Source organism: Vulpes lagopus, chromosome 21 (assembly GCF_018345385.1).
Source record: "Vulpes lagopus strain Blue_001 chromosome 21, ASM1834538v1, whole genome shotgun sequence".
Taxonomy (NCBI): Eukaryota; Metazoa; Chordata; class Mammalia; order Carnivora; family Canidae; genus Vulpes; species Vulpes lagopus.
This window is the reverse complement of record NC_054844.1, coordinates 18,326,046-18,398,134: the sequence shown is the minus strand read 5'-3', so window position 1 is coordinate 18,398,134 and position 72,089 is coordinate 18,326,046.

Here is a 72,089-nt window from a genome sequence, read left to right as displayed (position 1 = left end):
CCCTCTCCCTCTCCCTCTGCCCCTCCCCATGCACACTCTCTCAAATAAATAAGGCAAATTCACAGAAACGGAGCACATTGGTGGTTGCCAGGGGCTAGATGAGAGAGAGGTTAGTAAAAGGGTACAAACTTCCTGTTGTGAGATTAACAAGATCTGAGAATCTAATGTATTGCATAATGACTACCGTTAATAATTATGTACTGTATCACTAAAATTTGCTGAGTAGAACTTAAGGATTCTCACCAAAACAAACAAAAAATTTAACTATGTGAGGTAATGGATATGTTAATTTAACTCTATGTGGGAACCATTCCACAATATATCCCATAGCAAATCATTACATTTTTATACTTTAACTGTATTAAAATTCTGTATGCCAATTATAACTCAATAAGGCTGGAAAAATAAAAAGATATTGAAAAGCTGATTGTAAATTTTATATGAAAATTTAAAGGACCTAATATGGCCAAAAAATACTGAAAAAAAAACCTTAAGAACTCACTACCTGATTTTAAGACTTATTTTGGAGCTATAATTAAGACAGAGGGGTATCAAGATAAAGGCAGACCAGCAGCTCTAAAAAGTTTTGGTCTTAGGATTCTTGTACACTCTTGCCAATAACCGAGGATCCCAATAAGCTTTTGTTTATATGAGTTATATCTATCAATACTTACCATGTTGGATATAAAATAGAAATTTTCAAGGCTCATTTTAATTTTTAAAAGATTTCATTTATGTGAGGAGAGAGTGTGCTAGCATGAGGAGGAAGGAGAGGGAGAAGCAGACTCCCTCCTGAGCAGGAAGCCCTACCTAGAGCTCAATTCCAGGACTTAGAGATAATGACCTGAGCCCAAGGTAGATGCATAACCAACTGAGCCACCCAGGCACCCCTCACAGCTTACTTTTCATTCCTTTAAAAATAACAATAAACCAACTACATGTTAACGAAAGTTAAATATTTTATGAAAAATAAATATCCTCTAAAACAAAGAAAAATCAGTGACAACATTAGAATTGTTTTACATTTTTGAATCTCTCTTTAATAAGCATTCTCATATCTGGTTCTACATTTAATTCCTTGCTATATTGCTTAGGTTGAAGTGGATAAAGAAAATCAGGCAACGCCCTGAAATGTACAGGGAAAATTAAGAATACGTTCACAGACTTTCCAGACTGCATAACAAAATTCATCAAGTGGTAGCTTTTTAAAAGTTAATTGTTGTGTAGAACCTGAAAACTTATGAAGTTTACATGCTCCATTGATCTGTCTTGCACTCTGAGCAGATTTTTTCACCCATGTATGCTTTTGTAATATGTATAGGTTGTTTGGAAAATAAATGATTCAGCAAGTTCAGTATTTCTTCCTTATGATGACACACTTGATTACAAAATATTAGAAACTCACATTCAGGGCAGCCCAGGTGGCTCAGCAGTTTAGTACCACCTTCAGCTCAGGGCGTGATCGCGGGTCTGGGGATCAAGTCCCATACCCGGCTCCCTGCATGGAGCAGGCTTCTCCCTCTGCCTGTGTCTCTGCCTCTCTCTCTCTCTCTCTCTCTCTCTCTCTCTCTCTGTGTGTGTGTGTGTCTCATGAATAAATAAATAAAATCTTAAAAAAAAAAAAAGAAAAGAAACTCACATTCATTAATATCATCATCAATGCTATCAATAAGGTATTTAGGTATTGGGAAGTGACCAAGCTCATGGCATCAATACATATTTTGCAAAATTATAATTTTAGCATTCGCAATAGACTAGCAGTTTCTCTCCTTGGAATGACAGTCTCACTTTGTTCATTTTTGACAAAATATCTGCCAAATACTCAATCTGAATGAATAATCATAGTTTATCAGTCAAGTTATGATGGTGTTCACAGAAGAAAAAAAAAAGCATTTAATTCAGCTTGCAAATCAAACAATTTTATAAGTGCTTTTTCTCCTGTACCAGAAGTCCACAAATTATGACCAGGAAAGCCAAATCCAGCTTTATATCTGTTGTAGTAAATAAAGTCTTATTGGAACACAGCCATACCCATTCATTTACATATTGTCTATGACTACTTTAATGCTATGATGGCAGGGTTGAGTAAAATGCAGGATTTTGTGTGTAAAGCTGGAAATTTACTACCTGGCCCTATATAGAAAAAGTCTGCCAATTCTTACACTAGACAAGCCATCAGAACTTCGGTATGTGATTGACCTGTTTTATACATACTTCCCACTTCATCAAATAGACAATTTTTAAAATGCATACTCAGGAGTCAACTTTAATAAATTAGCTTTTCTCACCTTATTATGGACTTCTTAAGTGTGTGGCAGTGAGGAATACAATGACAGTGAGTAGTTTGGCATCACTGCCTTGATTTATACTAAGATAACAGCAATTTCACCCAGAATTGCTTTTACATCATCAGTGCAAATAGCAATTCAGTGAGAGAAAAAAAAAAAGGCAAAGGATACCTTAGTATTATCATGAGAATACTTTTAACTGAAAAGATCTCAGTTTCCTCTGAAAGGATCTCAGGGATCCCAAAGGTCTGCGGACCATAGTTTGAAAACCATTTTGATAGGCAAATAGGTCAATGGACAGAATAGAAATTTAAGAAATATACCCACACATATATGTTCAATTGATTTTTAATAGTCACCAATGCAATCAATGGGGGAAAAAAGTTTTTCAACAAATGAAGCTAGAATAGCCAGATAAATAAGTGGGGAAAAAAAGGATCCTTGACCCTACCTCATCCCATACACAAATAATTTGAGACAGATCATACACCTAAATACTGAAGCTGAAACTATAAACTTCCAAGAGAAGAGAATATCTTCATGATCTTAGGCTAGGTGAAGATTTTTTTAAAGAAAACACAGAAAGAACTAACTGTAAAAGAATTATCTAACCTGTCTGTTCTACGAAGATGTATGCTCCATGGGTTTCCTTTTCCTCAGACATATTACACAACCACTAAAATTAACATGGACCAAACAGGTAACAACTTTTACTAAATTGCCAGCAAGAGGAAGATACCATTCCTCTCTACCATCACTACCTTACCACATACTTGCATGCCAGACGTGAGTCAGATCTGAAGCACCTACCCCCTTAAATTTAAAGAAAAGCAATTGAAATGTCGTCTTTAAACTTTAGTCCAGAATCTCTACTTCTGGGCTTGGGAAGATTGTTTTCAAGAGTAGACCAATTGCTTAGCCTGCTACATGATGACAGTGACGCATTTGAAGAAGTAATTTGAGAGAGAAGATATGAGGTCACTAAGGAGGAAGCTGTAAATAAAATTACCACCAGAAGTATCTTACCATGCCCTAACAACTACAGATATAAAGCAATCACGTTCAGTTCCATCTCCTACATTGACGCCAGTGGCACTGCCAACAAAGCACAGATGCACACCACATGAGCAGGTGCAAGGATGATTTCATGAGCTATGTGATGGCTGTTTGGAAACAGTGGTAGGCCCATCCCACACTGGAATTGTACATCTGTTATATATCTAGCATTTCATTATGGAAAATCTTTGCATTTATTTAACTCCTTTGGTGGAGCATTCATTTAACTGAGCTAAATATTTCATGAATATTCATTAGTGTGCTTATTTACATAGTTCCTAATCTGTTAGACACTGCAGCCAATATTCTAAACCAGAACTCTGTACTAACCATTACTCATGTACAACCACAGTACCATGACAATTGATGGCCATAATGACCCTAAAGTATCACATGATTTTGAAGTCCATTCTATATCACAGGAAATAATTCATCTCCAAATTAAATCTCAACTGAAAATTAAAATGCTAATGAGATACAATGTCTGGTCAATTAAGCTGGCAAAGATTAAGAGAAATGATGAAGGTATGGGGAAATGGGCCCCCTAAATACTCTTTAAGGAAATATAAATCAGTACAAACTTTTTAGAGAACAGTTTTTCATGATATGTTAAAAGCCTTACAAATAATTCTAGCTAATACTTATATGGTGTTTATTATAAGTCATATAAATTCTAAGTGTTCATTAGTTAATCCTAAAAATATCCCTATAAAATATGATTATTATTAGCCCCATTTTAAAGATGAAAACACTGAATCTCAGAGAGATTAATTCACCTGAACGAAGTCACACAGCTGGCTCAAACTCCAGAACAGGAATTTGAACACAGAAAATCAGTTTTTAAGAGTCCATGCACCTAACAGTCACATGATATTACATTACACTGCACCTCAAAATGTGCAGACTTTCAAACTCCAGTTCCTCTTCTTGGGATTTATTCTAAGGAAACTAAAAAAGATATGTACCAAAATGTAGCTATAGGGATGTTTATTATAGCATTTTAAATTAAAAAATCTGTAAATTATACAAATACTTCATTGTAATGATTATGGCATATCCATGTGGCAAACTGCTATAAAGCCATTTTTTAAATGTTAATTTTAATAAAATGGAAAATGATTATGCATAGTAAGATCTTGTGCTGGCTTCTCCTGTTTGCATTTCTCCGTATTTCCCTACCCTTACTCTGTGCCCCAAGAGGCTAACCTCCATGACCCGTATCATCTGAGCTCCCATCAAAGCTGGATTCCAGCTGGGTTCTACCAACAAAAAGCATTCAGAGAAGACTAGAATAAACTTGGATGTCTATTTCCTTCCCTACATTAGGGAAGTTTTCAGTTACTATTTCTTCAAATAAATTTTCTATACCTTTCTCTCTCTCCTTTTTCTGAGACCCCTACAATGTGAATGTTTGTCCATTTGTTGTCCCAGATCTCTTAATCTATCCTCTGTTTCATTCTTTTCTCTTTTTGCTGTTCAGCTTGTGTGCTTTCTGTTACTGTCTTCCAGATCACTGATCCATTCTTCTGCATCTTCTAAACGACTCTTGATTCCCACTAGCATGTTTGTTTTTAATTTCAGTTACTGTATTCTTCAACTCTGATTTGTTCTTTTGATATTTTCTTTCTCTTCATTGAAGGTCTCACTAAGATCTTCCACTTTTCTCCAGCCTAATGAGTATCTTTATGGTCATTACTTTAAATTCTTTATCAGGTATATTGTTTATCTCAATTTTCATGTGGTTCTTTTTCTGATATTTTTTTCTTATACTTTCTTTTGGAGCATATCCCTCTGTCTCTCCATTTTGCTGGACTTTCTGTGTTTGTTCCTGTGGGTTAGGATGAGTGGCTACATCTCCCAAACTTGAAGGAGTGGTCTTGTGAATGGTGTGTCCTATGCACACTGTGTATGATTGATGACTTTTGCTGGCTGGCTGGAGCTGTAGTTATAATGCTAGCTACCCTTTTAAACTGTGGCTTTCTACAGAAAGAAGAAAATAACAAAAAAGAAAAGGAGAAAAAAAAGCAGAAGAAAAAAGCAAAAGAGAAAAAAGAAAAAGAAACAAGAGAAAAAAAAAAAACAAGAATAAAAATTAAAACAAGACAATGGGGTGCCTAGCTGGCTCAGTTGGTTAAACATCTAGCTCTTGGTTTGGGCTCAGGTCATGATCTCATGGGTCCTAAGATCAAGCCCCCATTGAGCTCTGCACTCAGAGGGGAGTCTGCTTGAGATTTTCTCCCTTTGCCCTTCCCCCAATTAGCACAAATATTTTTTTAAAAAGGACAAATTTGTAAAAATTAAGAAATAAAAAATTTTAGAAGTTTTAATGAAAAGTTTTTAAGATTTTATTTATTTATTCATGAGAGACACACACAGAGAGAAAGAGATAGGCAGAGGGCGAGGCAGGCTGTCTGCAGGGAGCCTGATGTAAGATTTGATTCCCAGGAATCACAACCTGAGCTAAAGTGGATACTCAATCCCTGAGCCACCCAGGAGTCCCTAATTAAAGTTTTTAATTAAACCAACCTGTGGCTTATTTTCTGTGCTCTAGTACCACATGGGCTATGGTGGGCTGTGGACCTTGGGCTCACTGAAGTCACAAGCTCACTGTGATTCAGATCCTGTTCCAGTCTGGGCTTTTAAGGTGAAATGGGAGAGGGCAATCTCCACAGCTCCTTGGCCCTCTTAAACTGTGGCTTTTTTTTTCTGTGTCCCAATGCCACCAGGGCTGGTTTGGGCCTGCAGACCCTGGACTTGTTGAAGTCACAAGCTCCCTGTGAGGACCAGACGTGCCAGTTGTGCTGTCCTGACCCTGCTCTAGTCTGAACAGCTACATGTAAAAGAATGAAACTGGACCACTTTCTTACATCATATACAAAAACAAATTCAAAATAGATTAAAGACCTAAATGTGAGACCTAAAACCATAAAAATCCTAAAAGAGAGGATGGGCAGTAATTTCTCTGACATGAGCCATAGCAACACTTTTCTACATATGTCTCCTGAGGCAAAGGAAACAAAAGCAAAAATAAACTATTGGGACTACATCAAAATAAAAAGCTTTTGCACAGCAAAGAAACCATCAACAAAATGAAAAGTCAACCTGCTGAATGGGAGAAGATATGTGCAAAAGACATATCTGTTAAGGAGTTAGTATCCAAAATATATAAAGAACTTAACACAACTCAAAAAAAAAAAGAAAAGCAACAACAAGAAAAAACAAAAACAAAAACAAGCAAGCTGATTTAAAAATGGATAGAGAATCTAAATAGGCATTTTTCCAAATGGCCAACAAACATGTTAAAAGATGCTCAACATCACTCATCATCAGAGAAATGCAAAGTAAAACCATAATGAGATAGCACTTTACACCAGTTAAATGGCTAGTATCAAAATGACAAGAAACAACAAGTATTGGCAGGAATGTGAAGAAAAGGGAATTTTTGTGTAATGTTAATGAGAACATAAATTGATATAGCCATTGTGGAAAACAGTATGGAGGTTGCTAAAAAAATTAAAAATAGAACTACTGGGATCCCTGGGTGGCGCAGCGGTTTGGCGCCTGCCTTTGGCCCAGGGCGTGATCCTGGAGACCCGGGATCGAATCCCACATCAGGCTCCCAGTGCATAGAGCCTGCTTCTCCCTCTGCCTGTGACTCTGCCCCTCTCTCTCTCTGTGTGTGACTGTCGTAAATAAATAAAAATTAAAAAAAAAATAGAACTACTATATGATCCAATATTTCCACTATTGGATATTTATCCAAAGAAAACAAAAACACTAATTCAAAAAGATATAGGTACCCATCTATTTATTGCAGCATTATTACAATAGCCAAGATACGGAAACAATGTAAGTGTCCATCAATAGATGAATGGTTAAGAAATATGTGGTATACACACACACACACACACACACACACAAACACACACACACACAGGAATATTACATAGCCATAAAAAATGAGATCATGCCATTTGAGACAATAAGGATGGACCTAAGTGAAATAAGTCAGACTGAGAAAGACAAATACCATATGATTTAACTCCTAAATGTAATCCAAAACAACAACAACAAATGAATATATAAAAAGCAGAATCAGACATATAAATACAAAGAACAAACTGATGGTTGCCAGAGGGAAGGGGCAAGAAGTTGTGCAAAATGGGTGGGGGGGGGAGATACAGGCTTCTTTACAGACTGAATAAGTCACAGGAATAAAAGGCACAGCATAAGGAATACAGCCAATGCTACTGTAACAATGATGTATGAGGACATGAGGACGGATGGTGAACATAGCATAAGATATGAACTTGTCAAACAACTAAGTTGTACACTTGAAACTAATGTAACACTGTATGTTAACTATTCTCAAATTTAAAAAAAAAAGTTTAAATAAAGTGGGAACCATACCAAAAAAAAAAAAAAAAACACTAGATTGGAAGGAGAGAAAGAAGAGATGGATGGAGGTGAGGTTCTTTCTCTATTATGACCCTGCACTTGTAGCAGTGGTTGCAGCCCTCCTGGACACCACTACTGATAAGAAGCCCCTTCCAGTTAGCTTTCACTGGGCTCCATTATTCTTTTCCCAGACCCTCTCAGGCTAGGGAGGTAACAGGCTACCAGTGTTAGATTCCAAGTGGCTCAGCCTCCCTTGTTGGCAACAGAAGCCTTTCCCACACTTACATAAATCATGCCTTCATTTAGGTCTCTTCAGTAAAGCCATCTGAGTAGAATTCTGTTGCCAACAGAGACCCTAACTGTAAGGGAATGAGATGGGAAATATATCTTAGCTTAGAAAAAAATCTGAGAGAATATACAAAAAATGCTGCCAGTGTTTACCTTTGGGTGGTGACCTGAGTTATTTATTTTAATCTTTATTTATAGATATTGAGGAAATAGAAGACTTTATTATATCATGGCTCAAAAACTTACTGCATTGAAAACAATGGACAAACCACCTAAGGTCATGTAGTCATTTAAAAAGTAAAAATAATAATGTCTATCACTTCAGGTTTTTATGGATATTAAGAAAGATATAGCCCATGTAAAGTCCTAAGTGTACAGTAGGTGTTCCTATGATGTCTTGTTTTTAACAATTTCCTAGTACACGATTATTTGTGGATTGAAACTGCATAACATATGATAAAAGCACATATCAAAAAATGCTGAAAACTATCAAGGGCCATATATATGTATATTTTGGAATTGTACCGTGGGAGGGGGGGGACAACTTTCCACACATAATAGTGAACTGAAATATCTTTGGTGATTTTTTGAAATAACTAAAGATCTACTCATTAAATTATCATATAGAATATAGGTTCAAAATGAAAGAAACAGAAAGCCTCTTGGCTTGCATAGATAGTCAAGAACTAACTCCATACAGAAGTAAACAGAATTTCCCTCAAACTAATATATTCTTGATGGGTATTAGCTTGTAAGTTGTCACATGAAGGGGAAAAGCACATTGCAAGACATCTGAGAAATACAATCCCTCTTTTGATACTAAATATAATTTTATTTTCACTTTGGACCTATTCACAGACTTGCAGTCTGTTCATCTTATTGGTCCTATAGCTCGTGCATGACACAGTATTCATTCCAACACTTTCCCACCCACCGTAATCGATGCTGGGTGACTTAAAGATTGGCATCTCTCAACCCCAAAAAGACTGTTTTAAATGGTAACTTTTTCCACTGCTCTCCCCAAAAATGACTGACTGAATAAAATAATCAAAAAATTTCATAATAAAAACAAATAAAATTAATGAGAATTCCTCTAAGCTGGAGGTTTGAAAGGAGCCAACACCACTGAAATGTCTGAAGCCAGACAGGGCCTAAGGAGTTCACAAGTTCATTCATTATGGCAAACTGAAGGAAATGTGGTCAGACCTGCTGTCAGTTTAAAGAATATCACTGAAGCTTTACAAAAATGATGTATGTTCCCATTCAAACATACCAAAAGCTATTGAACTTAATTTCCTTTTTAAACATGTACTCTGCTATCCTCAGTTGCTGATGGGTGAGGAAATGCTTCAACCCACAGGGCATTTTTGGTTCACTGACAAATGTATTCACAAGCAGCAGATTGTTCCCAAAAAACATGTTTTTATGTGTAAGATTTCAAGTAGACCACCATTTCAAATGTCTGGCTTCTCTTTATTCTCTTGTTCAGGAATCCAGACATCTCCCCATCTTGCCATCTCCTTCTTCATCATATGTCAATTTTGTGTGGCCCTAACATCCTCGATGATTATTATCTTGGTCAACAAAATCAAATTATATTATCGCTCTCCTTGAATATTTTTGTGTGTGTGCCTTGGTTTTTGCAGCCCTTTTTGGTCTAACATTGTGCAACTGATTTGTTATACTGGCTTCAATTTCCTCTGCAATATCCACCAAACTCAGTCCCACAGCAGGACACTGAGCTTCAGCACCCAAGACCTTTCACACTTCACTTAATTTACTGTCATGGGAACTTCTCATCCAAAAAACAAAAGTCATAAATTGCTTCTAGGCTGATTCTAAATAAATCTACCACAGAAAAATAAAAATCAGTTTCCACTCTTATATCTGACCATTAGTAAAGGCTAAATACTTCAAAATTCCCAGTGTAAGATGGGGAGACTGATTTGTACTGTTATTTTCCTAAATTTTTTTCTTGCTTAAAACCAGTGGAAGTAAGGTAATTTAATATAGAAAATTTCCATTCATACCAAAATGCGTCCTACAAACCTAACCTCTATGCATATTTAAAGATACAAATACAATTGTTGTGTGCATTATACCATCTTCATTACAAACTACCAGAGAACCTTCAATGGCCTAGAAGTAACTAAATGTTAGTTGGATGGAATAATTCTTCTTCCCTAATTATCTTTTAATGTGCTTCAGAGACTATCAGGATAAAGAAGTTACAGGACAGAATATGAATATAATTTGATGAATTCTAATTATTGCTGTCATGACTGACTGTTTTTCCTCCAGTTGTCTAAGCTGATTCACAACTAGTTCCTGTTACTTCTAAACTGCATATAGTAATATGGCACGTACTCTAGGAAAAGGCCAGGCACATGTCAACCAACTGTAGGTACAAAGAACTCTAGCCCTAGAAAAAAATAAAGGACGTAGTTACTTGTGTTCAAGGAGAATTTTTCTTTCTAAAAGTTGTAAGCTGCAAAATAGAAATTTAACTTTCTTCAATTTCTGATGGAAAAGTAAATACTTAAATATCAAGGCACATTGATAAAAAGGATTACTTTTTGACCATCAGCCTTCCCTTCCCATAATGTTAGGTTGCATTAACCCAAAAAGAAATATTGACTCGCTGGTGCCAATTCACTTCTTCCCTTTTGTGATATTTGTTTAGACCATGCTCACATCCTGCCACCATCACCTCTTCCTCTCAGCTGTCTAATCAGCTTAAATGACTTGGGATGGTGTAATATCACAGACAGAAGGTGCTCACATATCGACTCGGTGAATGAATGAATGGATGAGTCAACTGCTAATTATTAAACATGGGGAAATTAGGGTAGATACTATAGAACACTTCACAGAAGCCAAGTAACTCAATTCTGATATAAATACTGCCACTTACACTTTCACACTCAATTCTTAGTTATTAAAATACAATGCTTGTCCTCTTGCTTGCTCTCACTCTCTTCCTTCTCTCATTGCAATGGTTTGGAAACTTTTGGAGAAAGTTTAGGAATATCTGGCACATTCTGATTATTTTCTGTTTTTCCATGTGATATGTCTACATTTGCTACTACTGCTTTTGTAGGATATTATTCTAAGGGCTAAAATGAACATTAAGAAAAAAAAGAAGACTCAAGGTTTCAGCTGACTTTAGTATTTGTACTTCCATATGATCCTATATAGTCATCATTATTCCCTGAAAGATACCACCCACTCAGGCTTTAGACTTCTATAGCGCAGCTAACTACATGAATACATGAGACAGTCAGAAACTCTTATTCTGAAAGCATTCATTCAAAAAACTTCCTGTTGTGCCATATATTATTAAGGTTCCATTTTTAACTTCAAATTGCATTAAAAATCATCCAAAAATCCTAAAGATTTTTTTATCCTTTCCATCACACAGGCAAATATCATATACAGAGATAGTTGCTATCTAAAAACACAACTATAAAGAGTGGCAACATGCTTCAAAAAGCTGGTGGTGAACATATTCAAGCACTAAAAATGATGTGCTACTGTTCTTATGTCTTTCCTACTAGGGTACTACACAGATGACACAGATGAGGCTATGATTCTATATCCAGGAAAATTCATTTTTCATTAAAATACATGACAATTACTAGCATAAAAGAATCATAACACAAATAAAAGTGGTAGTCAATGGAGTAAAGTGTGCTATAATTCTAGGATTGTTTTGGGAAAAATATACTAACTTGAAGTCTCTAAAAATTAAAGGTCCATTTCATAAAGTAGGGCTTGAAAATAAGCAATATAAATAAGTTTTTAAGAACCCATGAGTAAAAGAAGAAATGCTATAAAAGAGAAAATATTTTTAAATAAATGATAATAAAAATGAGATATTAAAATTTGTGGGGTACAGCTTAAGGCAATTTCCAGAAGACAGTTTGTAAGATAGCTTAAGAAAAAAAGAAAAGCATAAATTATCAATATGAAGAATGAAAGAAAGGGATATCACTACAGATTTATCATTATTATAAAGATAAATTCTAAGGGAACATTATGAATTATGCAATAAATCTGAAAATTTGGATGAAATGGCAAAATTTCTTGAAAAATACAATTTATCAAAATTGACACAAGACAAAATAGAAATTCTGAATATTCCCAAATATATTAAATACATTTAATCTATAATTTACATAGTCCCAAAGAAAATTCCAGGTTCAGATAAATTTACCAAGAAATTTTTCCAAATATTCTTCCACAACAACATAAGTCTTACACAAACTTTTCCAGAGAACAGAACTTATTTCTTGAAGGCATCATGATCTTGACACAAAAACATGATAATGGCATATAAAAGAAAGGATAATTAAAGACCAATCTCACTTATAAATATGGATGTAAATAGTCTAAGGAACATTGAAAATTCAGAAACAGACCCACACATACGTGGTTAGCAGATTTACATTAAAGGTATGGCAGAAGTACAGTGGGAGACATTTCAAGGAACAAAGGCAGCTTTTTTTTTTTTTTTTTTAAACAACCACGGGAGTAGAAGGTAAGCCAGGCCTTAAGGCCTACAAACCCTACCCACTGCCGTGGAAAACTGTACTTTAGAAAACAGTGTTGTGACCAGGATCCCTGAGAATCTCTCCTATTGTTAGGCGCAGGCTAAGTGTCACCTGGACAAACCCAGCCTTGTTTCCAAAGTCACAAGGATTGGATAGGAGATTAAAGTCTGTCGTTCTCAGGAAGCCAGGCCGTGTTGCTAGGGTATCAATTTTCCCAGCAATGATCTCCTGGGGCTCTAACCTCTGTGATAGAGATTTGGCCTCACCAGGATTGTTATTTAGAACACAGTTCCCACAGTAACCACAGTTCTGCAGCTTTACAGGGTTACCAAGAATATCTACTGAATATTCATGGAAAAAATAAGCCTTTACCCTTATCTCACAACAAACACAAAAATAAGTTTTAAGGGTGCCTGGGTGGCTCAGTCAGTTAAGCATCTGACTCTTGATTTTGGCTCAGCTCATGATCTCGGGGCAGTGAGATCAAGTTCCACATTAGGCTCCACGCTGAGTATGGAGCCTGCTTAAGGTTCTCTCTCTACCTTTCCCTCTGTCCTTACCCCCTTCCCTTCTCTCTCTAAAAAAAAAAAAAAAAAAAAAAAACATTTTAGACAGATTATAAAATTTTTTTTAAACATTTTATTTATTTATTCATGAGTGACAGAGAGAGAGAGAGGCAGACACACAGTCCAAGAGAGAAGCAGGCTCCACGCAGGGAGCCCGACATGGGACTCGATCCCAGGTCTCCAGGATCAGGCCCTGGGATGAGGTCAGCACTAAACTGCTGGGCCACCGGGGTTGCCCAAGACAGATTATAAATTAAATGCAAAACATTAAACATTAAAATCTCTAGAAGAAAAATATTTTCTATTTTGCAGGTAGGCAAAGATTTTTCTAGATAGGAAACAATAAGCACTAACCATAAAGATTTGAAAAATTGAAGTACATTAAAATTAAGAACATCCAACTATCTCAAGACACCATAAGTAAGTAAAAAGGCAAGCCACAGAGCAGGAAAAGGTATTTACAATATATACATCTGACAAAGGGTTTATGTGCATAGTATAAAAGAACATACATGTATCAATTAAGAGAAGGAAAGACCAGGTTTTTAATGAGCAAAATACTAGCAGGTCTCTTTACAAAAAAAGGATATCCAAGTGTCCAATTAGCATTTTAAAAGATATTATACCTCATCAGGAAAAAGCAAATTAAACTGACAAGATACTACTACATACATAATAAGAGATAAAATTTTTTAAATCCAGCAATATCAAAGGTTGAGAATGTAGGACAACTGGAATTCTCATATACTGTATCATGGAATGATGTATCATGGAAATTTTAATTAGTATAATTATTGTGAAAAACATTTTAGTAGTATATAAAACAAAAACCACACATTTTATGGCCCAGCAACTCCATGCCTAACAAAAAATGTGTACATATGTTCACCAAAAGTCATGTACAAGAATGTTCCTAAGCAGCACTATTTGTGATGATCCAAAACAGGAAATAAGCTAAATAAGATTACAAGAGATACGTTAATTATATATTTATACAATGGAATACCACAGAGTAGGAAGTGACAACCATTTTCTGTAAAGGAGTAGATAATAAACATTTTAGATTTTGCAGGCCATATATGTTATCTGTTACATATGTATATACACGTATGTATGTGTGTGTATACCTTTTTTTTATAAGCCTTGAGAAATATCAATATCACTCTTAGCCCGAGGCTGTATAAAGTAAATAGTGGGCTGGATTAAGCCTGTAGGCAGTTCTTTGCCAGCTCGCGGCCTGGAAAAATACAGCAAATTATGTGCCTACACGGATGAATGTCATAAGTGAAACACTGAGCAAGAGGCAACAGACACTAAACATACTCTATGAAAACAAGCAAAACTCATCTACAGTGTTGAAAGTCTGAGTAGTGCGGTGGGCATGAAGAGGGCTCCTGGAGTACAGGAAGTAGTCGCTTATCTTGGTCTGGATAGTGTTTACATGTCCAAATGGTGTTCACTTCAAAAAAATTCATAGACCTAAGTGAGGTCTATGTACTTTAGTATATTTTTGCCTACTTCAATAAAAATTTACAAAAACAATTGTCTTTACTATGAGACTTCTCAGACCACTAGATACGCTAACAGGCATTCTGAAGTTCCCAGAAGAGTGTGAATAATACAGCATTTCCTGAACTTATTTAATTAAAGAACGTTTTCTCTTAGAATACCTCTCTCAAAATTCATGACTCTTGGGGCCCCTAGGTGGCTCAGTCAGTTGAGCGTCTGGACTCATTTCAGCTCAGGTCACGATCTCAGATCAAGCCCTGAGTCAGGCTCTGCACTGGGCGTGGAGTCTGCTTGAGATTCTCTCTCCCTATCCCTCTATCTCTCCTCCTGCACTCGCACTCTGTCTCTCTCTAAAATAAATAAATAAATCTTTTTTAAAAATGTCATATGACACTTTGAGGAAAAGGGAGAAAATGGAATGAAATACAAGGCGTGTCAAAGTGTATAGGACACAATAAAAATGAAATAACAGGCTAAGGTCACAGAAGACTCCAGTGCCATTTCTTCAAATGTCATGTCTAGTTTCAACTTTTATCTCATGGGCAACTATGAGAGATTCTGAGTGGGAGAAGAACAAAATCAGATCCACAGGCTTAGAAGATAATACTGGGAGTAAAGTGAAGAGATACTGAATGGGGGAACAGGTGCTGAAAAGGAAGAGAGGGAGCTGTAGGTTGGGGATCCTTCGGTGACTGCAGTCACCCTGATATGCGGTGGGAAAGGCTTAATCTGAGCAATAACCACACAAACAAGACATTAAGCAAATTCAAGAACAAATACATGTGTTTATTGGTCAATAAGTCACTGGGGATAGATAAACACACCTGTCATATTTTAAGCAGGAATGTACTTCCATTCTACAGCTTATGATCAAACATACTTTGAATCTGGAATTCTGCATTATCAACAAATATAAGGTGAAAGATGCAGCATAGAAGTTCTATAGGGTAATGCTTAGAGAGGGTCCACTGATTGGAAAGAGGCTCATGGGGTTTGTCTTATGATCACACTTGCATAGCAATGACCAGTTTTTATTTATGTGAATTTCTATTTGGAATGGTTTGACCCTATACCTGCAGAGAAAAAACTGTATTTTTACTTAGAACATATGCTTATTTGGAGGTGGTTGGGGAAAGGGCTGATAAAGTTTTAGGGGAAGTCAAAATCTCTCCATCTGAGCACCTCCTTGCCTCACTATTTAAATTAACTGCAACCGGGCACCTAGCTGTCTCAGTAGAGCATGCAACTCTTGATCTCAGGACTATAAATTCAAGCCCACATTAGGCGTAGAGATTACCTAAAATTAATTAATTGACTGATTAACTTGCCACATTTTAATAACATAATAATTTTGTGAAATCAACAGTTTTGTAATGCTTTGCTATCTTCCACCAAAGTGTCAAAGATCACAGTGATCATATGAAAATGTTTTGACACTAAATGGCTTTATTTGATAAAAAAAAAAAATAAGCACAAAAAAAGCAGATGAATACATAATGAATTAAGCAGAACAATCTATGATTGATTTACATCTATGGTTTCTACAGGAGATGTCACCATGTGGTCTGTGCTAAGCTGAATAATGGTCCCTGAAATATATATACGTCCCAATCTCAGGTACCCATGAATGTTATTTTATATAGCAAAAGGGATCTTGTAGATGCAATCAAAGGTAAGGATCTTAAAAGAAAATTGTCCTGCATTATCTGGGCGGGCCCAATGCATTCATAATAGTCCTTACAAGAGGAACACAGAAGTGAGAGTCTAAGAAGGTGACATGATGACAGAAGCAGGGACTAGGGTGGTGTACTTTGGACAAGGAGAATACAGACAACCAATAGAAGCTGGAGAAAACAAGAGAATGCTTTCCTTCCCCAGAGTGTCCAGAGAGAACCAGCCTTGTGAAACCTTGACTTAAGCCCAGTGAAATTTTTGGGCTTCTGACCTCTAGAAGGAGGTCATTTGTGTTGTCATAAGTCATTAAATTTGTGGCAATTCTTTATTGCAGCAATAGGAAACTAATACATCATCCCAGTGAAATGTTTATCAAACCTGGTGCACGTCAGAATCATCTGGACAGTCTGTTAAAGATACAGACCCTCAGATCTCATTCCTAGAAATTCTGAATCCCTAGATGTGTGATGAGACACAGAACTCAAATTTTTTTAAAGAAGCTCTGGGGTGATTACTGTGCTGTAAACCAGAGTGTAAGTCAGAAGAGTGACTGGAGGAAATTGTGCATTAGCTTCCTGGGATTGCCATATCAAATCACCACAAACTTGAGACCTTAAAACAACAGAAATGTATTCTTTCACAGTTCAAGAAATCAGAAGTCCAAAATCAGTTTCACCAAGCCAGACTTAGGGTACTCAAAAGGCTGCCTTTGCTGTGAAAGCTCTAAGAGAGAATCCATTCTCTGCCTCTTCCAGTTTCTGGTGGCTGCCAGCATTCCTTAACTCACGGCCACATCGTTCCACTCTTAGCCCCCGGGGTCACACGGCCTCTTCCATGTGCATCCAATCTCTCTCTGCTTCTCTCATATAAAGACACCAATGATCGGAATTAAGACCCACCTGGATAATCCAGGACAATCATCTCATCTCATGACCTTTAGTTTAATTACTTTTGCAAAAATCCCTTTTCCTTATAGAGTAACCCTTACGCGTTCCCAGAATTTGAACCTGGCATCTCTGGATGGCCCTGATTCAACCTTTTACAATGCCTTAGCACCCTTCCAGGTAATTTAAGGGTGAAGACAATAGAGCCAAAGCAGACTTTTCAGAAAGACTAAAATCTTTTTATATTCAAATCCCCTTTTGACCCTTCACAAATTACAATTATGCTATTAAAAAACAACCATCCTCACTGGAGTATTCTGATGATTAATGAGGTTGTGATAAGCAGGGAATTTGGGGATTAAAAGAAGAAGTCCCTGGGATTCAGTAGCATTTTTATTATGAGGTTATATGCCCCTCTGAAAAACTGGCTTCTCACAAGAGTGCTTCCAAGTATAAAAGTATTGCCAACAAAAGAATCCTTATGAAAAGTTTCTTTCATAGAGAAATTTACTACATGTGACTGACCACACAAACAGATTACAAGAAATGTTTGTTGGGGAGTTATTTTTATGCAAAATCGTATTTCAAATTTAAATAAATCCAGGATTTGTTGGCCTGCATTTTCACTCCAAGCAATGAGGAAATTGAGATTCCCTGGTTCCTTGACAAGAGCATTCTTATTCTGCTTGGCTTTTTAAGGCACTTCAGGTAAAGCTTCTATAAGAGAGATTATCTTGAAGTTGCAAGGAGCACACAGAATTCAAACAATGGCCTGAGATCTGTGTTTTGTGTGGTGATGTTCCACAGAAATAATAATGAGTAATATAGATTTTCTTTGCAGAAGATGTCTGCTTGCTTTTAGAAATGGCAAGCACTGGGGATCCCTGGGTGGCTCAGTGGTTTAGCAGCTGCCTTCAGCCCAGGGTGTGATCCTGGAGTCCCAGGATCAAGTCTCACATCAGGCTCCCTACATGGAGCCTGCTTCTCCCTCTGCCTGTCTCTACCTCTTTCTTTCTCTCTGTGTGTCTCTCATGAATAAATAAAATCTTTATAAAAAAAAAAAGAAATGGCAAGTACTCATTCTAATATTTTTTCAACATCCCTGGATAATGAGGCTGAAAGCTTTTCCTGTCCTTTATGTATACATTTTTATATCCCATCCCCTAAAAAACATTTAGTGTTCCTCATTCCTTTACTATTCCCTACTCAAAATCTGAATAACCATTCCCTTAAAATAATCCATGCCTCGGCTTTAACAACATAATTTTTACTTTAGCAGGTCATTATTCCACCCTTTGAATAACTTTCAAAAAAAAAAAAAAAAACACTTTCTAATTCATCCCACCTGAGTGTGACCACACTGTTCTTGCCTACAAGGTATTTTTCGCTTCTTTGAATTCCCTTCTTGGTACTGGCTCCAAATTGCACTGTCAATGCTCTGGGCTAATCTGCCAGCCAACGTCCCTTAAAATTCCCGGAGAAAGAGTGTTAGTTAATAACCAACTAATAGTGTAATATATAATACACATAATACCTAATAGTGTTAGCTAGTAATCAACTAATAATAGTGTTGTCTAAGAACCACCTCGTCAGAACAACCTAGAAAGCTTGCTAAAAATGCAGATTCCAAAACCTTAACTCAGACCTATGAAACATAATTTCTGGGAAAATAATTCAGGAATTTGTACTTTTTTGCAAACAAAATGAAACCACTAATAAACTGGGATTCAATCCAACCTAATACTTGAAAATATCCACCTCATGCATTCTCTTCTCCCTGCACCCATGTCTTAATGGTTTAATGGCACCTTTTGTGGAAATCAAGGAGTCTTGGTTAGTGCTGCAAAGCATCATCCAGACACCACCCGGGAACTGTGGCACATCTTTATTGTACCTTTCATAATGCTCACTCCATTTTTGTTTCTAAATTCCCGTCCAATTTCATTCTTCTTTTTTCAATCAACATACCTCCATCATTTCCTGGAGAAATCCAACCCTTATTAACTCTTTGTTATTTCAGTGCCCACTCCTATTTTCTAGAGACTTCTTCATGGTGCCCTTATCCCAGTCCAGAAATCCACTGAATTAAGGCCAGGAGAGTGAGTAGGCAATGAAAAATCAGGTGTCTCCAGGATATATTATTTGGAAAAAAAAAAATTTTTTTTTTTTTTTGACAAATGGAGCAAGAGAAGGCAGCAATTAATCTACTGGGAGCATATTTGGGACCGCAAAATTTACCAGAAGAACCTAATTTTCCCTTGGTTAGCATAAAAGAAAAGACTAAAGACAAGAGGATTATTCTTTGGGGGAGAAAAATCTAGTTCTATGTCCTATGACACAGGGAACCTCACTCTTACTATATCTAGAGATTTTTTTCATCAATGTAATAACATGAGCACAATTTAATCTTGTTCAGTTTTGCTGCAAATAAACTTTTTCTTTTTTCTAAAAGGAGGTTAACTTATGCAACACAGACACAACTCTTCACAAAATGCCAGTGACAGGAGCAATTATCATCCCTGCTCTTTACACTAAAATAGTGGAGCCTCTTGGTCAGGACACTGAGAAAGAAAACTCGGTTGTAACTGGGACAGAGAACACATTCTGCCCTCGCACAACGTGATACTCCTACATTCAAACTGTCTTGTTAAAGTGCTTCACGGCACAGTGTTGTTGGCCAATTTACATGGCATTTGGATTTGAAGTTATATGCCATTTGGGGAAGATTACTATAATTAGAAAAATGGCCTAATTACTTTTCTGGCAACAGCGAAGAAAGAGAACAGACTTTTCGGCTTAAAGACACAAGTCCTTGAGAAACCTCAAAAGGTTCTGGGATCCTGTTTGACAGGAAAGAACATCTCATCTGAACTTCTTGGATCTGTTAAAAAAACCAAGGTTGTTTTTTTTTTTTTTTTTTTTTTTTTGAAAAGCCAAACCACAAGAGAGGGAGAAAGAAAGAATGAAGAATGAAGAATGAAGAAGAAGGGGAAAAAAAAAAAAAAAACAGAAAAATAGTCCTTCCTATTGGATTTTGAAACCGAGATGCTAGGAATGGTCCTTTCTGCTGAGCCGTGAGCTTCAATGGCTGGTCCCTGCAAGAAGCACAAACAGGAAACAACGGGCGTGGGGGGGGGGGGGGGCGGGGAGTGTGAATTCTCAATGACAGGACTTGGAAGATAGTTTCACACGAACATCATTCGGTGGCTTTGTCTGTTTTAATTGCAAAGAACATTATGTTATAGTCTCAGAGTTTCAAAGAGCAGCTCCTTTGATTTTAGGCCTCAAGTTAACATTTATGATGGCAAAGGTAAAAACCAGCCTGAGCTCCTCTTTCTCTGTGTTGAGAGAGGGAGACAGGGCTGCACTGAACTGAAGACCCATTCTCCAGGCCTCTGTCTTTCAGGACACCGCCTTTCATCCAGACGGAAAGTGGAACAGTGAGAGCTTTGTTGGAGCAAAGTGACCCAAGGCTTTTGCTATTTAGATTCTATTTCCTGAACTTTGCAGTTGGAAAACCTGCACTAGATGAACCGTGTCTTCACAAAACTACAATTTAAAACTGTCAGAATTTTTAAATTAAATTTAATTTTTGTTTATTTATTTATTTTTAAATACAAGGGTAAGATCAAGATAGTGAAATAACTTCAAAATGTGCATTTTGAGGGGTGAGAGGAGAGAGTGGTGGCTCGGGAAAAGCAGAAAGGGTTATTATTAAACTGCTTGCTTTCAAGTCATGAGCTGTCTAATGAAAATGTTCCCTTGGTCAACGTGGCTCTTGTTATACTGTTTCCTATCATTAGTGACTTCTGAAGTGCAGCCTCGCCCTCCCTTGCAAGGCACTTTATCTACCACAGAAGGGGAAGTTGGATTTCAGGCTGTGCTAAAAGTGAAACAGCAGCTCTGTCCCTGGCCGTCCTTTGCCTGTGTGAGAAGAGTTCCCCTATAAAAGTTCCTTTGATCTTAAATCTCAGAGTGTTTTTCTTCAACAGCCTAAATGGAAAACGTAAACACATATAAAAAAACACTGCCCCACCAAAGTGATTTTGAATCTTGTCCAATTTCAATACAACCCTTAAAAATCATTTATCGAATTGTTTCTTACTTGATGGTATCATGTAACTCCATGTGAACACTTTTTCTAAGAGTGGGAGGGCTGGGGGAGGGGGCAGAGGGACAGAGATAATCTCAAGCAGGCTCCACGCCCAGTGCAGAGCTCCAAGGGGCTTCTATCTCACAACCTTGAGATCATGACCTGAACCAAAATCAAGAGTCAGATGCTTCACCTACTGCTCTACTCAGGCACCCTTCATGTGAACATTTTTAAAAGCATGTATATTGTTCGAACAAGATTCTCATTAATTTTATTTTCTGGGAAAAGAGGATTTGGTGTACTGTATTACAGCATTAATCAAGTAACTCTGGTGTTCTTTTAACAATAATCAATTCCTTTGGAGGAAAGGGAAAATCTACCATTACATATCCTAGACTAATCTTTGTGTGTGTTATGTAAACTACTGAAAATACAATCTTTTGGTGCAGTTGCAGTTGTAAGGTATTAAACATAGTGCATGGAATCTTTATAAAGACCCAGATTAAGAATTATTTTCAATGAAAGGAATGTAGGTCTTTTTAATAAAGCTGCTATGAACAGAGATGGGTTACTATCTTAGGAAAGGAATTCTTTTTTAAAAAAAAAAATTATTTATTTATTCATGAAAGACAGAGAGAGAGAGAAAGGCAGAGACATAGGCAGAGGGAGAAGCAGGCTCCAGGCAGGGAGTCCGATTCAGGACTCGATCCTGATCCTGAGACCGTGAATCACACCCTGAGCCTGGGGCAGGCTGAGCCACCAAGGCATCCCAGGAAAGGAATTCTAAAACTAAACTCCTATTGATGGAATTATGTCCCTTCAAAATTCCTATGTTGAAGCCTTAACCCCTTACCTCAAAATGTGAACATTTTTATGTTTGAAAGGCCATTAGAGTAGGCTCTCATACAATCTTTTAAGAGGAAATTTAACACACAACTAGACACTAGGGTTGCACAGCCATGGAGGACAGACCATGTGAGGACATGGCAAGAAGGTGGCCGTCGACAAACAAAGGAGAGAGACCTCAGGAGAAAGCCACCCTACTGGCACCCTGACCTTGGCCTCCTAGCCTCCAGAACTGTGAGAAAACACACTTCTGTTGTTTACACAACCTAGTCTATGGTTACTTTGCTATGGTAGTCTAAGCAGACTAAGATACAAACCATCAAGTAAAGGCAATCATCTGTAAGCCAGACCCCGATGGTAGACTAGACAACACATAGAGCTAGCATAAAACAGACAACAAGGAGTAAGGTCAAGAACACAGTAGAAAAGAGTCAGGCTCCCAAGTGATAGCTAGAAAGAAGCAAGCATCTTGATTTCCAAGCTAAGAAAGGACAAAGCAGTATCTAGAGCCATTTCCTCCATCAGAATTCTGTTAAATTTCCTTAAATGCAATGCTAGAGAGTATCAGCTTCATTCTGTGAAGGGAGGGAGAAGAGCCCCCAGGCCTAGATTTCATGAGATGCTGGTAAAGCAAGAGTACGATCTTTTGGTACAGTGAGAGGATTAGGCAAAAGTGGATATCAGTTCTCATTAAGGCAAGACTGGAGACATCTCAATTGTTATAAGAATTGAAGCTGATAGACTTAATCTAGGGAGGGGAGAGAGTGTGTGTGTAAGCCAGGATAGTAAGTGAAATACAAAGTTGGTTAGACTGAGAAATACATAAATTTGACTGTGTTTACTTCAAAGTTCTAGATTTTTTTTTTTTTTGTATCAGGAAGAATAGCACTTGGAGATTAAGTGGATTAACATTATATTTTCTCACTCCTGAGTCTGTGAAATTTGTTTCATCTATACAACATCTGAAACCTCTGCTCAGAGGTATATTTAAGTAGATAGTATAAAATATTTTATTTTGTATCTCTTTTCCATTTGACTGTTTCTGTATTACTTACTGCCCAGGCTCATTATTTTATTCTATATATATGCCAGCCTCACTATTTCTATAAGAATCATAATCTTGAAGAAAACTTTAAAATTTTTGATATTGTGCTGTTTTATTTACCACGATCACCCATCCCCAAATATTTGGTAATTAGCGTAACATGTACTAAATGCAATAAGAAGCTTTTATGATCTAACTAATAAATTCTAATTTTCACTAAAACAGATATTTCTATCTTGGTAGTTTAATGTCCCCCCCCCCTTTTTTTTTACTAACTGCACAGGCAGAACAAAATACTGAACACATGAGGGCACAGGAGGACATAGCTCACCCCATTTTCAACATTTCAGAATTCATTACAGAATTAGGTCCAGATTCCCTGGCTTGAAACTCAATATCCTTCACAACTTAAACCCACATTGTTTGACTAAAATGACCATTCACTCTTTTGCTAATGCACACTGAGGTCCTACTATGTGTCAGATTGTTTCAATTATTCCCTAGAAAATTCCAGCCAGACAGGTCAACTCCATTGGCCAGAATAAAACCACATATATCCTCTTCTCCATGTTCTCCTTATACCCTCAACTGTCTAGAATGCCCTTCTTCTCCCCTCTGTTTGGTTTCTACTACTCTTTCAAGGCACAGGTCAAAACTCTCCTCTTCCCTGAACTCACTCAGAACTTGCCCCATCAGAAGTCACTCATTGTCAGATTACTGAGGCTGTGCGTAGGTGAGAAGGAATGTTTCTCATTCTCATCTTTGTAACAAAGAAGACATACTTTGTCAAATAATGTCTAGTTCTTCAAATTATGGGAAATCACATCAACTAATAAATTAAGTTTTTAGCAGGGAGTTTTTAAAGCCTCAGCAAAGTATCATAGTTTAGAAATAACTAAGGTCCAAAGACCTAAATAGATGGTAGGGCAATACCAAAGATTATAAAGGAATGTGAAGACTGAGGGAAGGGCGGGGGTCGGATTACAGCATTTCAGGAACCAGAGTTTGCTCTGTGGGAGAGAGGAATAATAAAAGGGGAAGAAATGAGAAATTGAGAGTTTCTTCCGTGATTAGTTTAAAGGTCTCAATTCTGCTATAGACATCATGTAACTTTATGTCCCCATAGAGATGTCCTTACTGTACTTCCCTAAGACATATCCAATCAGCCTAGGGAGTTACCATATCAAGTGTATATCTATAGGCCCAGGATCAAACTTTCATACACATATTTAATGCAGGAAATGGCTAAGAAAGTTTAAGTAAGGAAGAGATCGATTCTAAACTAGGGACAAAGGAAAGGCTTCCCTGAGGAAATTGTATTCAAGTTTGAGAATCCTACTTGATAGGGCAAAAATTCAATTCCCCATGAGAGACCTATTTTCACATCAGCAGTTTGAGATTCCTTGACAAGGCTGAAAAACCGTCAGTTGTAGAGGAAAAATATGAGTGTCATGTCAACTTATCTTGATGCCTAATTCTCCTGAAATTAAAAGCTCAGAAAGGCATACTCATCCAGATCTATTAAAAAATAAAGCTTGGTGACTCACTAATAGTTTCATTCCACTTATTTCTGAAAGTCAATTTTAACAGAAATATTACAAGATAAATATTAAGAGATTGCTTCAGGGCAACCAGCCTCAGAAATCTGAACCTGCCACTCTCAACACGTCAGACACAGTCCGCTTTTATTCCAAAACAGCCATAGACTTTTTTGTACCAGTTATGTACTGTACTGTCATGGTTCATTGAATGCAATAGGACACCATGTACGTGTGCATGTGTGCGATTGCGTGTGCATGCACGCTGATACGAGATGTGAATCTGAACGGAAAACAATGAACTTCATATAATAGTCCTCAGAGAAGGTAACCAGCCTCACAAAGAATAGCCCTATTCTTCTTGCCTTAGAAATATACCGTAACTGTTACATGACATAGGGATCCCGATGAGCCAACTCCCGAAACAAAATACACATATTTGGAATTGTTTTTAACAGTCTCCATGCCTACTCCTGGGGTTGCCGAGTCTCAGAACCCTGTTTTCACACACATGAAGGAGTAAAAACCACACCACACACAGACTCCAAAATTTACACTGGCTCCTCATTCAGTTAAAGATCCTTCTTAAATTGTTTTCCTAGTTGTTTTGAATTTTCTCCCTGAACTTCCTCCAGTTCCTTGAGACGCCTTCACCTTTGTCAGCAACTTCTTCACTCTGTGCTTTCAATATCAATGCTCAAGACCTGGAGAGCCCCGGCTTCCTGTTCCACCCATAAATCCCTGTCACTTGAGGCAAGTGCCTGGAGAGAAAGGTAACTCCTGGCCACTGTTCCAGCTTAGTTCTTCCCGCACAGGCCACCTCAATACTCTTCTCCCAAAGAGGTTTTTTTTTTTTTTTTTTAATTTTTTTTTATTTATTTATGATAGTCACAGAGAGAGAGAGAGGCAGAGACACAGGCAGAGGGAGAAGCAGGCTCCATGCACCGGGAGCCTGACGTGGGATTCGATCCCGGGTCTCTAGGATCGCGCCCTGGGCCAAAGGCAGGCGCCAAACCGCTGCGCCACCCAGGGATCCCCCAAAGAGGTTTTTATAACATCCCCACTCCAAATCTATTTGTAAGATTGAGTCCAAATTCATCAGCTGGATCTAACGGACCCTCCACAATCTGGCACCCACCTTCTCTACTGCAAGTGCTCTCCAGCCTTGAAGCCTGTTAGAATTGTCTATTTCCTATTCTTTACACAACCAGGAGTTTCTCCCATTCTGTTCTTCTGTTCATGCTCTTCTTGCTGTCACATCTTCCCACCTACTGCTCGCTCCATGATAGCACAGCTATGATCTTTGCCATAGTTATGATCTATAAAACCACCATGAATACAAAAGTAAGGAATACCAAACCACTGCTCTTAGGAGAAAGACAGGGTTTGATTCCTGTGAGCCTCCAGTCAACATTTTTGTCAACCAATTAATACTTGACCTTGTTTGATGCAGGTCTCTGCTTAAAGACACCTTATTTAACATATGTCGCTGATTCATTAACATGGAACTCTCAGCCAACAACTCTATGTAACTCATGCCTGAAACGCACATCACGCACACATATTCTCCACAAGGCACATTGCATAGCCTTCTTGCATTCAGGAACACCAGATAGCACTTCAACACCGCACTTGAGAGCCTCTGAAAAATGGTGCTTTAGCAAAAGCACCAGCTAAACTGACTGCAAAAAGGACACTTGTTTACAGTGTGAGAACTGAAGCAAGAAGGCAAACTGTTGCCTTGTTCGACCTCAGCTGGGAATATGCATAGGTTGGGTGAGCCAAATCATCAACCAGCCTACTCATGTCCGTAAATGACTGCAAAAGTGTCGCAAGTACTGATGTGGAGGTTACAAATAAATTTTAGCAAGTAGGCAAGTTCTCAATTATGAAATCCAAGAATAACGAGGATTGACTGCATTACCTATTCATCAAGGAGGCCACAGAGTAGTAGCAGAATTGGTCCTGGACTTCCAGTGGAAAACCGGGGTGTGAGGACGCCTTCCTACCTGTGCAAGTGTTAGCCAGGTGTTCATCTCTCTAGACCTCATTCCTCAGCTTTAAAATGGCAGTAGTAATATGACACTCAAAATATGATGTATCTAAAATCCAGCTGTTTCAATAAGGCACTATATAAAGGAGAGGTAGTGTGGTAGTCACATCTTCCACAAAAACTTTCCTGATTATCCTAGCCTATACAATCTGTCTTCCCTGAATTCAGAGCACATATTACTTAAAACACTTATCTATTATTTGACATAGCCTTTTTCATATTTTGTACTTTATCAATTCATTTGATTATTCAACTGTTGACTTTTCAAATAGAAGAGAAACTTCTCGAGGCCAAAGAACTCTTGACTGCTTCTTTGTCTCATTCATCTGCACCTGGAACAATACTACTCATAAATGAATGCATGAATGCAAAACTCACATAAGTCATTCTACAGACATCCCAGAGGATTCTGACAGCAGGGGTATGATTCACACATCAACAGGCATCCTCATGATACCAGGTTAGGGCTCTTAGCCTCTGACTGGCAAGCAGTCAGACTAGCAAACTTTTGAGACCTGTTTACAAAAGAGCTTATCTTTCCCTGTAGATAAACTACCTGGCACTAAACCAAAGCCACTTACACACAAGTTAAGAAAGTTCAGTTGACTTTCTGATAGCTTTATGCCTCTAGCTTTCGATGGAGACTGTCCCCAACCACGCTGAGCCTGGAAGAGCCAAGCTTTTCATAGGAAACGTGATCTCAAAAATAAGTGAGATTTTCGCCCCTCATGAAACTGCTATGCAGTTTGTTTGGTTTTGTGTGTGTGTGTGTGTGTGTGTGTGTGTGTGTTTTTAATATTCAAGGTTTATAAAACTGTCTCCAATTTAGACTAACATTTAGGTGTTGATTAGGACCCAATACCCAAACATTCTGATATTTTCCCCTTTTCTGATATTGTAAGCTATTCTCATCCACTTCCAATTCTGATTCGTAACAGCTCAGTTTCACATGATTCCATGATGGGAATAACTGGGAAGAGGGCAAAAAAAAAAAAAAGGAACAATATTCACAAGAAAGCTGTCTGTCTGATATAAGAGAAGAGAATCACATCACACGGGTAGCTTGTGACGTGCTCTTGGCTGTTGGTCTATCCTTATACTTTCTTAGTGATTTATTCAAGGGGCTCTGCTTTGTTTCACTTGCAAACTATTTTAACATTGCTGAGGGTAAACAGAGTGTCACCAGATTTCCCGTCTTCCCCGGGTCATTTTTCCTGGTTATATAAATGTTTGTCTTAATCCTACTTCTTCCTCTGCACTTTTCAAAATGTTTTTCTATGCTTCTAGTCTGCACAGGGTCAGTGTGCTAATTACCAAATGAGACGAAGATGAAAGAGACTCCGTACTCAGGGCCAAATATCTAGGCTACAAGTCTTCAGGCAAAATCATGTTTTTTATAACATTTGTAGTCATCCATCCAGGCACCCTTCACCCTCACATGTTGTTTCGAATTATTAAATGACAGCTCCAAATGGGCTCAGAGCAGAAAACTCCATGCTAAGGATCCAGTAACGGCTGCTTCTGCTTTTGTGGTTTTCAGAAGTGGGAAAGACGCGATAGTCAGGTACACTGATTTATCAGCATGTTTTTCCTCAGCTCCAAACTTGCATATTAGGGGGAGAATTCTAGGTTAAATGTGAACGCTTTACAGCTTTCCCACCAACCGAACTGTGTTGTATTTGGCAAATGGTTTTCTGGAAGGAGAACAACACGTTAAGCTCTAGCCATGACATAGTTTGTGATAAGCTTAACTGAATTCAAGAAGGAACAATTGATGCCAACTGTTCTTACACTCTTAAAATTTCTCATGCATGGAGGGGGAGAAAAAGCTCCAACAAAGCTTGAATATTTCAAAAGCAATTTGATATACAAACCAAATTAATGAATACTGATACTATTCTTAAGTGGTTTTAAAAATTATAAACAACCCTCTGATCATGTCCGGAGAGAAATATTTAGACTAAAATATTAATGATTGAAACTGGATAAAAATGTGCTACTAAGTTGTGTGTGTTTTTTTTTTAAATACTTCCTATTCAACCCCAAAAGTGCACAGAAAAAATAGACCATTTTTTTGCTATAAACTAACATAGCTGAAATAATCACAGGCATTAATTTTTCTGGTTCTTTATGAGAACTGTTATGTTTTTATAAGCCTCACCACCAGAAGAGTATTTCTGTTTAAAGTGTTTAATGGTAGAGACTAAAAATTCTGTTACCTAAAGTTAAGCAGCTTCTAAATTTTCGTCACCTAAGCCCAGCATATCTTTTGCTAAGGGGAATAATTCTAGCTATAAAGAGATGATTCATTCATGAGCAACCAGCCTACACCTTCCATTTTATCTATGGAGAGGCTGAGAACCAAGCTCAAGTTCAGTACATGGTTAAAAGAAAAAAAATACCTAATGGAACTTTTCAGGGCCATGGCAGTGACATTTCAAATGATTTTAGAGTTCCTTGGAGGTGAGGACAAATGCCAAGAGAATGGCACAGGCCAGCCTACATAAATCAAATTATTCTTTCATTTAGCACTTTGGTCATGTACTTGGTGCATCACAAAGAAACTCTCTCAGATGTAGGTAAGTAGACAGATGCCAACTCAAGTAAAACTTTAGAGGTGTCAGAATGGCCTCTGCTTGGCCTCTGGTCTGCATCTCATGCCCAAATAATACCTTTACAGTGAAATTGGAAGGCAGGCAGTTAAAGTGAGAATGAGGACAGAATGCCTTTGAGAATCATAAAAGTTATAAATTGTTTCCTGTAAAAATGATCATACACATAATTTTGCAAACGTGAAGGAATTTTTTCTGCTTTGTGAAATTAATCTGCAGAACTGTACTCATTTATGGACCTCATATTAACAATCTCAGAAAAAAGACATTTTCCCCTAGTAAGGAGCAAATGTCATTGAACAAAGTAACAAATGGTTTGAATCACTGACACAGATTTCGTCTCCTTCAGTAAATTCTTATTTCAGCTCCTACCCTTACACAAGGCACCGTTCAAAATGCTCTGTACCCCTAGGTGGTCTCAGCAGAGCCTCACATTGAAGAGCAGGTTTGGCTGAAGGGCAGCACTTCATTTTATAATAGTATTATTGCAACCAAAGGGTTGTGTTCATTATTGCTGTTCTGCTCCAGTTTAACTTCTTATACTTACTGTTCAAAGAAAGATTTCTGCAAGCTCAGAAAACATATTAACTTTTAATGATGCAATTTGGGGTAAGTGTCTACAAAAACCTCACTGACTCCGTGGAGATGGTATCACCAGTTACACATTGCAAAGCACGGCCCAAACCCGACACGACACTGCCTCTGGCTATGTGACAGGACTCAAGCACACAGTCAGGAGGAGGGCTCTGGAGCCCCACTTACACAGACATGGGCATTCTGCTGCTGCAAAAGGTTCTGAGAACAAGGCCCTAACAGGAGAGCTTGAGATAGCTGTTGAATCCTAGCAGAATGCAAGCTATAATCCTGACCCTATAAGACCCTTTAGCTGAGAATTTCCAAGACTGCTTCACTATTTCTATGACCATACCTTTGCCACTAAATCCCAAAGACAAGACAGGTGTGTCCAGTAGGCCGGTTGGAATCCTGCCTCCACTTGCTACTTCCCAGCTTTGTCACTAAAGGGTCAGGCAGTTAACATAAGATAAGGTCCCTACCTCCTGTGAGACCATCTCCTTGAGGATTTAGGGGGATGCATGACAAAGAGAAGCTTTGTCAAATGTTCATTTGAATGACAAATGTTCAGTCTTTTCATACATTGTCCATTCTGATCCTCACGACCCCTGAAAGTTAGTTTTGTTGGATCTGATTCAGAAAAAGTCAACCTTTCTCCAAGTCACAGCAGCCACCTTGGTGGTGAGCTCAAACTGGAAAGTAAGACTTCTGATCCCACACTGGCAAGTGCTCTAATAAATATAGTACAGGTGCCTGTAAACATGGACCCAAGCAAAGTGTGAGGAACACTGCTGATGCAGTATTAAACAAGACAGGGATTTTGCTCTCACGATGGAACAGAGTCCAATGAGAAAAGCCTCTGACACATACATGTTTATGTATGCAATGACAATTTTCAGCAGGAAAAACAAACAGCAGGACCCGCTAAAGGAAAGCATATGGGGGACTGAGCCAGCAATAGCTTTCTACAAAAAAATGGCACTTGATCTGGGCCTCAAGGTGCAGTGAAAACACCTGAAGTCAGACCACCAGGACAGAATTAGCACTAATAAGTAATGAGGCTTTGAATAAATTCCTCAATTTTCTCTAGACTATAATTTTTCTCACGTGGAAAATAGGGATAATAATATCCACCTCACAGAATTGTTACGAGAATTAAAGTAATGTTTGTAAATCCCTTACAACCAGATAATTTGTTGTCTAAACCAAGACACTCTTGAGAGCATGAGAAAGCACTATCAGAAATTATTCCAGGGTGGGGCACCTGAGTGGCTCAGTTGGTTAAGCATCTGATTCATGATTTTGGCTCAGGTCATGATGGAGATTCTCTCCCTCTCCTCCTCCCCCAAATAAACAAATAAATAATCTTTAAAAAGAATTTATTCCAGAGAAACAGGAAAACCTGGGCATAAGTCACCCTATTTATCGCCATACTATTCCAACATAAAATGCTTATAAAAAGGTTCATTCATAGAACCATGTAATTATAAAATATTATACCTGGAAGGAACTGACATATCATTAAATCCAAACATCCCATTTTATAGTTGAAGAAATTGAACCTCTGAATGGTTAAATGACAGGGATGTTTCATTTCAGAGGCAGGATCAGTGCCTAACTTTTCTGACTGCTCACCCAGGTACCTTACCATGATCACACCTCATCTCTAAAAAAAATTTCTTCTCAACCAACACTGTCACAGAAATGATAGAAAATCCATAATTCTCCTCAACAGCTTGTCTTACAGTTCGTAAATCCTGACTGACTGAACCTAGCCAATTGCAGATCCAACTAGTACTGTCTTCAGGGAAGAAAAGTACAACTAGCCGGTCACTAACCAAGGAAGAAGGGGAATTTCACCCTGCCACAGGTCATTTATTGCTGCGTTTACTTATGTCTCATTTATAGAACATCTTTTCCTTGGATTTGAAGATTCAATTAATTCATAATAAATCTATTTTATGGAGCAAATAAAGTAAGAATAGGATTTCATAGATAATAACTTCACATAAAGCTCATTCTTCCAATTGACCAAATAACTCCCTAGGACAGAAGCTACCCACATTTTTCTGCACAGTACAAGTGAACTGATACACGCTCCCATCATTAACAGTGATTCACAAAAAGGAGTAGGGAAGAGCGGAGTCTCTGGAAGATATGTGAAAAATTTTTTCTCGAAGACCTTCAAATTATTCTGATCCCCTTCTGACTTCCTTCCCAAACTCCTCCCATCTCCTAAGCCATTTTTTTTCATGGTTCTGGAAGTTGAACATAGAGAATGTCTCTGCCTGGGAAATAAGTTGGATTGAGAGAGACTCCATCCTTAATTTATGGAATTGTTGAAATTCTCCTCAATAGTTTCTTCTCTAAAAGCTTTACAGTTTCATCCTCCAAGCAAGGTTACTCTACCTTCTGGGATGCCAGGGCATTTGCATTCACCCCTACTGTACCCTTAGCCACACTCTGTTATAATGATTGCTCAGATCTCTCTGCTCAACAGAGAGCTACTCAGAGATGTGCATGAAACCTTACACTGCTCCATCAACCCAGTAACAGCCTGGCACATAGTAGGATCTCAAATAATCACCACTGAATAAATTACTTGGGGAGCCTTGGGAACAATATATTAATAAAGAACACTACCCAGGAACTGTTTTCAGGACAAAAGAAATGATCTATGTAATAACACTGTAAGTTCTTTGGAAGAAAGATACTGTAAAACTGCAAGGCATTACTCTTCTTTATTGTATGGCAAATCACCACAGTGCTTTCCTTAAATGGTACTTACTGGCCTGGAAAGCTAATGTCCCTCATTAGGTGTCTGACTCCCAGAGAGTCACTTATGTAACTGGAAGCACTTGAGTGATTCTGTTGCATGAAGTCATTTTGTTTTAAAAAAGTGCTGCACACAAGAATTTTTATCTTACTTACTTCATTATTTGTAATCTTAGGGAAATGACTTTTAAAAAATATCTAATTTTGAAAGTCCTTCATATCATAGAAAAATGAGATTTTAAAAAAAAGCTAAGTCTTATAAAAGAAAATGTTTAAAAAGGAGGGTGGGAGGGGGTTACTACCCCAATCATCCCTAATAAATTAGCCACAGGAAGTTTTGAGGCTCTCAAGTCCTGTTAGAACACATGATATTCATGAAAAGTTTACTTAAATATACATATCTTGACTTCCAAAAACATGCATTCTGGTTTAAAGAAGGGATTAGTAATTGCAAGATGAAGTGGACAAAGAAAGCCATACAACAGAGACATAAGATTCTAAATTTCACCTAGCATGATTTTTCACAAAGTATATAAAGTTGTCAGATTCAATAAAACAATTGATTTTATGTTCTACAGCTATTTAAGTTTCTTTATGGCCAAACTGAATGGAAATAGTAATTCATCTGTTGGCCTACAGATATGTTTTTTAAAAATCCTTTATAACTGTGTTGTGCAAAAATAAATAGCAAGTACACTTCCCTGCACTATTTGTGGAGGTTGAATACAAAAATATGTTCTTCAGACTGCCAAATGTAGTCACTGATTTCATTAGTTAATAAAAAGATTTTAATGTCTATCTCCAATACTACTACCACCCTCAAAAAATAAAACTACTACATTTTCTATCTGTTAACCAGTTCACACACAAACACATTCATTTATCATTAACTGCATTTGTTCCAAACTATCTCTCAGGGTGTTAGGAATTCCAACTGCACATTTTGAGATGCTCAGAATTAATTACAAACATTTAAGCACTATACTGATGTATTATGAATTCCTTAAAGAGATATCTTAGCAGTGTCCCCATGTTATCATGACATCCAAACAGATATTTTAAGCAAGAATTTATTGAGCAATTATCACATGTAATGGGACTACAAGTTGCCATAAGCAGCTGTAAAACGTGATTTTTGCCTCAAGGAGTTTCCATTATTATATAACTTAGAGAAAGATATGTGGGCAGGGGGAATCAAAATGCTTAAACTTATTTGTCCTAGACGGCGGCATCTTCTATTTTATGTTAACAGATTTACATTCAACCTCTCTACTAATGACACTATGAGTTTAATTTTTTCCCTCTTTCAAATGATTTAGTGACTGCCATCTGAATACAATTCCAGTGATCTTTGGCATACAATCTTCTACACATAATGTGGCACACTACAGGGCATTGAGCATTGATACATGTTCGGGCCAAAGAACATGTGTCATATGTTTTGCTGGCTAAAGAGATCCTGCCTTCCAAGATCTCAATTTTCATATTTAACTGAATAAACATCATGGCACACCTACCATGTACCCAATATATTATATTAAGTACTATAGATATAAAAACAAATGTTTCCCTGACTTCAAGAAAGCAAAGTCTTCAGAAGGCTTATATACTCATAGTCTACAGAAGTTTGCAAAAACCAAATTCCATGCATTTTTATAATCTTTTTAATCTCTTTCTCAGAGAATGGCCCCATCATCTACTCAGTCATCCCAGTGATCATTAGAGATTTATCCTTTTCTGTAACCCAAATTTAAACAGAATGCAAGCCCTGTTGATTCCACCTACTAAATTCCTCTCAAACCAATTCCTACCACCACTGCCATAGCTCAGATCTGCTTCTCTCTCCACCTAGAATGCTGCAATAATTTCTGTACTTATCAGAATTGTTGTAGTAGGAAAGGAAAGAAACCTAACTCAATACAGCCTAAGCAAAGAAAAAAAAAATGTGGGGAAACGTAATTTTCTGAAAGGAAGAAAATTTGAGTAGCCCACAAAATCAGAAGAATAATCTTGGGACCTCTTAGAGACCAGAAACCACTCAAAGCTAGAAGAGACAAGGAAGGATCCTTCCCTAGAGCCTTCAGAGAGAGTATGGCCCTGCCAAAAATTTGATTCTGGGTTTTGCAGCCTCCAGAATGGGGGGAAAATAAATTTCTATTGTTAGAAGACACTCAGTTTGTGGGAGTTTATTTATGACAGCCCTAGGAAACTGAATCAATGGGCACTGGCAGACTTAGGTTCCCATTGTTTTTTAGGAACTCTGAAAGAAAGAAAGAACACTTCTGTCTTCCATATTAGTGTACTTAAAACCCTAGTCCCAGAATCTGATTGACCTAACTGGAGTCAGATGCCTATTCTCAAACAGATCAGAGTACCCAGAGGTGAGATGCCATGACGGACAAGGGATGTTCATGCCTAGGAAATGTATGCGTCTCTCTGACTGAAGAGAAGGGGCATAGGGCAGTAACTGGAAACTTCACCAAAAACACAGGAGTAGGAAAGGAGCAAATCTCAAACAAAAAGACCAAGATGCTGATGCCAAAACAATAGGAAAGGGAGACTGAGTAGACGACACACTTACACCAACCACGGTCCCTTATCGCTCTTTATCTCACCTTCTCCCCCCATTTACCCATCCTCCAAGTCAATGGTAGACTAGTATTCCTCAAAGGCATCTCTCACCATGTGGCCTCCCCAAAATCTTTTAGTAGCTGCCTTTAATTTTCAGAGTAATGTATATAATCATCTTGCCCCTGCCTCTCGAGTCACTTCCACCACTCGCCCCATCTCTGGCCAGCCCAAACCTCTTACAGTTCTCTCAACATCCCAGGCACTTAACCCCATTTCCCTGCTCCCCCTTGGAATGTTCTTCCTACTTTTTTCCACTTTATTAATTCCTACTCATCCTTTAAGATTATATACAAGTTTCAACAGGAATGTGCTTCTACACACATTACCTCACCTCTCTAGCTTCAGAGCCCTCATCTGCAATATGAGGTCATTATTAATTTGCAGGAGAAATTTCTTCAAACTTAGTATGCTTCCCTGGTGACTGTGAGTAAGCCTCTGCTTTCTTCTATGATGCCAATGTAGCTGAGAAAAACCATAGATATACATCAAATGAATGACTGTTGGCAAATTTGTCTAGCTAGTGATAAAATGCACCCTGACTTCTAACTCCAGGAAACAAAGTGAAGGTTGCTGGAGGGGAAAGGGGTGGGGGGATGGGGTAACTGGGCGACAGGCATTAAGGAGAACACGTGATGACATGAGCACTGCATGTTATATGCAACTGATGAATCACTAAATTCTACCCCTGAAACAAATACTATGCTATATGTTAACTCACTTGAATTTAAATAAAATCTTAAAAGAAAGAAAAAAAACAAAGATGCCTTCTAAAAAATAGAATAAATAAATAAAATGCTCCCTAATTCTGAAACACCAGCTTAACCATAAGTTAGAGATTCAGAAGCGGAAATGGTTGTTACACAGATGAAAAATAATGTTGCCATAAATAATATAAAAGTAAATCAGTTATCAATTCAAAAAAAATAATGGAAAAAGGAAAGGAATATGCAATCTATCATTATTTTTGGAGAGTTATTACAAAAGACATGGGAGCCTCTTGTATCCATTGCCCTGGTTCTAGGATCAGGAAATATCGTATCTGGAAATCATCATGAAATCCAGATCTGACTGGAAAGAATGGTACACTAACGAAGCCAGGGCCATTCCTTTACACCTCAGCATTAACTGTCATATCCAGAGCTGAATCGGACAAGGTCTGGACTCAGACTAGTTTTGTCCAAATCTATGCTCTACCATGACATATTTGGCCTCAAGGAACTTATTCAAATTCTGAATGTTTCTCACCTATAAAACTGGGATGATAATAGTACTCTCTCTCATTGGATCCATGTAAGGATTTAATGGTTTGAGATATACAAAGCACTCAGAGCAGTAATTAACATATTATAGTAAATGCTCCATTAAAGTTTTGGTTGTATTATCTCCAGCCTTTTAGCAGGACCATAAGGAAATAGATGAGAGCTTAGGCATGGCTGGGGAGGGGAGGTGATGGGGGGAGGTGCAGGGACAAAGAGCATGAGGCATAAGAAAAGTTGGTAAGACAGCTAATGGGAAAGAAGGGTACAGATGCTAAACCTGGGCTCTGGAGGCATCCTTGCTTTAACTGGGGCAGGTGTAAGCTGAATGGCGGAGGACTCAGTTATTTATTTGAAGCCAGTCATTTTTTTTTTGCCATGCCTCCTCTCCAAATAGAAGCTCCTTTATCTGGGTCTAAAAGTAGGGTTCTCATCTTTAATTTTTTCCCTACTTCTTCATGCTTACTTCCAGCAGGCAGGGGAAATTTTTGATGATACAACTCATAGACCCTCTATTATCCAGCAGGTGAAGATTTTTCCTGCCCTGGTATGGTGATGTACCATGTTCCCCTGACACAAAATGATGTGAGGGCCTACTGAACACGTTGAAAGTTCCAAGATAACAGTTATAAAGAGAAAAACACACAAACTGATGAAAGGTAACATTTAATTTTTTTAAAGGATTTTATTTATTTGAAAAAGTGGGATTGTGAGACAGAGAGAGAGCAGTAATGGATAGGGGCACAGGGAGAAGGAGAAGTAGGATCCCCTCTGACTGGGGAGCCCTATGCAGGGCTAAATCCCAGAACCCTGAGATCATGACCTGAGCCAAAGGCAGAAACCTAACCAACTGAGCCATCCCAGTGCCCCCAAGAGATGACATTTTAATATCTATTGTATTGGGTTCTTCAGAAAGAAAAAAAAAAAACAATAAAATGTATGTATGTGTGTGTGTGTGTGTGTGTTTGTGTATATCTTTCTGAGAGGGGGGAGAGAATGGGGGTAGATTTTAAGAAATGATCACATGATTGTTGGAGCTAGCAAACACAAACTCTGTAGAGTAAGCAGCAGGCTGGAAATTTGGAAAATACTTGTTGCTATTGCAGCTTGAGTTCAAAGGCAATCTGCTAACAGAATTCCCTCTTCCCCAGGGGAAGGTAGTCCTTTTTCTTGTATAGCCTTCAACTGATTGTGGGAGGCCCACCCACATTTTGGCAGATAATCTGCTTTATTCAAAACCTACTCATTTAAATATTATTCTTGGGGCACCTGGGTGGCTCAGTTGGTTAAGCAGTTGCCTTTGGCTCAGGTCATGATTCGAGGGTCCTGGGATGGAGCCCCATGTCAGGTTCCCTGCTCACTGCGGAGCCTGCTTCTCCCTCTCTCTCTCCTCCTCAACTTGTGTTTGCTCTCTCTCTCTAGTGCTCTTTCTCAAATTATAAAATCTTTTTAATAAATAAATAAATATTAATCTCATCTAAAACAATCTTCACAGCAACATCTATACCAGTGTTTGGCCAAGTATCTGGGTACTGTGGCCCTGCCAACCTGACACATATATTTAACCACCAGAATGACCAATTAATATTTTTCTTTCCCAATCCCAAGAAAATACCATCACTTTCACCAACCAGACACTAGTTAGGTGAGAGCTATCTCTATTTCTCTCTTCTACTCTCTCTCACTCAACTATAACAATAACTATTTCAACTATACATTTTTGTTTTCTTTGTATTCTTCCTTTGAAAAAATATGGCCCTCAGCCCCAAATCCTCTGAGTGCAATGTCACAAGGTTTCAAATTCCACATACTATGGAGAACCATCCCCAGATGGTTCTCAACATTGGTGTGGATTTCTCACTAAATTGTTTAAAAGCCAAATTATGAAGCCAAATAATGGCAATAGAATTTGAACATTATTGCTCTTAACTCATACTGAAGCTAATACATCATGATTGTAGATACAGACTTATACAATATGACATGCAAAAAGAATCAAATAATGAATTAGAAAAACTTAAAGTCACAGTTGAAATAATATTAATAGCATTGTAAGAAAGTCATTATATTTACTTTTCTATTACCTATAGAGTCTTGAATGCCAATACAAATATAAAAATCATCTTTACAGAAAATCAAACTGAGAATTTGCTCTAAAATCTTCCATATTTTCATAATATTGTTAGGATGTCAACCTAACAATAATTGCTGAGCCTCTACCAGGTGTCAGTGACTTCTCACTTTTGCCTGCATGTTGTACATATGCCCTTTTCAGAAAAACTTTTAATCATTTTAGGAAGCCAAGGAAGAAACTGTAGTTCATCACTCCTTGAAGTACATACACTATTAATTTATCCACCCATTCATTCAGCAAGTATTTACTCATGTCTCTATACTCTGTAAGGTCCTGGGATATACTGATGAATGACACATTCCACAACCTCTTGGAATCTATGGTGTACTAGGAAGAAAAAACCTTCTGCGGTTTACAGACCAACATCAAGAGAAAAACATTTAATTACAATTCCAGGTGCTTTTCTGGAAATATACAATATTATATTAGAGATAATCTAATAGTTAACATAAAATACATGTAAAATACTGGGGAGTCACAGACTACAGTGTCGTTAAGAATATGTGAGGGATGTTGGGATATTATAACTTGGATGTCTGTGCATATGAGGGAAAGAGCTAAGCCATGACACTGTCAGAGGGAACCTAGTGCACTGAACTTCAGCTCAAAGGGTCACAGATTCAGTGATAGATCTTTAGAAAAGATATGGCAAATCTCTAACTCTTCTCCTTTACCGTGATTTTTGGTTTCTGCTTTTTCCTTCCCTGTCTTTGAGAACCAGAAGCCAGAGCACTGTATCTGAATATAAGTAATTAGTTGCTATTTATTATTCTCTGTTAACTTGGAGGTAAATGTCTTCATTTCTCTATTATGACACTGAGAATGAGATATGCACCATATGCATCAACATTTCCAAGATGTACTGAAATCCTGAAAATAGGAGTGTGGAGTGAGTGTTACAATTTCTCACCAGAAAGTGACTTCCAAGGTCTCTCCTGGTCCTGAAATGCTATGATATGCTCCATTTGTTGTATATCCATCATAACCCAGGGGCGAAGGTCAAGGTTTCAAAAGCAGGAAGCACTGGTCTGGGTCAGACATTAAAATGGTGGGAAAAGAATGTGGTCTTAGCATCTTACATTAATGTCAGTAAAATTCAACATATGTCTTATAAATGCATAATAAAAATGAAAGGATATTAATTTTAAAACTCAAAAAAAAAAAAAAAAAAAAAAGACGTGGGACAGGGGAAGGGAAGGGAAGACCCATCTGGGAAACAAAGAGTCAACCCTGACTTTCAAGGAACCATAAATTAGCAAGGAGAGAGGAACAAGTTATTTTTTTTTACTATGAAAGGAAGTTAAATTGCCACATTTCCTTCAAATCAAGAACAGATTTAAGCAGCCACAATTTGCCAGGATGAGTGGGCTATCTAAATTACCTAATTAGATGAGGGTCATTTGATCATAGTAACTGATATTGCTGTAATTCCACTTAATTCTCCAACCAAAACAAATCAATCCACAGAACCTTATGGTGGTCTTAATTGATTATAGCATTGCTTGCCTTTAACACTTTACTTATTTAGCACTTTCAAAATGTTACTAAATATTTTCTTCATTTTTAGGTCTATTTTTTTAAAGATTTATTTATTTATTTATTTATCTATCTATCTATGGAAGAGATTGTGCAGGAAGAGGGGGAGTAGAGGGGGAAGGAGAAAGAATCTGAAGCATATTCCATGCTGAGCACAGAGCCCCACCCTAGGCTAGATCTCACTACTGTAAGATCATGACCTCAGGCGAAATCAGGAGTCTGAAGTTTAACTGAGCCACACAAGTGCCCCAGGTCTTTTCTTTTTTAACAAACAAATTCTCTAAACCAAACAATAAAAGAAAGAGGAGAAGGAGAAGAAGAATATCATTTAAAATGATATTTTAAATATCTATAAAAAAGATATTTTTAAGGTCTGGATGTTCTAGATTAAATCAATAGAGACAGATTTGGAAAGAAAAAAAATATATAACAAAACTCTGAGGCAGCAGCCCGTAACAATCCACAGAAACACTGCTCAAGTTAACAAATTCAGCAAAATTTTAGGGTATGTGATTAACAAACAAAAATCATTTGTGTTTCTAATACCCCATCAATGGACAATCTGAAGAAGAAATTAAGAGAACAATTCCATCTGGGGCACCTGGGTGGGTCAGTGGTTGAGTGTCTGCTTTTGGCTCAGGTTGTGATCCCAGGGTTCTGGGATCTAGTCCCACATCAGGCTCCCTATAGGGAGCCTGCTTCTCCCACTACCTATGTCTCTGCCTCTCTCTGTGTATCTGTCATGAATAAATAAATTAAATCTAAAAAGAAAAAAGAAAACAATTCCATTTGTAAAATATAATGATTGAGATGATAAGATTGGGAGGTGGACTGCTTGGGTTTCAAGGCCCAAATGCCACTAACTGACAGTGGCTGGAAGGGATACTCATGCAAATTACCTAATCAGTCTGAGACTCAATTGCCTCATCTGTAAAAACAAAACAACCACCTGCTTCATAGGGTTCTTGTGAGAATAAATCAGTTAATTCATGTAAATTCTTTAAATAGTCGCTAAATACATAGTGAATACTCAATAAATATTAAAAATAAAAAGCACAAGGAAAGATAATCAGATAAGCTGGATTTATGTATTTGGGGGAAATTATTTCATTTTTGTTATTTGGTTGTGCTGCTTTTGACTCAAAGGCCGGAGACAGACAACAGTGAGACTATCAAAAGGACCTCAACATCAATGATCATGCAAAAACCACTATATTCTCAACAGGATGTTCTAAGGAGCAGCTAGACTTTTCAGAAACCCGCCTTTGTCTCAGCCATTTCCACATCTGACCATTCATCAAGTCCTGTGATTCTTCTTTTAAAATGGTTCTCCTGTCTCCCTTCCTACCTCCTCTCTCCTTTCACTACACGGGTTCAAGTTCTCATGGTCTTTCACAGAAATACCTTCCTTCCTCCAAACTCATAATCCTCAAATCTTCCCTCTACATATCCACAAGGGATATCTATTCTAACCTCACCATTTCCCTTCCAGATATGACAAAGAATATTTTCCACAGCATACCAAGCCTGCTAAGCTAGATCCCTGTCTTTTGCTCCCATTTCCTCCGTTACACCACCAACTTGTCCAGAAATTGTGGTTTCCTTGAAAAAAGAACTTCCTAACAATCACTCTCTCCCTCTTTAGACCAAAATTTAAAAAAAAAAAAAAGTCATCCTGGAATAGCACTGTATGGTGACAGATGGTAGCTGCATTTGCAGTAAGCACAGCATGTGTAGCTGTTGAGTTACTATGTTGTACACCTGAAACTAATGTAACATGGGCTGTCACTTGTACTTCAATTAAAAAAAAAGTTTTAATCACTTTGATTCCTTTGTTCAGACAACTGATTTAAGTATTTAAAAGAATATGTCCTTAGACAAGTTCTGTGGGCTGCAAATAGAAACATCTTAAACTTCTTTTGAATATATCACTGCTGTGATTGCTTTGAATATAGTATTAAAGCCACTAGGTCACCCACCTGTATTTACAGTGGTACATCCCACACATGATACTTTTAAGCTTTATGACCTTTGAAAAAAAGTCACTGAGATAGAATTATATTTTTCTTTTTAATTAAAAAAAGGTGGATAACATGAGAAAATTAGAGAAAACAGTTATCTCCATGCTTTTCTGGTGTTGAAAGCAAGAAATGTACATCAGAGTAAATATCAAATTTGCATTCTCTTTTGATCATTCCTACTATCCAATAAATAATTCCATTTCCTTCAGTTACTACTTGTCTTCTATTTAACAAAGCTCCCCCAGAGAGTTGATTATACACAATATTACTATCATTTAAGTAAGATGACCCATTCCTGCCATCCCTATTCCCAAATAACTCACAGTTTATAAGGGTAGAAAAGCAAACAGATAGCTTCAATACCATATGACAAATGAATGAGACAAGTATGTACAGAGTAAAATGAAAGCACAAAGGAGGCAGGGGTCGGGTGGGGCAGGCATTGAGCTAATTCCCCACAGAAGGTACAAGAAAGTTTTCCAGAGAAGCTGCTTTGTATGAGTCATGATGGACTCCACCAGATAGACCCAGTATTCCAAGAAAATGCTACAAATGCAAAAGCATATAGATGAGCAACAGTGGTTAGCTCCAGAGACTTCACAGTTTGTCATAGCTGGAGAGTGGGGTATTTGTAGGTGACAAGGCTAAACGGGTAGCCTAATATCCTATTACAGCCCATATTACACTTCTCTATAATCACTTGGTTCCTATGAGCATTTTCCATTAGATCATAAACATTATAGGGCCAGGGACAAGCATTGCTTCATTCTTCCCTGTTTCTATCACTTCTGTATAAAGCATAATTAAAGTTCAAAAATAATTTTTTGACTTTTAGGTGGCTTTGCTGACATTAATAATAACTTCAGCCAGCCTATCATACAACCAATAAAGATTCACTGAACCATTCATATAGGAGATTGGCATGATCATATTTACAAATGATCACACTGACAGTGGTACCAAAAATGAAGATGAGGAAGGCTAGACTGGAAGCAAGAACAGACAATAAGCTATATCCAAACAAGTATTTTATTTCTAGTCAGAATAATTAACTCACCAAATATCACAGGTCTACAATATCAAATAATTGGAATATTTTTATTTTTATTTTATTTTGAAAGTGAGATTTTAACCTTAGTTTTTATTTTATTTTATAATTACAATGGAGAATTTAGAAGATGAAGAATCAAATCAAAATACTGGAGAAAAAAACTTCCTGTGCCTTCATTTATGCTTTCCCATAGACTTCCATGAATTTTCTTTTCAATATTTTTATAGTTTTTGAGTTAAGTTCTTAGGTCACTTTATTGCTTCTCACTGTGTGATCAAAATTCAGATCATTTTGTGTAAAGAGGTAAAGGCCCCTGTGATTGATAGGCTTCTACAACTCTTTTTAATTATTTAGAGCTTCATGAGGAAAAAAAAATTTCTATATTATAGCCATGCAAATACACATAGACACCAATGGAACACAAAGTCCAAAAATAGGCCCAAATATGTACAACATCTCAAATCAGTGAGGGAAAGATAGCTTTTTAAAATATATGGTGCTATGAAAGGAGACAGTGGAGTAGAAGGATATCTGACTCACTTCATCCCACAGATACACCCAGATAACACCCACATCAGTGGAAATAACCCAAAAAACAACCCAAAAACTGGCAAAGGGGACTCTCCACAGCTAAATGTAGAGAAGAGCCACATCAAAAAGAGTAAGAAAGGCAGAGGTGCAGTTTAAAGCCAAACTGACCTGTAGGATTATCTGCAGGAAAAAAGCATGCCATGGGTACAGAGGAGGAGACCCCAACCAGACATTTCTGGCACAAAGGACCCGACAAATCTGCACAACATTTGGCTTTGAAAATCAGAGGGGGTTAACATCATGAGTCCTTATAATCAACAGGGCTTAACACCTAGAACTTTAAAATAAGGAAGTCAGCACTAGCAGAGCTGAAGAGAGATAGGAAATGGAGGCCTCACCATTAAAGATAAAGCACAACAAACAGTGCCATAGAGATACAGCATAGAAGTAGCATATAAAAAAAATGCCGGGGGTATACCGGAGAGAGACCTCTTTACTAATCTCAAAGCATGTGCTACAGAGGCAAGACAAGGATCTTTGGGAAACTTCCCCCAAAACAAAATAAACAAACAACAACAAAAAAACAATGGGCACTATTTCCTTCCCCCCACCCAGCTTAAATACAAAAACACCTACAGAAATGGCATGAACACTGTCCACCTAGCTTGCTGACAGCACACCTCACCTCCATGCTCTTCTGTTAACCAGTGCCCCTCAACCCAACCTCAGCAGGAATTTTCCAGAGAAGTTCCAGGTCACCTCTCATAGCAGACCAGATCAGCACAAATCCTGCTAACACCATGCACCCCTGCCTCCATGCTGTCCTACAGACCCACTCCCTCCAACACGACCTCAGCAGGAGTCCATCCAAAGTAGCACCACAAGTCTAGCAATGTTCAAGCAGCCCTAACAGGGGTTAGAACCACCCCAAAGTGAATCCTGCCCCAGGGAGAATGGAAGATAACCACACATACCAGTCTGAAAGTGACCTCAGCAGTAGACTGGGGGAAGGCACCCAGTCTGACTATATGCCCTGCCCAGCAACAAAAGCTGCTCAGGAGACAACACAGGAAGAACACTCTGCAGTCCAGTTCAACTGCAGGTGGCAAAAGCCTGGTCTGAACCAGCTCAAGCCCAAGACAGCCCCAGACTGGCCCATTAACAACACAGGGACCAAATCCGTCCCACACTGGGCAAAGAGAGCCATTACAGACAACTGGACTAAAGGCAAATATGGCTCAGCCACAAGAATAAGGCACAGGCAACACCCACAGGAGACACCTCTGAAGTGCCAGGCTCTGGTGAACAGGGTACACTGAGCTGCAGGGCACTGCAGGACTCTTCTTCACAAAGCCACTACTTAAAGAGCAGGATACATAGCTAACTTTCCTACCACATAGACACAGAGAGTTAGACAAAATGAGGAGACAGAGGAATACGTACCAAATTAAAGGACAGGACAAAACAACAGCAAGAGACCTAAGCAAAAGAGATAAATAAGATGCCTCATAGAGAATTTTAAATCATGATCATAAAGATACTCACTAGACATGAGAAAAGAGTGGAAGACTTCAGTAAGACCCTCAACAAAGAGACAGAAACCTAAGTAAGAACCAATCAGAAATGAGGAAGTCAATAACTGAAATTAAAAATGCACTAAAGAGTGCCAACATTTTGGAGCCAGGGGAGGCCTGTTGGGAAAGGACTCCTAAAATGATGAGTATGTCTGGAAGGCTGTGGTCCAAGGCCATTTTTGCTGGCTATCTGTGGGGTCTCCAGAACCAGGTGAAACACAGCTCTTCTTAAAATTGAAGATGTTTATGCTTGAGATGAAACTGAATTCTATCTAGGCAAAAGATGTGTTTATGTGTACAAACCAAAGAAAAACACAGTGACTCCTGGTGCAAAACAAATAAAACCAGAGTAATCTGGGGGAAAGTAACTCATGCTCATGGAAACAGTGGCACAGTTCATGCCAAATTCCAAAGCAAATTTCCCACTAAAACCACTGGCCACAGCACCCATGTAATGCTATACCCCTCAAGAATTTAAGCTTACTGAAAAGTAGGGGAACCTGGTGGCTTAGTCAGCTAAGTGTCTGATTCTTGGTTTTGGCGAGGTCATGATCTTAGGGTCATGGGATCAAGCCCCACAACAGGCTCTGCACTCCCTTTCCCCCTGTACCTCCCCCTACTCACACACTCTCTCTAAACAAATAAATAAAACTTAAAAAAATAAACTTACTGAAAAGTAAAGATATAGATTTTTTTAAAAAGAATAAAGTGAATAAATACTAAAGGGAAAAAATAGACTAGAAAGCTAAGAACCAATCAGTGACCTGGAAAACAGTAATGGAAAGCAATCAAGCTGGAAAAAAGGAAGGAAGGAAGGAAGGAAGGAAGGAAGGAAGGAAGGAAGGAAGGAAGGAGAAGAAAGAAAGAAAGAAAGAAAGAAAGAAAGAAAGAAAGAAAGAAAGAAAAGAAAAGAAGAAGAAGAAGAAGAAAGGAAGGAAGGAAGGAAGGAAGGAAGGAAGGAAGGAAGGAAGGAAAGAAAGAAAGAAAGAAAGAAAGAAAGAAAGAAAGAAAGAAGAAAGAAGAAAGGGAGGAAGGAAGAAAAGAGTAATTAAAAATGAGAATAAGAAAAAAAATAAATTAATTAAAAATAAAAATAAATAAAAAATAAAAATAAGAATAGGGCAGCCCAGGTGACTCAGCGGTTTAGTGCTGCTTTCAGCCCACAGCCTGACCCTGGAGACCCGGGATCAAGTTCCACATTAGGCTCCCTGCATGGAGCCTGCTTCTCCCTCTGCCTGTGTCTCTGCCTCTCTCTTTCTGTGTATCTCTCATGAATGAATAAATAAAATATTTTTTAAAAAATGAGAATAGATTAAGGGAACTCATAGACACCATCCAGTATAATAACTTTCACAACTCAGAGATCCCAGAAGGAAAAGAGAGAAAGAAGGGGGCAGAAAATTTATTTGAAGAAATAGCAGCTACTTTCTGAAGCTAACTTCCTGAATCTTGGGAAGGAAACAGTCATCCAGATTCAGGAGGCACAGAGAGCCCTTAACAAAATCAACCCAAGGAGGTCCACACCAAGACAAATAATAGTTAAAATGAGAAAAAGCAGTGTTAAAGAGAGAATTCTAAAAGCAGCAAGAGAAAAGAAAATGGTTACGTACAAGGGAAACCTCATTTTTCAGCAGAAACTTTGCAAGCCAGAAGGGAGGTACATGACATACTCAAAGTGCTGAAAGAAAAAAATCTGAATCCAAGAATACTCCCTCCAGCAAGGCTTTCATTCTGAATAAAAGGAAAGATAAAGAGTTTCTCAGGCAAAAGAATTTATCACTACTAAACCAGTCTTACAAGAAATATTAAAGGAGACTCTGTGAGTGGAAAGAAACACCATAAGCACAGGTAAGAAAAGTAGGAAGCATAAAAGCAGTAAAATTGATTATATCTGTACAAATCAGTCAAGGGATTCACAAAATATAAGAATGTAAAGTATGACACCACATACATAAAATGTGGAGGGGAGTGAAGTAAAATTTTAGGGCTGTAAGGATAGGTTAAATTAAATGACCATCAACTTAATATAATTGACTGCTATATGCATGAGATGACATAAATAAACCTAACAGTAACCACAAATCAAACCACAAATCAAAAACTGGTAATAAATATGCAAAAAAGTAAAGAAAAAGAATCCAAGTATATTATTAAAGAAAGACAGTAAACCATGAGAGAGCAAGAAAAGAAAGGAACAGGGAAAAACTGCTAAAACAACTGTAAAACAAGTAACAAAATTGTAATAAGAACATGCCTATCAATAATTATTTCAAATGTAATGAACTAAACACTCCAATCAAAAGACATAAGGTGATGGAATGGATTGAAGAAAAAAAAAAGACCCATCTATATACTACCTATAAAAGGCTCATTGCAGATCTAGACACATGCAGATTGAAAGTAAAAGGGTGAAAAATCATTTATCATACAAATAGAAGTGAAAAGAAAGCTGGAGTAGCAAGACTTACATAAAAAGACTTTCAAATAAAGACTGTAACAAGAGACAAACACAGACACACATAATCATAAAGGGATCAATCCAACAAAAAGATGTAAGAATTTTGCACCTAAAATCGTAGCACCCAAATACATAAAGCAGCTAATAACAAACATAAAGTAAATAATTAATAGTAATAATAGTAGAGGACTTAAACACCCCACTTTCATCAATGGATAGATTACCCAGACAGAAAATCAACAAGGAAACAATGGCTTTGAATGACATATTACCAGAGAAATCTAACAGAGATATTCAGAATATTTCATCCCAAAATTGCAGGATACACATTCTTTTCAAGTGCATATGGATCATATATTAGGCCACAAAATAAGTCTCAACAAGTTCAAAAACACTGAAGTCATCCTATGCATCTTTTCAAACCACAAAGCTAAGAAACTAGGAAAAAATCACAAGGAAAAAAGTCTGGAAAGAACACAAACACATGGAAGTTAAAGAACATGCTACTAAACAATGAAGGAATAGGTCAACCAAGAAATCAAATGGGAAAATTAAAAACACATTGAGACAAATGAAAATAAAAACTAATGGTCCAAAGTCTTTTGGTGCAACAAAAGGTGTTCTAAGAGGGAAGTTTATAGCAATAAAGGCCTACCCCAAGAAGCAAGAAAAACCTCAAATAAATAACCTAATATTACACCTAAAATTGCTACCAAGGAGTAAAACCCAAAACCAGTAGAAGGAAAAGAAGGAAATAATAAAAATTAGAGCAGAAATAAATGAAATAGAAACTAGAAAATAATAAAGACAATAGAATAGATCAATGAAACCAAGGGGCTTCTTCTGTGAAAAGATCAAGAAAATGACCTTTAACCAGACTCACCAAAAAAAAGAAGGAAAGAGGACTCAAAATCAGAAATGAAAGAGGAGACACAATAACCAACACCATAGAAATACAAAGGATTATATGAGAATATGATCAAAAATTACATGCCAACGTGGATAAATTCCTAGAAACATATAATCTCCCAACACTGAATCAGGAAGAAATAGAAAATTTGAATGAACATACTGATTACCAGCAATGAAATTAAATCAGTAATCAAAAAACTCCTAACAAACAAAAGTCCAGGACCAGATGGCTTCACAGATGACTTCCACCAAACATTCAAAGAAGAGTTGATATATATTCTTCCCAAACAATTCCAATGAATAGAAGAGAAACAAAAGCTTCCAAATTTATTCTGAGGCCAGCAATACTCTGATACCAAAACCAGATGAGAACACTACAAAAAAAGAGAGAGAGAAAGAGAGAGAGAGAGAACTAAAGGCCAATATCAGTTATGAACAGAGACACAAAAATCTTCAACAAAATATTAGCAAACTGATTCCAACAATACATTAAAAAAAATCATTCACCATGATCATTTATTGCTGGGATGTAAGGGTGGTTCAATATTTGCAAGTCAATCAATGTGATAACATCACATAAACAAAAGAAATTAGAAAAACATGATCATTTCAATAGATGCAGAAAAAACATTTGGACAAAGTACAATGCCCATTCATGATAAAAAAAAAAAAACCCTCAAGAAAGTATGTTTAGAAAGAATATTACTCAATATAATAAAAGTCATATATGAAAAAAAAAACACAGCTAACAGCATAGTCAACAGGGAAAAACAAGGAGCTTTTCACCTTTTCCCTTAAGATCAGAAACAAGACAAGAAGGATATCTACTCTCATCACGTTTATTCAGCATATACTCTAAGTCCTAGCTGCAGCAATCAGACAACAGGAAGAAATAAAAGGCATCCAAATAGATAAAGAAGTTGTCAAACTTTCTCTATTTGCAGATGACATGATACTATATAGAGAAAACCCTAAAGATTCCACCAAGAAAACTACTAGAACTGATAAATGAATTCAGTAAAGTCACAGGATACAAAATCAATACATAAAAATTCATTGCATTTCTATACACTAATAATAAAGTAGCAGAAGGAGAAATTTAAAAAACAACCCCATTTACAATCACATCAAAAGTAATAAAATACCTAGGAATAAACTTAACCAAGGAAGTGAGAGGCCTGTACTCTAAAAACTTTAAAACAATGGTGAAAGAAAATGATGATACAAACAAATAGAACAAAACTCCATGCTCATTAACTGGAAGAACAAACATGATTAAAATGCCCATACTGCCTGAAGCAATCTACAGATTTAATGCAATCTGTATCAAATGCCAACAGCACTCTTTATAGAACTAGAACAAATAATCCCAAAATTTGTATGGGATTGCCAAAGCAATATTGCAAAAGAACAAAAAAAGCTGGAGGTATCACAATCACAGACCTCAAGATACACTACAAAGCTGCAATAATCAAAAAAGTATGGTACTGGCACAAAAAAGGCACACAGATCTATGGAATAGAATAGAGAGCCTCGAAATAAGTGCACAATTACATGGTCAATTAATATTTGACAAATAAGGAAAGAATGGGAAAAAGTGGGAAAGAATGGGAAAAAGTCTCTTCAACAAATGATGTAAGGTAAAACTGGACAGCAACATACAAAAGAACACAACTGGATCACTTTTTTTTGTTGTTGTTGTTTTGGTTTTTTTGGATCACTTTCTTACACAAAAATAAACTCAAGATCGATTAAAGACCTAAATGTGAGACCTGAAGCCATAAAAATCCTAGAAAAGAGCATGGGCAGTAATTCCTCTGACATCGGCCACAGCAATATTTTTCTAGATATGTCTCCTGAGGCAAGAGAAACAAAAGCAAAAATAAACTGTTGGGACTACATCAAAATAATCTACACAGTGAAGGAAACAATCAATACAACTAAAAGGCAACCTACTGACTGGGAGAAGATATTTGCAAATGATTTGTCTGGTCAGGGTCCAAAACACATAAAGAACTTACACAACACCCAAAAAACAAATACTCCAATTAAAAATGGGCAGAAGACATGAATAGACATTTATCTAAGGAAGACATATAGATGGCCAACAAACACATGAAAAGATATTCAACATCACTCATCATCAGGGAAATGACAGGTGTAACCTCAACCAGGTATCAATGTCACACCTGTCAGAATGGCTAAAATCAAAAAATTCAAACAAGTGTTGGCAAGGACATGGAGAAAAAGGAAGCCTCATACACTGTTGGTGGGAATGCAAACTGGTATAGCCATGGTGGACAACAGTATGGAGTTTCCTTAAAAAGTTAAAAATGAAACTACCCTACCAATCCAGTAATTGCACACCTAGGTATTTAACCCAAAAATATAAGAACACTAATTCAGGGGGATCCCTGGGTGGCTCAGCAATTCAGTACCTGCCTTCCACTCAGGGCATGATCCTGGAGTCCTAGGATCGAGTCCCGCATCAGGCTCCCTGCATGGAGCCTGCTTCTCCCTCTGCCTGTGTCTCTGCCTCTCTCTCTCTCTCTCTCTCTCTCTCTCTCTCTCTTTCTCTTTCTCTCTCTCTGTGTCTCTCAGGAATAAATAAAAAAATCTTAAAAAAAAAAAACAATACTAATTCAAAGGGATGCATGTGCTCCCATGTTTACTGCAGCATCATTTACAATAGCTAAATTATGGAAGCAGCCCAAGTGTCCATTGATAGATGAATGGGTAAAGAAGAGGTGGTAGATGTATATATATATTATTCAGCCATATAAAAGAATAAAATCTTGCCATTTGCAGTAACTTGGATGGATCTAGAGAATAATGCTAAGTGAAATAAGTCAGAGAAAGACAAATGCCATATGATTTCACTCATATGTGGAATTTAAGAAAAAAAAATGAGCAAAGAAAAAAAGACAAACTAAAAACAGACTCTTAACTTTAGAGAATAAACAGATGGTACCAGAGGGGAGATGAGTCGGGGTGGGTGAAATAGGTAAAGAGAATTAAGAGTATACTCACCGGGATGAACACTGTGTAATGTAGAAATTATTGAATCACTATATTGTACCCCTGAAACATATATATATATATATTGTATGTTAATTATACTGGAATTATAATTTTTAAAAATATGAAAAACAAGTAATAATAAAATACATAGTGCTGTGACAATGAATCACATTCTGGATATTTGATCCAAGACAATCAGAAATTTAAATATAAAAAAATGAAACTGTAAAATTGCTGGAAGAAAACACTGACTACTTCCTCTATAACTTTGGACAGAGGAAGACCTTTCTGACCTGTGATCGAAGTCCAAAAGTCATTTTTAAAAAAGACTGACAAATTTATTACATAAATTTTTAAAAATTTCTATTAGATACTTTAAACAAAGCCAAAAAATAAGTAACAAACTGGCCAAAAAAATTATGACTCATACGATAATCAAAAGCCTAATTTCCCTTAATATGTAAAAAAAAAAAAAAAAAAAAAAACCACCTAGGGATTGAGGGAAAAGAGACCAACACCCTTTAACCTGTCCAAAATACCTGATTTCACTTACAATAAATGAAATTCAAATAAAATTAAACTACAATATGACATTTCTCAGAAGCCTAGCATTTGATAACATATGCTGCTGTCAAAACTGAGGGCAAAGAGGCACCTCCTACTTTGCTGACCAACAGGCATGTGCCCTGTGGAGAGCCATTTGGCCATAACCAAAACTTCCAAATGCATTCTCCCTCCTCCACCTAGCAATTGCAATTCTAGGAACTTATCCAAGGTAAACTTCCCATGTGCTAGTTGACACACATACAATGTTATTCACTATAGCATTATTTGTAGCAGAAAAAAAAAAAAGGAAAAATAAGCCAAGTGTGTATCTATATAAAATCAGTTATGTACATTAATATGCCCACTTATCTCTAGGTACTGATATAGAAAGATGCCTATGATATATTGTTATGGAAGAAGAAGGAGTGAAGGGAGAGTTAGGGGAGGGGTGGAGGAGGAAGAGGAAGAAGAAAGTTGTGTAAGAAAGGGATAAATAAGAAATATATATATTTATCTTTGCTTGTATATTTCAAAGATATGAAACTAATAAAAGAAGATGAGGCAAATGTGTAAAAATGAAGTGATCAAAAACAGGCAAGAGTGATACTTCTTCATGTTACCCCTTAAATACTACTGTTTTATTTTTTTGAACCATACAAAAATAACACCTATTCAAAAAGTTTTAAGCCTAAAGTGCCAACAGATGAATGAAATCATTGCCAGATTTTAAAAACTAAAAAGAATTGAGAGCTCTTAAAAATAATGTCATAGATATCAAGGATCCCTTGGTAGATTTTGTGTATCATACTCTTATGATTTCTCCCTATGATGTAACTGTTTCTACAACAGAACTTTCCCTGCCAGTATCCTCCACACCATTTCCCCCAGCCTGAACTAAGACTGATCAATAGGCTCAGGAGCCTTTACCACAGGCAGAGAAGGAACTTGAAAGTTGACATCAGCTTGTTGTTTTCACGCCTAACAATTCATCCACGCACAACTGTGTAGTATTTTCCCTTTAAAAGTATAGACATTATAATTATTTATATTCTGTCTATACAACAACAATATGCTCTATACAAGGACAAAAAAGAACCAGATGAAATAGGTCTGTACAAACAACATCGGGAAAATAGAGAATGGAGTTATAACTGTTTCAAGAAAGATACATAAAATCAATTTCAACAAGATGAAAGTGTCAAAACTGGCAACTGAAGCCAACATGCTTTACCCATAAAAGAGATGGTGAATGCTCTCTCCCTTGGGGAAACCTTCCCCGCCAAACCACCCCAACTGATGGCAACAGATACACCAAATCTGCCAGCACTGAGAAATGAAAGACAAACAGAGGAGACATTCAAAAGCAATCAAGCATTTGGGAAAAATAAGAAGGAATGAATGAGTTGGTTCTGACCAAATTTAAAATGCTAAAGTAAGGAGACAAATTTGGAAATAAAGTTGTGGAAAACATCACATACTAGAAAGGTTATACCGAGGGCATCTTAAGATATAGAGTATTTTCTCAAAATTCTTATCCAGACCACAAAACAACAATACCATATTCGCAACTCGGTGGAGCTGTTTTATTAAAAATATCCATCCCCATTTTATAGCAGGGAAACTGTGGCTTAGAAAAGTAACGTAGATTTTGGGAGCCTATGCTCTTGCCCTTCCAAGGCATCAAAAAGTGACAGCAGACAACCAACAAGGACAAAAAATCATAATCACAGTTTCAAAAACAAACCAAAATTAGCAATGTGAGGGCCATTTTTCCAGTGAACGGTATTTCCCCGTATCACAGGAGCACATGTGGGTTCTCACTCTTTTGCATAAGAGGAGAAATAAAAAGAGCAGCAACAAAAAACTAGTACATCTCAATGTCTTCCTAAATGCCAGGTTCTTTGCCTGCACTATTTCATTCTCTCCTTGCAACGTGTAAGGTCAGTACCATTATCATCCCATTTAAAGATAAGGAAATGAGAACTTGGAAAAGTTAGGCAACTTACCACTTCACTCAACCACCAAGTGGCAAAGCCAAAATTCAGACATGAGCCTGAACCCATGCCTATCTCAGAGGCCATAAAACCTGAGAGGTTAGGCTCTGGGGAGAGATTGCCTGAACATGAATCCTGGCACTAACACCTCTGAGCAGGGCCACTGTGGGTTAATTACTAAACTATCTTGCCCTTGTGCCTCGTCTAACTCATCTGCAACATTGAGAGCTATACTGGTTCTTAGGGTTCTTCTAAGAATGAAATGAGTTAAATGAATAAAGCACTTAAGAGTATGCCCACACACGGTATCCTATATGATCACAAATGTTAGCTAGTATGAAGAGGATTGCTATTGGTACTTTAGCACTCTCAACTCTTTCAGCACTGCAAAATAATGAGTGTTTATGAGATTTCCCTTATCCATTAGGAAGTTTAATTTATCTTCAATAAGCCTAACAAAAAAGAAAGGTTGCCACATATTTTAGAAAATTTTCTCCTAAAAACATTTATGGGATTAATGGAATTTCCCTTAACTATCCCAAAAAGTCATTATAAGGAACAATGAGGTTAGATAAACAAGCCACCATTGTTTGTGAGAACATTATTTGACTCACAATAGTGAGAGCCAGTACCAATATTTGATTGCATTTCCTTTGTATTTTTGATCACCAAAGGATTTGCAATTAATATTAATTCTTTTTATAAGGAAAACCAAAACATTTTATCAAGCAGACCCAAGCAACCAAATTCTTTAGAGTTTACCTTTGCTCTTTGCTAATCCCCCCCCCCTTGTTATTCTGAGAAGTACAATACCATAGTAGTTCAAGGTTTCATCCAAACTGAGTTTAGATGCAGAAAAAAATTGTTGTCCCTCTAGTTCCAGTCTATATGTATGATTTACAAAGCGTAGGTTACTACCTTACATAAATTCTAGACAAAAGAAAAAATACTCACCTTGGGGATAATGACAATATTTTTGGAGAAATATCCCATCACATGATTATGTAAACATTCAAGCAAAATATTTTCTCTAAACTTAGAGACACACTGGAAATAAGTAGATTTTACTGAATTCTAAACTGGTTCAATTTCCCAGCTGGACTATTTCTTTATGTTTGCATAGATTGATGTTTTTTAATTAACTGACTTTGGACAGCACTTGCATTCTCTGTGCATAAAAATATTTTCTTATTTCCTGTTCACTTTGTGTTAGACACACTTGTCTGTTTCACCACATTGGAAAATTAAGTTGGAAGAGATATTTTCAGAGATATGTAGAGACCACAACAAAATGAGGGAGGGAGGAATCCCTCCGATTGCCATTGAATGAGGAAGAAATGTGAATCTGCTACAGATACACTCCCACAGAAGAAAAAATTAGGAAGCCTATTATTTGCCCATTTTCGGCTGAACTTCTAGGAGGAATGAAACACAATTTTTTTAAATGACTCAGTAGGAGAAAGGCAAAGGAAACTATTTAAGTCTATAATATCTTATTAATCTCATGTGACAAGAATGCCTTTGCACTAACATGGGAAGAGGACACATGAGAAAGGTGTATGTGAGCCAGGGGTATATGTCACCAATGGAACAAGGAAGGTTTTTCAGTGTCGCACGTATTATCCTGTGTTCTATTTTAGGTGGTTTACCCATTCTGTCTCTTCTGCTAGTCCCCTTCCTTGCAGTGAGAGGACAAGTGCAGATGGTGGACTTGAGAGGCTGCAGAATGGGTGAGATATCTAAAATAGAACATAAGGTAATATGTGCCACAACGAAAGGCTTCCTCATTCAGTTGGCCAACTACATCATCATGAGGAACGGTGCTGACATATGGCTATGGGGAAAAAAATGGAAAAGATAAATAAAAACAGAAACTAAACATTTTATAACATGCTACAGGACTAAAAATCTGCACAAAATAATATGAAAAATGTTGTGTTCAAGGGTAATACTATCTACCTGCTATGTCTACCTACCCTGTGCCTTGCTCTGTGCCAGGTAAGCTGCATAAATGTCCTTCGGGACTTTCACAAGTACATAGTTGATTTCCTGAAGACATTTTTCAGCTGCCAGATTCCTGAACAGTTAGGTCCCAGGCAGAGCCTTAAATCTTTCATATGTATTGTCCAATTTAACTCCCACAATAATTTTATGAGATAAGTATCATGATTGTAGATATTATTACCTCTTTTATGCATGAGGAACCTGAGGCCTGGAGCTATTATGTGCTGTCCAACTATATAAATTATCAAATGGGAGAATAATGGCAGAATATGAAAAGCACTGGAATTAGTAGGTTGGGATTAGATAATAATCTAATCTAAAAGAACTAAAAAGAAATATGCAAAGATGGCCCGTCTCTCTAGTAATCAAGGAAGTACTTGTACAATAGTAAAATAACATTTAGGCCATCAGATTTTTAAAAAGAGGCACCTGGGTGGCTCAGTGGTTGAGCATCTGCCTTCGGCTCAGGGCATGATCCTGGGGTCCTAGGATCGAGTCCCACATCAGGCTCCCATGAGGACCCTGCTTCTCCCTCTGCCTGTGTCTCTGCCTCTCTCCCTGTGTCTCTCATGAAAAAAATAAGAAAGTCTTTTTAAAAAAGATTTTAAAAAAAGAAAAAGATAGGTACCATCCACTATTTGCTAACATGCAAGGAAATAAGCATTTTCTTGTAACATCAATAGGCATGTAGATTTACTCAACCATTCAGAAGGACAAGTTGACACAATGCACATGCCCTTCAGCCTAGAAATCCTAATTGACATGTAGAAAAATATTACCAACACTTTAGTCCAAACCACCATCATTTGGCCTATTGCAGTGTATTCTATGTTAGTCAGCTTTGCTGCAATAACAAACCACCCAATATCTTCAGAGTATATGGTAACATACACATATTTCCCACCATGTGATTATGCAAGGGTTGAAAATTTGCTAGAGACTGTGGCTCTTCTTCACATGTCTTTTCATTCTAGGATCCAGTCTGAATCTCTCAAGGCGGTAAAAAAATATTAGAAGACTGAGAAGACCCATGCAATCTGATTTAAGGACTTTAATATGTCATGTCTACACACATTCCAGTGAACCAAAGCCAGCTACATGGTCCAGGCTTGATAACCAGGTAGATGGGCAACAGTGGGGAAGGGAGACACAGGGATATTCCTGTAGGGTGGCACCACATACCAAATGGCACGAAAGTACAAATGTAATTCTTGTTCAGGGAAAAAAGGAAGTAATTGACTATGAATAACTATAGACTCACTCTCCTAACTGGTCCTCCATACTGCAGCCAGAGTGATCCAATTAAAACAGAAGTCTGATCTTGTAATTCTTCTACTCAAAACATTCCAACAGCTACACATCCCACTCAGAGTAAAAACCAGTCTTCACCATGGCCTAGAAGACCTGGATGTTTTGATTTCCCTCCTGTAGCCATTACCTTTGTGATCACTCCCTCATGAAAACTCTTCTTTAGCCACACTTGCTTCCCACCTACCTCAGGGCCTTTGCACATACTAAGCTACCTTACCTAAAGCACTCCACATTCAGATATGCCTGGGCCTATCTCCTCTGCTTCCTTTAGGCTTCATTCAAATGGCAACTTAAAAGTAGATATTGGTGGTTACATCAACCTATACATGTAATAAAACTGCACAGAAGTGCACATACACACACAAATGAGTACATGTAAAAACTGGGAGAATTTGAATGAGGTCTACAGCCTACACAATTACCAGTTTCATCATTTTGATATGATACTATACTCATGCAAGATATTACCATGGGGAAATTTGGATAAAGTGCTATTTGTACTACTTTGCGACTTTCAGTAAGTCTATAATTCTCTCAGAATTAGTTTTGTTCCTAAATGAGAAAAAAATAGGTGAGCAATCAGCTTGCATAAAATGATACCCCCAAACCATATATCCTTTTATTCTATTCCACTTCACTGTCCTTATCATAAGCTGACAGATTTACATATTTTGATATAGCCAATACTTTTATTTGATTATTGTCAGTTTCCCCTACTAGAAAATAAATCTATGGCAGTGAGCTTTGTCAATTGCGTTTACTGTTGATTCCCCGGCACCAAGAAGAATGCCTAGCATATAGTAACTACTCAATAAACATCTATTAATAAGAATAAATGTGCCCAGTAGCCAAAATTGGAAACTATCTAAATGTTCATAAATAAGGAACAATTAAATTTTGATATGTGGTCAAACACTATGCAGTAATTTAAAGAATGAAGTAGATCTCTATGTACTCACACAGAAGAGCTCCATGATATATTTCCAAGAGTAAAAATAAGTTACATGAAATTGGCACAACATGATCCCAATTAGTAAAGCAGAAAATCATAATGCTTAAGAACAGGGATTCTACATGCACATCTTTGTTCCACTCCTCATCTGCAGGGTGGCCTTGAACAAGTGATTTAATCTCATTTGCCTCAATTTGCACATCTGTAAAATCAAAATAATGCTGCAGGGTTAAATGAGTAAAGACTGTGACACCGTATAATATATCTCTAGTACTCGGCACATTATAAACATTTAACATATGTTAGTTGTGATTATTATTTATGTACAAAAATCTGAAACAATTATACATATAAGTGTTTTAAATCCATAGAAGAAGGTCAAGAATGAAACAGAAAAGTGTTAGCAGCTGTGACCCGTAGGGAGCGATAAGGAAAGGGATGTGGGACTTTCTTTTTTAATTAAAAAAACCACACATCCAAGGGGTCAAATATAAATCATTTTAAATTACATAAACGAGTGCTTTCTTCCATAACTGATGGATAATCAAGGATTAACTACAGCTGCTTCACCTAAATTTGCAGTAGATTTGCAGGGCCCAGGAGCCCACACACATGGCTGAGGCTGCTGATCCCTGAGGCCCTGCCCCAGCACTCCTAATTGCTGAGAAATGCTGACATGGGTGCTGGTGCCCAAGGTGTTTTGAAGGGCAGGAGTATGAGCAAACGCTTCTCTCTCTCTCTCACCCTCCTTTCCACCCATTAGGGATTCTATTAAATGGGGCCTCGCACTATGGAAAACTGTTTCAACTCAGAGAATTCTGCTAAGGACTCTGCCACTTGCTGGCTTACAGCTGGTAGGTTAGTTAATTTTTGTCTCATTTTCTCCAGGTTACATTTTGTCTTTTGAAAAACAGCTCAGCACTGTTTTAGCTTGTTGCTCAATGGATGGATGATGGATGTTTGCAATTCATCTTTCTCATCCTCCTACTTCCTGCTTTTACTTTTATCTTTTTTACCTTTTATTTAAATCACATATTTTTATGTTTAATCATTTTTGTTTCTTTGCTTATCAGCCTCTTTCTCATATTTTTTTCTATACCTTTTATTTACCATTATTTTAAAATATAATTTCATCATTCTCTTTAACTTTTATTATTTTTGTTTTTATCCACTTTATTTTGAAATATCAAATATCAATAAATTCAATAAAAAATGTCATCCTTATCTTTTTTTAGCTTTTTCTTTGTTAGGTTTGTAAAATCTTTTGTCTCATTTTTAAACATAGTCCCTATTTGTTTTACATTTTGTGGGAAATTTAATGAAATTTTTCTCTTCTCCTTTCTTAAATTTTAATTCAGTTTTATGTCATGATTTACCTTTATAATGGCTGGCTGACAGCACAGGCAAAGTGGTGGTAATATAGACAAACGCACCATGCTGTTAGAACAATCTGGAGGTCTATGATCTTTCAGCTCTCCCTGGAGGACCCCTATAGTTCTAACACCTTCTTCACCCCTACTTAGCAAAAGGCCTCCTTTTATAATGTTTATTTTCTAAATATATTACTCCACAGTCATCATGACGGAATAGGTACTGTCTCATCTCTCTGTGCAGAGATCCCTATGCTAAAATTCATAGTTAGACCATAATCTAAGAAGTCCAAGTTGGGCAAGAGATTACAGTAAGATATAGTTAGACCATAATCTAAGAAGTACAAGTAGGGCAAGAGATTACAGTAAGAGAAACCTGCTTTTTCAACATGTCTAGACGGAGTATGGCTAAACCACCCATACACTTCCATCAAAGAAGCCAAAGCACAATGTCCATATTCAGATTTCTGACATCACTTCTATGTCACCCTGATAATTTACTTCTTAGTCTTCTCCCTTCTCAGTAGACCTCTAGAAAGAACCCCCAATGGATTAGTTTCTTCAGCTATCTTCATTCATTATGAGACATAGAAGCTCAAAAAAAACCAAGTTGATCCTTGCTAGAGTGGGAGAGAGGAGGATTTTTCGTTCTGTTTTGCCTTAATTGAGCCAGCTCTGCTTTAACTAGATAACATCACAGACGTACAGTAAAGCCACTAAGAGGTATGGTCTATTTAGCCTATCAAAATCAAATGTAGAGATAATGTTTCGTCAACTGAGGGATTTATATGATCCACAAAATGTTTCAAGATACAGTACTACAGCTCAGTTTGGGTTTCTCCTTCCCTATGTCTCTTCCCCATAGAGAAACACAAAGATATATGAGAAAAGAACCTGGTTAGTTTTGGGGGCTTAGGCCATAACATTAATATTTCTAGTTTCCTGCAGTTTTCTCCCATTATGCCTCTAGTTTATTCTTTTGGGATCCTTTCCCCGTGGACCCAGCTGTTGGGTCCAATTGCTATTGTCCAATCTCCATGATTTTATCCACTCACCACCAACAGTCCTAGGAAATGACATTGATCAAGTATCTTGATTGAAGATCTAAAGCATCCAGCCATTCCTATTCACTACACACACATCCATGACAACTCTGCAATCAACTCACTCTCTAGGGAAGGTCCTTCTGGTCAGGTGTCTTCTAAGATCTGTCCACCTAGGCCATAACCTGACTCCTTTAAATTTGGTCTGTTCAGGAGCACCTGCGTGGCTTAGTCAGTTAGGCATCCAACTCTTGATTTCAGCTCAGGGTAGATGAGACTGAGCCCAGCATCAGGTTCCATGCTAGGCTGCCTCTCCCCTCCTTTCTCTCTCTCTCTCTCTCTCTCCTTCTCCAAAAAAGAAGAAAAAAAAAAGTTTTCAATACTTTAAAAATTAAATAAATAAATAAATTTGATCTGTTCAACCAGCAACTGCAACTTTAACTTATGCTAAGCTGCATACTAATGCCGGCATCTATATTTCCTTATCATTAATAATGTACCACCCAGTGAATGTGAATCCTATGGAATTACACTGCAAAAGAATTCAACAACAAAGATCTTCATGGGGTAGTTTTTCTAATCCATTTTAACAGTAGATACCTGCTGCAAGAGACATGGATTTTGGAAATCCATTTGCTGTGTTCCATGTTTAGGATCCTCCTTTTTCTTCCTAGCCATGCAGGGGAGAGATCTGTACTACAAGTGCTGCTCTGGTGACTGTCTACTTCAGAGAGCACCTGCCGTGAAGTTCACACTCTAGAAATATGTCCATTTAGCTCATTCTTTCATTTCCCAGATAAGCTGTACACACCTGCTGGCCCACCTGTGCTGTGATAAGGAGGAGAAAGCTTTGCCATTATCTGCCATTATCTTTTTCCAGAACTTGGTTTCATTTCACTTCAGACTCTGACAGGAAAGCATTTATTTGGATGAAAGATCTAAATGTGAGACAAGAATCCATCAAAATCCTAGAGGAGAATACAGGCAACACCCTTTTTGAACTAGGCCGCAGCAACTTCTTGCAAGATACATCTATGAAGGCAAGGGAAACAAAAGCAAAAATGAATTATTGGGACTTAATCAAGATAAAAAGCTTCTGCACAGCAAAAGAAACAGTCAGCAAAACTAAAAGACAACCTACAGAATGGGAGAAGATATTCGCAAATGACCTATCAGATAAAGGGCTAGTTTCCAAGATCTATAAAGAACTTATTAAACTCAACAGCAAAGAAACAAACAAACCAATCATGAAATGGGCAAAAGACATGAACAGAAATTTCACCAAAGAAGAGATAGACATGGCCAACAAGCACATGAGAAAATGCTCCACATCACTTGCCATCAGGCAAATACAAATCAAAACCACAATGAGATACGACCTCACACCAGTGAAAATGGGGAAAATTAACAAGACAGGAAACCACAAATGTTGGAGAGGATGTGGAGAAAGGGGAACCCTCTTCCACTGTTGCTGGGAATGTGAACTGGTGCAGCCACTCTGGAAAACTGTGTGGAGGTTCCTCAAAGAGTTAAAAATAGATCTGCCCTATGGCCCAGCAATTGCACTGCTGGGGATTTACCCCAAAGATACAGATGCAATGAAACGCCGGGACACCTGCACCACGATGTTTCTAGCAGCAATGTCCACAATAGCCAAACTGTGGAAGGAGCCTCAGTGTCGATCGAAAGATGAATGGATAAAGAAGATGTGGTTTATGTATACAATGGAATATTACTCAGCCATTAGAAACGACAAATACCCACCATTTGCTTCGACATGGATGGACTGGAGGGTATTATGCTGAGTGAAGTAAGTCAATCGGAAAAGGACAAACATTATATATGGTCTCATTCATTTGGGGAATATAAAAAATAGTGAAAGAGATTTAGGGGAAAGGAGAGAAAATGAGTGGGAAATATCAGAGAGAGAGACAGAACATGAGACTCCTAACTCTGGGAAATGAACAAGGGGGTAGTGGAAGGGGAGGTGGGTGGGGGTGACTAGGCAACAGGTACTGAGGGGGCACTTGACGGGATGAGCACTGGGTGTTATGCTATATGTTGGCAAATTGAACGCGAATAAAAAAAATATACAAAAAAAAAGGAAACCATTTATCAAGTAAAAGGCATGACTATATTCAGACAATTATAAATGTTTAAGTTTATGCTGCTTAAAGAACTTATTAAAAGAAGCTTAATCAGGGTTTTTCAGAAAAGACATTCTTGAAGCTTCCCAAAATTTACCAAGTTGTTCAGATTCAGGGAAGTGATCATGGTCTTGCATGACAGAGTGTAAATTGTCTGTCATGATTCTGAGATTTACAGAAAGCTTCTGCTGAAATCCCAGAGCAGAATATATCACTTGTTGCCAAACCATGAAAATTAAATATTAAAAAATTCCACCAAAAATCAACCTGGAGGGCAGCCCCGGTGGCGCAGCAGTTTAGCACTGCCTGCAGCCCAGGGCGTGGATCCTGGAGACCTGGGATCAAGTCCCACGTCAGGCTCCTGCATGGAGCCTGCTTCTCCCTCCTCCTGTGTCTCTGCCTCTCTCTCTCTCTATGTCTATCATAAATAAATAAATAAATCTTTAAAAAAAAAAAATCAACCTGGAGACAGAAACTAGCTAGAACCAAAGGAAGAAATTGAAAATGTCTTCCAGGGTCAGAGATGATACCATTTAGAAAAGTATAACCAACACCAAATTATACCTATATTCAAGGTTCCAGAAATATAAGCTCAGTTTCCACTGTTCAAAAAGAAGTTGTATTGGCCATACAAATGGAATAATCCAACATAGAATGGGGAAAAAATGTCTGCCCAAGGTGTTCTCAGCATTATTTGCAATATTTTTTTATTTAAATGAAGCCATCTAAATGATCTAAAATTGTGAAATGATTAATGATTAATTAGTAAGTAAAATGATCAATGTCAAATATACAATGGAGTAATTTTCTACACCGCAAATTATTTTTATAGTTTACAGTAACATGAGGAAATGATTTTTTACAATAATTTTAATTGGAAAAAGGCAAGATAAAAATTGAATCAGCAGTGTATATAAAATGATGAAGACAAAAACAAATAAATTTTAAATAACAAACATAGCCACAATTAGGTATGGAAACATTTTACTTGTCTATGTAACATGTTGACAAAGTTTTTTCTTCCTTTGCCCTAGAATTAACAACCAGGATCCAAAATTAAGGACAAATGTATTAATTAAGTAAAACGTCCTAAGCTGGTCAAAAACAATAAGGCAGGGATCCCTGGGTGGTTCAGCGGTTTAGCGCCACCTTCAGCCCAGGGCATGATCCTGGAGTATTGAGATCGAGTCCCATGACGGGCTCCCTGCATGGAGCCTGCTGCTCCCTCTGCCTGTGTCTCTGCCTCTCTTTCTGTGTCTCTCATGAATGAATACATAAAATCTTTAAAAAGAAAAAAGAAAAAAAAAAAAAAAACAACCAAACACAACCTCAGGTTGATTAAACAGAAGCTGAACCAGTTCTGCCAGTCAAGCTTCACCCCACAACTATTTTGTCTATTTGCCTTAGTGAAGGCAATAAACCAAGAGAAAGGAAAAGAAATAAAGAAACAACCCAGGTTATTAGGAGTAAATTATTCAAGGTGACTGGGGTTTCTGGACCCTGAAGCCAAGTGAAAAGGAATTCCCAGGGAATCAATTGCCTAAGAAAGGAAGTCACCATACAGGTGTTTATGGGGCCATAGAATCTGTAGATCTACACTGGTCTTACCATTGGAACAAAACAATGAATGGCTTCTTGAGATAGCATGATGTTTTTGGAGGCGTATATGAACCTCAGATGCTTTGGTCCACTTCTGAATTAGATATTTTCAAAGAAAAGAGGCATGCCAGAGTTCTGATTCCCACAAAGAAAAAAGGGACATCATGTATCTGAGATGAAGATGGAGAGCAACCCCACACATAGTCCTCTCACACCCTCAAGAAGCACAGAGGGCAGCAGTATAGGTTCCCAGGAGCCCACATAATGAAGACAAACTGCAAAGCCACTAGATTCCCCACTAGAAAAAGAACTAGGTACCACAGCCCCCCAATGGAGCCCAAACACCTCCCCAAGAAAACAGTACTTAGTATCTCTACAGATACTACCACACAAACAGAAGTGACCAGCAGTGGAAAGAATCAAACTGAGCCACTGCAAGAGCAGGCTGCCCTCCCTACACAACACTTATAAGAATGCAATTCCTCCTATACTTTCTCTTGTCTCCCCCAATATACCTAAGGGACCCGTAAGAAACCACAAGGCAAACCATGTGACCCAGAGACAAACCATGCCCTCTCCAGCCTCTTTCTACTCCCCTCTGGTGGTGGAGGATGGGGCGGTGGGGGAGGGGGCAGTGGCAGAAGAAGTCTTTGGGGCCTAAACCTGGCTGGTGCTGAGAAAAAAGGAAGAGATATTCGTGGAATTGAATATGAGATTGATGCTTCACCCTGGGCCACACAGAGTGTTTAATAACTGAAAATGACTGGAAAATATGGGATAGGAACAAAGTGTTGATAAGCAATGTAAAGATGAAATTCACCACAACACAGTTGAAGTAATTGGAGTAAATAAAATCATTTATATTTGTAGCCCACCAAGTTCACAGTGTTCAATAAACTAGTTATATGTTTCCAAATGTGCTATCATCATCATGTAGGATTTTTGTATTTGTTTCTATTTTCACTTTTAGCTTGGTCATATCAAATATTTGGGAGGGATTAAGGATATAGAAATTCTTTGTTTTAAGATTTTAAGTAATCTCTACACCCAACATGGTACTTGAACCCACAACCCCAAGATCAAGTTACATGCTTCTCCAACTAAGTCAACCAGGTACCCCAAGGATATGTAAATTCTTAAGTCCCAGGGCCCTTTATCTGCTATTATTAGGACCTTACATATTTTATGAACATGCCTAATTTTCCCCATTAAACTGACGCCTCTTTGACTGCAGAATTTAAGTTTAATGTATCTTTTTTTCCCCAAAGTATTAACACTGTGCCTTGCATATAGAGGGTACTCAATAAATATTAATGGAATGAGCTTTTGTTCATGTATTTTACTGTTATTTCAGAGTAAGTGTATGAAAAAGTCGCTTACTTTAATGAACAGCAATCTCAGTGATGGGTCATTTAGTTCTGGCATTACAATTTGGAGACCTACATGAGTCTTCCCTCCTAGTGGACCAATGGTTAACTGATGTAGTTGTGTTAAATATTTACAATCCAATCTAATACATATGACTTCCAGTTTATCATAAATTGAGAAAAATGTCCCAACTTATTTTAAATTGGGAAACCTTCATGTTCAAGGCAATTTTCAACTTCTCAAAGATAATACATGCAATGCTGAAACTTGAAAGTGTTACTCATCCTTAGTTATCCTATAATGGCTAATGATCAATATGAGAAGTGTCCTATATTATAAATTATTATTCTTATACATACATCCAAATTAAATACAAACTTGAGGAAATTAAGGTTAGTATCCTAATCTCTTAGGTAGTAAATCACATTTATTGAATTTGACCAAGTACAGTTGGCAAAATAGTTGTATGCACATAAACAGCCTGAAAGTCAACTGTAGTTTATGTTATACTATCTTTTATTAAAATTTCTGAATGAAAATTCTATAGAACATAAGACTTAAGGCTGCAGTGTTATTTTAAATGCATAGTTTAAAAAAATAAATTAAAAAATAAAAAATAAAAAGATAAATGCATAGTTTAACCATCTGTTTTGTGATTCTATATTTTAACAAAGAAGAAAATTATTCAAAGGCTACAGTCAGAGAAAAGCTTTCCCCAGACTGAAATCTACCAGGAAAATTAATACATGAAGCATCATTTTTTCCTCACAATTATTTTTTCTGTGGATATTTCAAATATCCATTTTTAACTAGTTCTCTCCTATAACCATATATATAAAATCACTTATGTGGTTACAAATGTTATTATATGTGTACAGAGACAAAATTGACCTAAAGAAGCATAAGTCATAGATGTTTGCGTCATCACAGAGTGAAAATATTCAAAGTCTAAGATCCAAATTAGAAACTCAATTTATAATTGTAATAGAATGGTATCATATGAATGCAATTAAATGTAGAATTTTTTTATACCCTGTTTCCCTTTAAAAATATATTTGATCACTAAAAAATGATGACTACAACTATTTTTAAGGATGAAAAAAAATTTTAAATAACGTGAAAAAGTTTGCTATACATATAAACAAATTACATGTAAGATGGATGTGTGTGTATGTATGTGTATGTATATTTTTTTAAGGTCAGCAACATCAAACCAAAATTGAATCATCCTATCTGAAGGTTTAAGACTTCTGACTATAACCAAAGACAAAACAAAAATCTTCTATACTGAAAAAAAAAAAAAAAGAGGTCAGTGTAGTTACTATGAATGGGTTTCAAACCTTGCTCTAAGCTTCCTGGCAGCTGAAAAGAGAGGAAAATATAATGGCCTGTTACTTAACCTCAGCAGTGGATTTTTGGCAGCACTCTCTTCAAAGACACATTGTGAAAATATTCTGAGAAAATGTAGGTGAAGTGTTTGGCATAGGGCCTGGTGCATAGATGTGTGAGGATGTTATCTAGTATTACTATCTAAAAGGAAAAGACAAGTGAAGTTGCTCACAAAAGACACCATTAATGCCAGTACCAAATCCTAAGAGAATTTTCCTACATGGATCATTGTATCAGGGACTTAAATGAAAGTCATTTCATTAAACTTGACTGTGTGGGCCAGTAGAGTCTGAATTAGGATGGTTTCTTTTTTCAAGGCATGCTCATTGTATCTGTGTCAGGCACAGTGCCTTGCACATAATGAATAGTCATGTTTAACTGATCTTGTTACAAAGTAATACTCTTCCATAAATATTTCTGGCTCTCAAAGCCTTTCCTTTTTCCTCCACAGTCTTTAAATTACCTGAGCTTTGGCCAAGGCTCTCTTCTTCAGCAATTCCATCTACCTCGCAAGGAGAAAAAAATCTAAATTCCCAGTCAATGTCACCTGCCACAATAAAGCACATCTACTCATCCACATCCAAGAAATAGGACAGAGTAGGATATGTATCATAGCTTCCTTGTTGTGTTGCAAGTTGAAATTTCACCTTTCTAAAAAATATGATAATTTGAGTGAATTTGAGTTTCAACTTCCTAATTTTTCCCCCCTACCTCCCATTCTCTTTATAACCAAGTTCCAAATTGCTACCTCTGTTTCCTCCTTAAACTTCTATCCTACCAGCTCTCCAGTGAAACTGCTCTTGACTGCAAGGTCTCAATGACTACTCATTAACAAACCTTAAGGACATTTCAGTTTGCATGCATTTACTGACCAACATAAAACATACATATTTTGAAATACATCCTCTTTTGAAATTCTCTCTTCTTGTAACTTATATGATATCACATTTTCACAGTTTCACGGTTCTCCTATTCTATTCCTAATCATTTTCTTTCCTTTCTTTTCTCCATCTAATTCTTAAACGTTGATGTTCCCAGGAGTGCCATCACTCGCTCTTTTCTCTTTTATAGCTTTTTCTAGGAAAATTCACTCTGGTGCATCTTTCCACTACCCCACCCTGCCCACAAAGCAATCCCTAGACCCCCTTATCTACAGCTACAGGGAAGGAACTATGAAAGCTTTGCATCTTCAAGGAATATGCATTACAAAGCAGTCATAGAGAATGAAGTGGGGGTAATAAACTCTCAAAGGACAAAGTCAGGAATCACAAAGACATGCACTAGGGAATTCCTCTCAGATAGCAAAGCCAAGAGCTAGCAGAGAGCCTAATGAAGGAGCTTTTCTAATACCAAAGAATGACTTCATAATTCCTGTTCTGTTTGACAACTGCTATGGATAATGACTTCTATGCCTTTCTAATTTCTCTCTTTCACTCTCTCTTTTTTTAAGATTTTATTAATTTGACACAGAGAGAGAGAACACAAGCAGGGGGGGTCAGCAGAGGGAAAGGAAGAAGCAGACTCCCCACTGAGCAGGGAGCCCAATGTGGGGCTCTATCCCAGGACCCTGGGATCATGCTCTGAGCCAAAGGCAAAAACTTAACTGACTGAGCCACCCAGGTGCCCCTCATTTCCCTCTTTTCTGGATGGGAAACTTTATAGCAGTTGTTCTATTTGTTCTCTCATTAGATTATGAGCACTTATGGGGCAGAGTAGAGTGCCTTTTAGGTTGCGGGACCACAAGAAGCTATATCTCACCTCAATGTACACAGAGTTCGGGGACTTGGAGTTGGATGAGACACATAATGAATTTGGGGATTATCGTCCTTATGAAGGAATTGATGGTGTCCTATGAATGAACAGAAGTATGTTCAAAGATATATGGGAGTCCAAAATGTTGTGTCCCAATATTCATTTTCCTCTTTTTCAATGGTGTTAGAGTCACAAGTTTGGGACTTGGCACAAGGCTTCCCAGAATAGAGACTGCAGCTTCCACATTTCTTCTGCAACTAGGTATACAACTCAATTCTGAGCAATGGGATAATAAGCCTAAGTATTTCGGTAGCAGCTTCTAGAAATCTTTTTGATAGTTAGAGCATGTGTGCCCTTTGCTCTTCTTTCTCTCTCCCTCCAACCTGCTGCCTGGAACTCAGATATCACAATCCATGACAAGGCAGTACGATATAAGAAACCTTTGTCCCTCGTGTTATAGAACACCATATTTGTCTGCAAGTACCAACTCAGATTTTTATGTGCAGCTAAAATAAACTTCTGTACCATTTAAGCCACTATTAATTGGGATTTTCTATGACTTAGAGTAAAACGTAGCCCTAACTGGCAAAGTAAATTAAATGGACCAAGGTCTCTTGCTTGGGCAACTGAAAGAATGAATGATGACACAATTTACTGAGATAGGAAAGGACAGGTTTGAGTGAAGGATTCAATTTTGGATGTGGAGAGTATGAGGTGCTTGTAAAAATCCAGAGACATTCTCCAAAGAGTAATTCAGGCAAGAACAAAAAAAAATCTGAAGATCTATATGTGCAAATGATATATAAAACCTCAAGAATGGACAAGTTCATCCAAGGAACATATATATATATATACAAAGTAGACAGCAACCATGGTATGAATCCAAAAATATTATTTTAAGCCTACAAATTTCTGTCATTTTTCATGTTCTGGCTTTCATTTTCATGTTTACTCTGTATACACAATATTTATGCTGAGCCAATCTCCTATCAGATGTGACCTTGCCCCTCAGGAATAACCAGTGGAAAACACTGTTCTAATAAAGTCAATGGAAAGTTCACAGACTTGCCCAAATCTTATCTGCCCTATTTATAGTCCAAGAAACAGAACTAGAACATTTAGGGCAAAATGGGCTTTTCTGAATAACCCTACCATTCACAATCATAATTAAAAAAAAAAAATCACAAAACCTCAGGATAGAAAGTGCCCTCAGATCCTTCTAAACCAATATACCACCATAAATAAATAAAGATTATATATCATAAATATAATTTATTAAGAATCCTAAATGCAGGACGCCTGGGTGGCTCAGCAGTTGAGCATCCGCCTTTGGCTCAGGGCATGATCCTGGATTTCTGGGATCAAGTCCCCACATCAGGCTTCCTGAATGGAGTCTGCTTCTCCCTCTGCCTATGTCTCTGCCTCTCTCTCTCTCTCTCTCTCTCTCTCTGTGTGTCTCTCATGAATAAATAAATAAAATCTCTTAAAAATTGAAAAAAAAGAATCCTAAATAAACAAATGTAAAAGCTATTCCTACAACATTCAAAAGAATAAGAGAATAAAAATTTTTTCAAGAAATAACTTAGTAAGTGTAAAACTGTTGTTTCAAGTGTTTCTCATGTTGTCTCAAGATCTTTTCCATCTCTAACATTCACAAAAAAATCCCTCATTGATGATATTCTGACTTCAGCAAGGAAGGTTAATTTAAATACCAGGAGCCACCTTTTAACTGCAAGGTCATTCAAACATTGCTAGAGTTTACCAAAGTAGTTTATGGAATCTCCTTCAGAGGTTTTTAAACATCAGATAGACACTCATTTGAAGGAATTAGTTTAAGATAACTCTAATATAGTTCTTTTGCAGCAGGGAGTTGAACCACAAGATTGTTTTACTATGACACTATTTCCTGGCTGGAAATTGAAGGTGGGAAAAGAAAATAACAGTGAGTTTGAAGTTTGGGGTTTTATTATTTAAATCATTTCCTCATATTTAATGAGCTGCAAATTTCACCATTTATGGCATTTAAATACATTCAAGACTCTAGGATATTTGTCATGGCCTTGCCAAATGGGATTTATTTAATTTCTGACTAATTTAGACTTACGATTTCTCTGAAGGAGGCATAATGCCTTGGTTCTGGCTCCAGCTTTATAACTTCCAGTCAGGGCAGGAGAACCGCAAGACTGAGTTACCGCAGTAGACTGACCGCTATTGTTCAAGGACATCTTGGCTTGCCTGGACACTCTTTGATACTTGAAACTAGTATTTGAAGTCATAGGGAGAAGTCATCTCTATGGTTTGGAAGAGTTAACTTTTCCGACCAACTATGCAGTCAATTTTTGATTAATGGGTTAATGAGGTGGAGAAAGGCAATGGCTGAATTCTAAATCATAGATAAGACAAAACTGCAATTAAGCATGGTTAATCCACATCCAAATCACCACTTCAATATTCTGAATTAATAGCAAAAGAGCATGTATAAAACAGTAAGGGGAAATTGACCCAAAAACTTACTCCAAATGCAATGCTGGAAATCAGAACTATCAAGTGCAAAGTTTACAGGAGAGTGAGGAACTGTGCTCCACACTCTCTTTTTTTTTTTTCCTTTAAGAAGAATTTGGATGCAGAACTCTCTCTTAAAGTGTGTAGGAAAACAAGGTCACTGTAAATTCCCCATGCCCCAACAAGGTTATAATTAGCAATAAGTAAGAGAGTAAATTATTAAGTGGCTAGAATAA